The 72,089-nt window shown below is 44.4% G+C and overlaps 1 protein-coding gene across 1 annotated transcript; it reads right to left on the bottom strand.

Moving 5' to 3' along the window:
- Positions 1 to 17,479: 17,479 nt before the first annotated feature.
- LOC122940300 (phosphatidylcholine transfer protein) lies at positions 17,480 to 49,761 on the bottom strand. Its single transcript, XM_044296903.1, has 6 exons — positions 49,611 to 49,761; positions 33,155 to 33,272; positions 30,072 to 30,151; positions 28,920 to 29,091; positions 28,767 to 28,834; positions 17,480 to 21,775 (listed from the first exon to the last, which is right to left on the bottom strand). Exons 1-6 carry the CDS (start codon positions 49,737 to 49,739, stop codon positions 21,701 to 21,703), a joined length of 642 nt encoding a protein of 213 aa, XP_044152838.1. The 5' UTR covers positions 49,740 to 49,761; the 3' UTR covers positions 17,480 to 21,700.
- Between the last annotated feature and the right edge of the window lie 22,328 nt (positions 49,762 to 72,089).

Below are 72,089 nucleotides of genomic sequence, written 5' to 3'. Positions count from 1 at the left end.
ATCCATTTTTAATGGCCATTTTGCATCAGTTTTTCATAGTTGTTTAAAATGGCCATGAAAAACTGATGAATTTCATTTATTTTTATTTTTTTATATAAAGATCCCAACCCCTGCGGTGTCCTCAGTACATAATGTCCCCCATAGTGGCCTCAGCAATAATAGTGTCCGTCGTAGTGGCTCCCATCTGTAATAATATCCCCATAGTAGCCTAAGCAGTGAAAATGGCCCTCATAGTGAGGTATTTTATTTTATTTTTTTTAATCCTAAAAGGCCATATGGTTCTAGTGTGCCCGTTGTTTAACGGCTGTTAGATAGGTGCACTCCTGTGTAAGCTGCCAGAAAAAACTGTCCCATTGATTTCAATGGGGTCCGTCTGGCCATGAAAATGGCCCAAAATAAGACGGACGCTATTCACTGGTCATTAAAAAAAAATGGCCATGTGAATGGCCCCATAGACTAAATGGTGCTAAAAATGGCTGAGTGACAGCCATTACTTAAACCGCCATCACACTGCCATTTTTAACTGTCGTGTGCATGTAGCCTAAAGAGATGTAAGCTTTCCTTATGCATATTGATGTTTGAAGGTTATCATATGACAAGAACATTTAGCCAATCAAGAATTGTGGAGTATACAGGAGGTGTGACTTTTCTTACATATGGTAATGCTTTGATGTCACCAATGACGTAATGTATGAAACACATTGATGTCAATGTGTTGCGGCAGAATGCGGCAATTTTAAGTTATGCTAATGCTATCCCTTTGGTATCTGTGGTGTAAGAACCTGTTGTTTGGGAGATATACCAGCATCCAGAGCATACTTCACCTTGTTGTTGTGTTCCTCCTACCACCTATGTCATCTCTGTAACCTGCCTTGCTGCTCTGTCTCTAATAAACATGTAAGAACCTCCCCAAGAAGAATTTATCTCAAGAATTTCATATTGCAGCGGACAATTTCCAACTGGGTTGTTTTACAAGGGTTGGCTTAGGCCCCTTAGTTCCAACGAAGGAAAATGTTAATGTTTGAATCATACCAAGACATTTTGGACAATTGTATGCCTCCAATGTTGTGGGAACAGTTTGGAGAAGGCCCTTTCCTGTTACAGCAAAACTGTGCCCAAGAGCAGAAAGCAAAGTCCATAAAAACATGGTTGGATGAGTTTGGTTTAGAAGAACTTGACAGGCCTGCACAGAGCCCTGAACTCCAGTCTATCCAACACCTTTAGGATAAACTAGAACAGAAATTGCGAGCCAGGCCCTCAACATCAGTATATGATTTCACAAATGGTCCTTTATTTGAATGGGCAGAAGCTGCCAAAGACACACTCCAAAATCTTGCAGAAAGCATTCCAGGAAAAGTGGAGGCGGTTTTAGCTGCAAAGAGGGAGGGAACCAACTCCATACTAATGCTTATGGATTTAGAATGTCATAAAAGCTCCTGTAGATGTTATGTGCAGGAACATGTTTTCATGCAGAATTTCTGGATTATAATTTTTTTTATCAGCTTCCTGTTTGGTTTTCTAACCAAATACAGCATACTTTGCTCTGTAATGTTTCACAGGTCTTGTTCCACCTGTCACGCTGTTCTCTCTGCAATAGTCATGCCCCCTACACCTCCCTTCTCCATGTTAATTAGGCAGAACAACCCTGTGAAACATTACAGAGAAAAGCATGCTGGGTTTGGTTAAAAAACAAACAAACAGGAAGCTGAAGAGAACAGGAAGTTCTGCATGTAAACATCCTGTCAGAGTGCAGTGATGTTGAGAACAGCGGAAGGAAAGAGCTGACATGACATGGGGCAAACATATGCAGAATTTGGAGTACTTTGAGCAGATAAATAAATAATATTTAGACCCATAGGTCAAAGATAACCATAGTTAACAATTTGGTAGAGCGCCAACAGGTAGATCCCACATGTGATGAATGGTGGGCACTCTATCTTGGTGTTAGCTAATATGAATTCCAATATTATCATTTAAAGCCCTTGAAAAAAAATAATCTGCCATTTTTTTTATTATTATTTAGCCCTATGTAATAAGTCATTGGCAGAGAAAGTCTATGCTAGGAAAAAGTGGGCGCTTATTTGAGGTTTGGAAGCCAGAAGCGTGGGCTGATTTGTCATATTTTAAAAAGATATTTGCATATTGAAAAGGACATCAAGTAATTAGATCTGATCACGTACTGTACTTGAACAGATGCATCTTAATGATTATTCATTTTGCCAGTCAGATATCAGCTGTGCATAAAAATAACACAGCCCTGTTACAGTAATTTAGCCAATTTTCATATTCATTTCATTCGAGATTATAATAGTTTCTTTTTCCAGTTCAATGTTCAGCAGTGGAAAATGGCAGTGTTCTTACTTTGAAACCAATTTTGGAGACGACAGACTCCTGTCAAAGGTTCAGGATATTGAGGATACAGTGGAGTGATGGATAGCAAGTATTAAGGCTCGTTTCTGCAGGGTTTTCAATGACACCATTTTGTAGTACATGTAACATGTATGATTAATTCTATCTGAGGAGTAATGGGGAAAAAAGGGCAAAAATATGCCAGTTTTTATGCATTGAATATATTGTGCTGTTCATTGAGCAGGATGATTTGCCATTGCGGGGTCTATACAATATATGTACCAAATACTCAGATCAATGTTCTGCAGTGGAAAATAATCAAACCAACTAGAGGGAACCTGAGAGCGGAAAATGTGCAATATGTACATGTATACCAGCTAATCGATTTGGTACAGTAGTTATATAGGTAGTGTGGGGTAGATGTAGCAGTTACAGCTGGTCAGTTGTGCCTAATTAGATGGAATCAATTTTATAAATGGGATATGGTACAGATGCGTCCACTGTTATGCAGTGGGTGTAGAACCACTGTGTCTGTCAACCAACAGATTTGACCTGGGACTACTTCTAAAGGCAGACCCCAGGTATTTACCTTTTAACCCTTATTGAGGCATCTGGACTTTGCTGTAAGGGAACCACCAGGCCGCTACCTCCTGGAGTAGTCTCTGTATGATTGATAGCATGGAGCTCAGAGACTCCAGTGCAAAGTACTGAGATATCAGGTACAAATATAGTCAAGAACAGGTTGTGGTCAGGGCAGGTAGAGTAAAAGCAATCTGATAGAGTCCAAGGTCAGGGCAGACAGCAGCCAATGACATGTCAGGGCAGGTAGAGTATGAGCCATGCGGTAAACAGTCCAAAGTCAGAGCAGGTATCACTGGGTCAATGCAGAGTACAGGCACAGGTCAGGTGACAGAGAGTCAATATCCAGAAAATGGGCAAAAGTCAGTAAAAACAGTCAGACAAGCAAAATAAAGCACACCTAGCAGGAAACTAGCAACCTATTGCTCAGACACTTTCAAACAGGGGAAGTTGCTTTAATCCTTTGAGTACCGCCACTGAACATGTATGGTAGAAGTATGTGTTTTAAATTTTGCGCCTGCTTATGAGCCCAGCAGGTGCCATACCCGGCGCGTCTCTGCTGTTTCAAACAGCAGAGGTCTGATGCTAATGTCTGCGACTGGCAATAATGACGAACGCATACATTTAACACTTTAGATGCCGTAGTCATGCTTGACCATGGCATCTAAATGCCCAAAAAAAACAGAAGTGCACACCAGGTAGCAATCGGATAAGCCATTTCTTCTCTCTGAAGCGCTGGGTTCAGAGCTGCAGTTTCTACGTGACCTGCAGGTGGCAGACCTCCATAGGATTACTGCACATGAAGCTTAGACTGTGGTTCTATTGAACTACAGTCTAAGTTGAAATAAATCAATGTTGCATATTGGGGCGGGGGGGGGGGTTAAAAAAAGTTTTTAAAATAATATATATATATATATATATAAACATTTTAAATCACCAAAATGCCTATACTATTAAAATATAAAAATATTTTTACCATATGGCGAATGGTGTAATGTAAAAAAGAATTTACGATTTGACATTTTGTCATCGCTTCACTTACCGCAAAAATTGAAGAAAATGTAATAAAAAAGTCAGACAAACCAAAATGGTATCAATAAAAACTCCAGATCATCCCACAAAAAATGAGCCCCTACACAGCTCTGTAGACATAAACATAAAAAAGCTATGGTGGTCAGAATATAGCGATGAAAAGAAAAAACTTTTGTTTAAAGGTGTTTTCAGTATAAAAAACATAAGAAAAACTATATAAATGTGGTACTCACACTGACCCAGACAATGAAGGCCAATTTTATCTCATAGGGAACACTGTAGAGAGAAAAACTGCAAAACTGTGGTGGAATTGTGTTTTGTTTTTTTTCCAATTCCACCCCATTTGGAATTTGTTTTCCCACTACATTGTATGCCATATTAAAACAATTCCCCATACGAAAACTTCAGCCTCTAGATGTGCAAAGCTGGTAGAGACATACCAGCGAATGGTGGTCCTACAAAGTATTGACTCAGGGAGGCTGAATACAAACTCGTTCCACACTTTCCAGATTTTTATTTATTAAAATTTTGAAAACCATGTATGATTTTCTTTTCACTTTACACCTACTTGCTTCTTTCAGCTCCTGCGCAGTACAGGACACAGAGGTGGAAAAACCTGACTGCTGGCCAAATTAGAAGCTATGCGGCAGTCTGATTATACAAGGTACCCATTGCCAGTGTCTATACTTCTATGTACATGCTGAAGTGAGCAACAAGCCATTTTACCATTTCGTATGTCTTTACAGCACAGTGTATAGCATCAGTGCCCAACCAATGGCTTGGGAGCGACACGCGAAGCACGACCAGCTGCTTTGTGGTTCTCCAAAGAAGCCCCCACTTATGGCCAGATGTGCTTGTTACAAGATTATATTCTTACAGAAAGTGCTATAGATACATCTTAAAGGGGTTGTGCCACTTCAGCAAGAGGCATTTATTATGAAGAAAAAGATAATACAAGGCATTTACTAATGTATTGCTATTACACATATTGCCTCCTTTGCTGGCTGGATTCACATTATACACTGCTTGTTTCCATGGTTATAACCACCCTGCAATCTATCAGCGGTGGCCGTGCTTGCATACTATAGGAAAAAGAGCTGGCCTTTCTGGTGGCCGGGAAAGTGGGATCTCACATAGGCTGGTGATTTTTTTCTATAGTATGCAAGCACGGCCACTGCTGCTGGATGACAGGGTGGTCATAGCCATGGAAACAAGCAGTGTATAATGTGATCGAAAATGAATCCAGCCAGCAAACGGAAGCAATATGGAGAATCACAATACATTAGTAAGTGCCTTGCATTAACTTTCTCTACATAAAAAATGCTACTTGCTGAAGTGACACAACCCCTTTAACTCCTAAACACAGCCATTTTTTTAGTGGTATAATGCCAAATTGTGTCAAATTTCACACTAAAATATCTGCAAAGCTGTGCAACTTCACGTTTCTTTTTTCTTTGTAATACATCTATAGCATGTTATAGAGCAGGAGCAGCTGAGCAGAATTATATATAGTTTTATGGGAAAAGATTTATTTAAACTTGTAATTGTCACAACCAGACAGCTGAGAAGCTCTGACAGAGGCCTTTCAGAAACTCCTCCTTGAGTTTTCTTTGTTGTGGTATTCAGTTCCTCATCTCGTTAGCCTCTCTCAGCTGTCATGTAGTTGGACTGATTGCTTCCCTTTAAATTCCTCCCCATAATGCTTTACTGGGCGGCTTATACTTCTTCCTGGAGTGTGTGTGCATGCTGATCCTGTTTCCCAGTCTGCTACAAAGTTAAGTGCTGTACATTTATCTGTTATTTTCTGTTTGCTGGATCCCAGGTGACCCTGACTCCCTCCATGTCTGGTGTAGGGAGCCGGTGGTCGTGTCCCCTCACTATTGTAGGGTGTTCAGGGGTTATATAGTCGAGGTACGTGGATATGCAACCATCCACCTTTGGGATCTTTGCATAGGCTGAGCAGCCAGGGAAAGTGCTAGGTCTTGTGCAGGGGTCTCCCTTTTGGTTCCTTAGCTTTGGATCCAGTGAGTCATATATGCATGTTGCTTTGTCTTGTTTCCTGTACACCGTCCGTGACATTATAAGCCGCCAAAATCGTCTCAAGCATGGATCCGGTTTCACTTTTGGCTGAACGCCTTCAGGGTCTTTCATTGGAGGTAGCTGATCTCCACAGGACTTTTTCTCAGCTTCAAGTGACCGGTTCAGCTGGCGTTCATGGAGTTTGTTCTGAGCCTAAGATCTCGCTCCCGGATACGTTTTCCGGGGGTAGTGAGAATTTTGTGCGTTTTAGAGAGGCTTGCAAACTCCATTTTCGCCTTCTTCCCCATTCCTCTGGTGATGAGGAACAGAGGGTGGAGATCATTATATCGCTGCTCAGGGGTAACGCTCAGTCCTGGGCCTTTTCGCTGCCGGAGGGGGCACGGCCCCTCCGTTCAGTGGATGAATTCTTTTTAGCCCTGGGTCAGATATATGATGATCCGGATTGTATTGCTCTGGCTGAGTCTAGACTACGTCTATTATGCCAGGGTAAACAATCCGCAGAGATATACTGCTCAGAATTTCGGAGATGGGCAGCTGATACTGGTTGGAATGATGCTGCACTCCGAAGTCAATTTTGCCATGGTCTTTCAGAGGGATTGAAAGATGCATTTGCCTTTCATGAAAGGCCTATTTCCTTGGACTCTGCTATGTCTCAGGCCGTTCGTATTGACAGGCGTCTTAGAGAGAGAGGCGAGATCTCTCCTTCCTGTCATACTCAGTCCCAGGACAGTGCAGCGGTCCCATTCTGTGCGCAGGGGTCTCAGTCGCTGTCAGCCCCTTCTGAGCAGGAGCCCATGCAGCTGGGGTTGATTGCTTCTGACAATAGAAGATTCAGCCCGCATGGGAGAGTTTGTTTTTGTTGTGGAGGTATAAATCATTTGGCAAATGTTTGTCCCTCTAGGAGATTCAGGCAGTTCTCTGGGAGTAATAAAGAAACAAAGAGGAAAAAATCTTTTAAAAATGTTCCGTCTGTTACTATTGGCAGGGTTGAGGCGGAAATTGAAGGTTTTCCGTTTGCTTGTAGTTCCCGTTTTGTCCTGCCTGCTAGGGTGGCGCTAGAGAGCAAGAGCATTTTTTGTGAGATTTTTGTGGATAGTGGAGCAGCGGTCGATCTCATTGATAGTCAATTTGCAATGACTCATGGTTTCCAGGTGTGCACTTTGGGAAAGGATATTCCTGTTTTTGCTATTGATTCCGCTCCACTTTCTCAGAAATCATTAAAGGGCATAGTTCCCAATATCCGTTTAATTGTGAGTGATGCTCATGTTGAGGATGTGTCATGTTTTGTCCTTAGCGGTTTGCCTACTCCTCTAGTGTTGGGGCTACCCTGGCTCACTAAACATAATCCCACCATTGATTGGCAAGCAAGTCAAATAAATGGTTGGAGTGACTTTTGCAGAGAGAATTGCCTCACGACATCTGTTTCTGAGGTTGCTACTAAGACTGTACCATCTTTTCTCTCTGAATTTTCGGATGTCTTCTCTGAGAGTGGAGTTCAGGATTTGCCCCCGCACAGGGAGTACGATTGCCCTATTAATCTCATCCCAGGCGCCAAGCTGCCTAAATCTCGTTTATACAATCTTTCCCAACCTGAAAGGATCGCTATGCGTGCTTATATCTCTGAGAGTCTGAGAAAAGGACACATACGGCCCTCGAAGTCACCTGTTGCCGCTGTTTTTTTCTTTGTTAAGAAAAAAGATGGTTCTTTAAGACCTTGTCTGGATTTCAGGGAGCTGAACAGTATCACTATTCGTGACCCTTATCCGCTTCCTCTAATCCCGGACCTGTTTAACCAGGTTTTTGGGGCTAAAGTCTTTTCCAAATTAGATCTAAGAGGGGCATACAACCTGGTCAGGGTCAGAGAAGGAGACGAATGGAAGACGGCCTTCAATACCCCTGAGGGCCATTTTGAAAATTTGGTTATGCCTTTTGGTTTGATGAATGCCCCAGCCGTTTTTCAGCATTTCGTGAACAGCATTTTTTATCATTTGATGGGAAAATTTGTATTAGTGTATTTGGATGACATTTTGATTTTTTCTCCTGATTTCAAAACACATAAGGAACATTTACGTCAGGTCTTGCTCATTCTGCGGGAGAATAAATGATATGCGAAACTCGAAAAATGTGTGTTTGCGGTTCCAGAAATTCAATTTCTGGGGTTTCTTCTCTCCGCTTCTGGTTTTCGCATGGACCCCGAGAAGGTCCGCGCTGTGCTTGAGTGGGAGCTTCCTGAGAATCAGAAGGCGCTGATGCGTTTTTTGGGCTTTGCCAATTATTACAGGAAGTTTATTTTGAATTATTCCTCTATTGTTAAACCACTCACTGATATGACCAGAAAGGGGGTAGATTTTTCTTCTTGGTCGGTAGAGGCGCGTAAGGCTTTTTCTAATATCAAGGAGAGTTTTGCTTCCACTCCCATCTTGGTGCAACCTGATATTTCTTTACCCTTCATAGTTGAGGTTGATGCTTCTGAGGTGGGTGTGGGTGCAGTCTTGTCTCAGGGTTCCTCTCCTGCCAAATGGCGACCCTGTGCCTTTTTCTCGAAAAAACTCTCCTCCGCAGAGAGAAATTACGATGTGGGAGATAGGGAATTGTTGGCCATCAAGTTGGCTTTTGAGGAATGGCACCATTGGCTGGAGGGAGCCAGACACCCTATTACCGTGTTTACTGACCATAAAAATCTGGCCTACTTGGAGTCAGCCAAGCGTCTGAACCCGAGACAGGCCAGATGGGCTTTGTTCTTTTCAAGATTTAATTTTGTTGTCACGTTCCGCCCTGGAGTTAAGACTGTGAAGGCAGATGCCCTGTCACGTTGTTTTCCGGGAGGCGGGAATTTTGAAGACCCGGTTCCCATTTTGGCTGAAGGTGTGGTGGTCTCTGCTCTTTTTTCTGAATTGGAGGCAGAGGTGCAAGCAGCCCAGTCAGAGGCTCCTGATCTTTGTCCTCCTGGGAGGTTGTTTGTGCCTCTCGCTTTAAGACACAAGATTTTTAAGGAACACCATGATACGGTCCTTGCTGGGCACCCGGGGGCAAGAGCCACACTGGATCTCATCGCTCGGAGATTCTGGTGGCCTGCGCTTCGTAAGTCGGTTGAGGGTTTTGTGGCAGCCTGCGAGACTTGCGCTCGTGCCAAAGTCCCTCATTCACGGCCATCAGGTCCTCTCCTTCCCTTACCCATTCCTTCCCGTCCTTGGACACATCTGTCCATGGACTTCATAACGGACCTGCCTCGTTCCTCGGGGAAGACTGTGATTCTGGTGGTGGTGGACCGTTTTAGCAAAATGGTGCATTTCATCCCTTTTCTTGGTTTGCCCAATGCTAAGACGCTAGCGCAGGCATTTATTGATCACATTGTCAAATTGCACGGTATTCCTTCAGACAGTCTCTGATAGGGGCACGCAGTTTGTTTCCAGATTCTGGAAGGCTTTCTGTTCTCGCTTGGGGGTTCGGTCGTCATTCTCTTCGAATGGCCAGACAGAGCGCGTCAATCAGAATCTGGAGACATATCTGCGCTGTTTTGTGGCAGAGAATCAAGAGGATTGGTGTTCTTTTTTGTCCCTTGCTGAGTTTGCTTTAAATAACCGTCGTCAAGAGTCCTCTGATAAGTCACCATTTTTTGGTGCATATGGGTTTCATCCGCAGTTTGGGACTTTCTCGGGAGAGGGGTCTTCTGGTTTACCTGATGAGGAGAGATTCTCCTCGTCTTTGTCATCTATTTGGCAAAAGATTCAGGATAATCTAAAGAGCATGAGTGAGAGATAGAAGCGTGTGGCAGATAAGAGACGTGTGCTTGGTCCGGACCTGAATGTTGGTGATCTGGTGTGGTTGTCTACCAAGAATATCAAATTGAAGGTTCCCTCCTGGAAGTTGGGTCCTAGGTTTATTGGGCCTTACAAAATCCTGTCTGTCATCAATCCTGTTGCCTACCGTCTTGATCTTCCTCAGACTTGGAAGATCCATAATGTTTTTCATAAGTCCTTATTGAAACCTTATATTCAACCCATTGTACCCTCGCCTTTGCCTCCTCCTCCGATTATGGTTGATGGGAATCTTGAATTTCAGGTCTCTAGGATTGTGGACTCTCGTCTTGTCCGCGGTTCTCTTCAGTACCTTGTGGGTTATGGTCCTGAGGAGAGGATGTGGGTCCCAGTGACGGACATTAAGGCCTCTCGTCTCATCAGGGCTTTCCATAGGTCCCATCCTGAGAAGGTGGGTTCTGAGTGTCCGGAGTCCACTCGTAGAGTGAGGGGTACTGTCACAACCAGACAGCTGAGAAGCTCTGACAGAGGCCTTTCAGAACCTCCTCCTTGAGTTTTCTTTGTTGTGGTATTCAGTTCCTCATCTCGTTAGCCTCTCTCAGCTGTCATGTAGTTGGACTGATTGCTTCCCTTTAAATTCCTCCCCATAATGCTTTACTGGGCGGCTTATACTTCTTCCTGGAGTGTGTGTGCATGATGATCCTGTTTCCCAGTCTGCTACAAAGTTAAGTGCTGTACATTTATCTGTTATTTTCTGTTTGCTGGATCCCAGGTGACCCTGACTCCCTCCGTGTCTGGTGTAGGGAGCCGGTGGTCGTGACCCTCACTATTGTAGGGTGTTCAGGGGTTATATAGTCGAGGTACGTGGATATGCAACCATCCACCTTTGGGATCTTTGCATAGGCTGAGCAGCCAGGGAAAGTGCTAGGTCTTGTGCAGGGGTCTCCCTTTTGGTTCCTTAGCTTTGGATCCAGTGAGTCATATATGCATGTTGCTTTGTCTTGTTTCCTGTACACTGTCCGTGACAGTAATTTATACATTTATATCTCTGCCATTTCTGATTTTATCAATTGAAAGGGAGGTGTTATCAGTGACTGCCAGCTATCTCTGTAAGCACACTTACACAGGGAATGCTATCAATCACTGATAACACCTCCTTTGTGTACAGCTATCAGTAACTGACAGCTATCTGTGTTTACTCACTTACACAGGGAATGCTATCAATCATTGATAACACCTACTTGTGTACAACTATCAGTGACTGACAGCTATCTCTGTATACACACTTACACAGGGAATGCTATCAATCACTCATAACAACTATCAGTTACTGACAGCTATCTGTGTATACACACTTACACAGAGAATACTATCAATCACTAATAACACCTCCCTGTGTACAACTATCAGTGACTGACAGCTATCTCTGTATACACACTTACACAGAGAATGCTATCAATCATTGATGACACCTCAATGAAGTCAGAAATAGCAGAGATATAAAATTATAAATTACAGGTTTTACTGAATATTTTCCCATAAAACTATATATCAATCTCCTTCGCTCTCCCTGCTCTATAACATGATGCCTGCATATTACACTGAATTTTGTGGTGTCGGGTCCCCTTTAAATGTGGCTTACAAAGCACAAACGCTGTGGACATCTGGTGTGTGGCATCTCAGCGATTTCAGTAGAAAATTGATAATCCCTTTAATTTCTATTCACTAATGGAAACATAAAAAATTCTGTTTCATTGTCAAGTCTCTAAAGTCTAAGAGCTGAACCAACATGGACTGAAATAACATTATTATTTTTTTTTATATTTGATTATTGCATGTTGTCACGGGGCGCCAAAGGCGCACTCGGTCTCCCATCAGCCGCAGACCTGCTGCTTAGCTTCGGGAGCGAGGATCTGTGTTTGGCCTCGTTCCCAGGGCGGCTTTGCTAGCTGGGAGGCTCCACGCTCCTAGGTCTGCCGTGAGCGCCGAGCTGATCACTCAGTGCTCGACTTGTCTGTCTGTCATGTGACGCTGTCCACATCACATGACCCTGAGACCCCACTATAAATACAGGCAGCCTGCTGGCCACAGGTTGCCTGTTAATTCTAGGTTCCTGGCTATTTGTTGGACTACTGAATACTCACCTGATCCTGTTCCCTGACGATCCTTTGCCTGCTCCTCCTGTACTGCGCATCTCTCCTGGTATTGTGACCTCGGCTCCCAAATGACAAATCTTTGCGGACTCCTCTGGTACTTCTCTACTCTCCTGGTATTTGACCCCGGCTTCTCCTGACCATTCTTTGCTTAACCCTTTGTACTGCGTAGCTCTCTTGGTTCTGACCCGGTCCGTTCACATTCCGTATTTTGTCTTGTCTGTCTTCCCTGCACATATTCTAAGTAAGGGACTGTCGTCCAGTTGTTCCCTGTCATCAAGACTCGTGAGGCAAGTAGGAAGGGCCAGGGGTGAGGGTGGAGCGCAGTGGTCACTATCCTTCCCCCTGTGTGTGTGTGTAGACGTGACCGTTACAGATTAACAGGCCCAATAACCACTGTATCATGAATCCTCTTGTGACCCTGACTGACCATGTCTCTAACCTGACACAGATGGTGCAGGAGCAAGGAGAGAAACTCCATTCTTTTAGTTAGGGCAAGGTTCCTCCACTCCTCAGCCCTCCAGTCCACATTTTGAGCCCTAGATCAAGCTCCCAGAACCCTTTTCTGGAGACCGGAAGAGGTTTCTCTCCTTTAAGGAGTGTTGCAAACTCTACTTCCGTTTGCACCCCGTGTCCTCCGGTGCCGAGAGCCAACGTGTGGGTATCATTTCTCTACTACAGGGTGATCCCCAGGACTGGGCATTCTCGTTACCTCCTGGGGCCAGTTGTCTAACTTCTGTGGAGGTTTTTTTCAGGCCCTGGGTACCCTCTATGACGAACCAGACAGGGCCCTGGTAGCCGAGACGGCTCTTAGGGCACTGGTTCAGGGCCATCTCCCTGCGGTGGAGTATTGCACCAATTCAGACGGTGGTGTGTCCCCTCAGGATGGAATGAACAAGCCCTGAAGAGTCAGTTTAGGTCCGGTCTGTCTGATAATTTAAAAGATCTATTAGTCAGTTGTAAAATTCCAGAGACCTTAGAGGAGATGATGACCCTAGTTATCAGACTTGACCGACGAGTTAGAGAGAGACGAGAAGAACGACAGTTCTGTTCTCAGATGGTGGTCCAGTCAGAGGCCTTTTCCAGAGACAACACTGAGGTCTCCACTGAGAAACCCATGCAGGTTGGCATGACCCGGGGTAATCTTCGTCGCAGACACGGAGAGTGCTTCTACTGTGGAGATCCTGACTATTGGATTAAGAAGTGTCCTAAGAGGGTCTTCTCTGACAAGTCTCCTAAGGCAAGACAACCTAAAGACCAGGTACACCCTGATTTTTCTAAATTTAAAGGGAACCTGTCACCGGGATTTTGTGTATAGAGCTGAGGACATGGGCTGCTAGATTGGCGCTAGCACATCCGTAATACCCAGTCCCCATAGCTCTGTGTGCTTTTATTGTGTAAAAATACCGATTTGATACATATGCAAATTAACCTGAGATGAGTCCCGTGTGTGAGATGAGTCAGGGACAGGACTCATGTCAGGTTCATTTGCATATGTATAAAATCGTTGTTTTTTTTTACACAACAAAAGCACACAGAGCTATGGGGACTGGGTATTGCGGATGTGCTAGCGGCCATCTAGCAACCCATGTCCTCAGCTCTATACACAAAATCCCGGTGACAGGTTCCCTTTAAGCTTTTGATACCCATAACAATTTCTCTGGGGTTAATAAGTGGCCGGGTAAGGCCTTTATTGATTCCGGTTCAGTGGCCAGCTTTATTGACTTTGAATATGCTAGTAAATTGAGTATTCCAATGTTTGATTTACCTACACCTATCCATGTCATGGCTATTGATGCTACTCCCCTGATTAGTGGTACGGTGAGGTCATGTACTTCTGAAATTTCTCTAACCGTGGGTGTGTGCCACTCTGAGAGATGTTCTCTTTTAGTCCTGGAGAACCTACCGGTTGAGGTGGTACTAGGGTTGCTTTGGCTCCGTTTACATAACCCCACAATAAATTGGTCCAAAGGAGAGTTGGTGAAATGGGGACCTAAGTGTGACACATGCTTATCCGTGGTCCAGGCTGGGGTTTCAGTAAGGTCTAATACATTACCCTCAGTTATTAAGGAATATTCTGATGTATTCTCATCCCCTACTCCAGAGGTTCTACCCCCCATAGACCTTATGATTGCGCCATAGAGCTAATAGAGGGTGCCACATTTCCTAAAGGGCGAATTTATAATCTTTCTAAGCCCGATCGCAAGGCTATGGAAGATTATATTAAGGAGAGCCTTGCTAAAGGGCATATTAGACCTTCAGTCTCTCCTATGGGAGCCGGGTTTTTCTTTGTTAAGAAGAAGGATGGTGGTCTTAGGCCTTGTATTGATTACCGGAGATTAAATAAAATCACTGTCCAAAATAGATACTCCCTCCCATTGATTCCGGATTTATTTAACCAGGTTCTGGGGCAACCTGGTTTTCCAAGATTGACCTGAAAGGGGCATACAATCTAATCCAAATCAAGGAGGGAGACGAATGGAAGACAGCGTTCAATACGCCGATAGGACACTTTGAATATCAGGTGATGCCTTTTGGACTCAGCAATGCCCCAGCTGTGTTCCAAAACTTAATGAACGATATTCTTAGGGAGTTCTTAGGTAAATTTATTACTGTCTATCTTGACGACATTTTGATATTCTCTCCTGATTTCGAATTTAATGTGTCTCATGTCAAACAAGTATTAGGTGTTGAGGGAGAATCAGCTATCCGCTAAGCAAGAGAAATGTGTCTTTGGTGTATAGGAGATACTGTTTCTAGGGCATGTTCTGACTCCTCACGCCTTTAAGATGGACCCTGGTAAGGTTTTGGCAATTAAGGAATGGGTAAAGCCTTCATCCATAAAGGCCCTTACAACGGTTTTTGGGTTTCGCTAATTACTATCGTTAATTTATCATGAATTTTTCAGTAATTGCTAAACCATTGACCGACCTTACTAAGAAAGAATTGGTCTACCAAGGCCATTTCTTCATTTGAAACATTAAAAAAGGCCTTTAGTAGCGCTCCCATTCTGATCCAGCCTGATCAGGAGAGACCTTTTATTGTGGAGGTGGATGCGTCCGAGGACGGCGCAGGAGCAGTCCTTTCACAAGGTCCTGCTAGCCTCACTAACCTGAGACGGTGTGCCTTCTTTTCCAGGAAATTCTCTCCCACGGAGAGAAACTGCGACATAGGGAATAGGGAGCTGCTGGGTATTAAATGGGCATTTGAGGAGTGGAAGCATTTTTTGGAGGGGGCAAAGCACCGGGTAACTGTTGTCACTGACCATAAAAATCTAATGTTTCTCGAGTCTGCTAAGAGGTTGAATCCCCAGCAAGCCTGATGGGCTCTGGTTTTTACCCGTTTTGATTTCTCCATTACGTTCAAGCCGGGAAGTAAAAATGTGAAGGCAGATGCATTATCTCGGAGTTTCCATGCTTTTCAACCCACTGAGGCACCGCCTGAATCCATCCTACCAACAAACATCTTAGCAGCTCTAAACCAGGATATCTCGGATCGCATTAAGGCTGAACAACATCTGGCACCGGCATCCACTCCAACAGATAAGTTGTTTGTTCCCGTACAATTTTGTCTCCAGCTGTTGGGCGAGTGTCACGATTCTCCCTTTTGTGGGCATCCGGGTTTTGAGGGCACTAAGGATCTGGTTTCTAGATCTTATTGGTGGCCCACTCTGACCAGGGATGTCAAGTCCTACGTGTCAGCCTGTGAGTTTTGTGCCAGGTCTAAGACACCTAGGACTCGCCCTGCTGGTTACCTACGACCCCTACCCATTCCCAGTAGACCCTGGTCCCATATCTCAATGGACTTTATAACTGACCTACCGCTGGCGAAGGGTAAGACTGTGGTTTGGGTAGTGGTCAATAGGTTTAGCAAGATAGTTCATTTTATTCCCCTGTCTAAACTTCCGAATGCAAAAACCCTGGCGTCTATTTTTGTGAGAGAGATTGTTTGTTTACATGGCATCCCGGAAAATATTGTTTCTAACAGGGGTGTGAAGTTTGTGTCCAAATTCTGGAGGGCCTTCTGTCGAAGATGTAAAATGTCATTTCTTCCGCCTACCATCCTGAGAGTAATGGGCAGACTGAACACCTTAATCAGTCTGTGGAACAATTCTTGAGGTTGTATGTAGCTGATGACCAGCAATTATGGGTCAAATTCCTTCTGTTGGCTAAATTTGCTTTGAATAACCATGTCAATTCTTCTGCTGGGGTCTTCCCTTTCTTTTGTAACCATGGTTTTCATCCCCCGTTTTCTGGGTCGTCAGTCTCCTCCTCTAACCCTGAAGCGGATAAACTTTCCTCCGAACTGTGCACAATTTGGGCCCGGGTTCAATTGAACCTAGAAAAGGCTCAAAGTTCTCAAAAACTCAAGGCCGATAGGAGACGTTCCAAGGGGGTGAACTTTCAGGTTGGGGATAAAGTATGGTTGTCCTCCAAAAATCTATCTCTCAAGGTAGCTTCTAGAAAATTTGCTCCTTGTTTTATTGGACCGTATAAGATCACGGAGGTGATTAATCCGGTATCGTTTAAGTTGGAGCTGCCCGAGTATTTCATAAATCTCTACTTAAAAAGTATTTTGAACCTGTTGTACCGTTGAAAGCCTCGCCTCCGCCAGTTCTTGTTAGTGATGCTGTGGAGTATGTGGTGTCTAAGATAGCAGATGTCAGGAAAGTGCGCAATTCCTTACAATACCTGATTCACTGGAAGGGGTATGGACCCGAAGAGAAATCTTGGGTACCCGCCATGGAGGTTCATACTCCTAGACTTGTTCGAAAATTTCATTTAGAACACCCTCAAAGGCCATTGCCTAAAGTTTTGGGTCCGGTGGCCCATCGTAAAAGGCGGGGTACTGTCACGGGGCGCCAAAGGCGCACTCGGTCTCCCATCAGCTGCAGACCTGCTGCTTAGCTTCGGGAGCGAGGATCTGTGTTTTGCCTCATTCCCAGGGCGGCTTTGCTAGCTCAGAGGCTCCCTGCTCCTAGGTCTGCCTTGAGTGCAGAGCTGATCACTCGGTGCTCAACTTGCCTGTCTGATGGTCATGTGACGCTGAGACCCCACTATAAATACAGGCAGCCTGCTGGCCACAGGTTGCCTGTTAAATCTAGGTTCCTGGCTATTTGTTGGACTACTGAATACTCACCTGATCCTGTTCCCCGACGATCCTTTGCCTGCTCTTCCTGTACTGCGCATCCCTCCTGGTATTGTGATCTCGGCTCCCACCTGACTACTCTTTACGGACTCCGCTGGTACTTCTATACTCTCCTGGTATTTGACCCCCGGCTTCTCCTGACCATTCTTTGCTTAACCCTTTGTACTGCGTAGCTTTCTTGGTTCTGACCCGGTCCGTTCACGTTCCGTATTTTGTTTTGTCTGTCTTCCCTGCACATATCCTAAGTAAGGGACTGTCGTCCAGTTGTCCCCTGTCATCAGGACTCGTGAGGCAAGTAGGCAGGGACAGGGGTGAGCGCAGTGGTCACTATCCTTCCCCGTGTTTGTGTGTGTATGTGACCTTTACACATGTATTATACTGGTGTGTTATATTTGTAATAAAAAAATGACATGAGACGACTTCTTATATCAATTTCATTTTCCAGATAATGCAAGTTTCATTAGAAAGGACAAATAATTTTGTATACCTACATTCATAATGTTTTGTTACATTTTAAAAATCACCAGCAAAATGATAAAAAGTGACTTAAATTAAAAATGACATAAAAGACATAGCAACCCTGTAGGACATGTTGAAATTGTTGAACGTTTTTCAACCTGTGTTATCATGAGACAGAACGTGTGTAAAAACAGACAGGACACATTAATAAAATAAATGTACATTTTCAATTATTCCGTACAATTCAGAATTTTCATTTTACAAACTTGGAAAAATAAAATGCAAAATCGTATATTACAATAGTGATTTTTGAGAAACGTCATGAGAGCTACCCTTGTATGGTAAAGTAATACATGTATTCCATGCTGCTGTGCGTTTTTTTTAGGAAGTATGGAGGTAGTTTAAACCAGATAGGTCAGCTTAATATGCTGCCCTATGTAAGGGCGGTATATTAGAGCCACCAGTCCCAACCCCTAGTAGCCAAAACAACAGAAAACAAATTGTGCCAATTGGCTACTAAGAGTGCTGAAAGAATACAGTGGACTCATGGGTATGAGTCCAGTATATTCATGTGAAGAACACTCCTCCCACCTCTCTCTGCCTCCCCCAAACCCTCTCTGCAGTGTCTAAGAGGCTGCTGTGAGGTTGGTGGCGTGCTTTCCACATTAATATATTGGACTCATACCTTAGAGGGGTTGTCCTATCACAACACTTATGGCATATTGCATAAACCAGGATCCCTAATCATCCTTAGACCTCAGAGCAGACCCCCAATCCTCATCAGACCTCAGATCAGACCCGCCAATCATCATAAAATGTCAGATCAGACCCCTAATCCTCACCAGACATCAGATCAGACCCTCAATCTACATCAGACAACAGATCAGACTCCCCAAATCAGACCACCAATCTTCATCAGAACGCTTCTTGTAGCGCTGCACTGTGACCCGACGTTGCACAACGTATTCGCTTCATAAGATGCACTCTTGGGGAAAAATGCATGTTATGGAGTAAAAAATACAGTACTTTTTCTTTTTTACGCTCATTCTTGTATCACATTTTTTGCATCCAACCTTCGAATCAAACCCATTAAGAGGGTAGATACATATATATATATATATATATATTATATTTATATATAATAATTTCTTACACCAACCACTATCCTCCATTCCCTGCTATGTGAGTTCCAAAAATAGCAGAACCAGTGCTCCAGCAGTTTCAGAGCACTGATTAAAGAGGTGGCTGGGCTTGAATTGATTGCTTTCCATTCACCTCTATGGGACTACCAACAGGGTGGTGCTCACGCGGTGTGTCCGTCTTCTCTTCTGGAGATAGGACCAGATTCCAAAGGTGGGGCCCACACTTATTTGACATGTATGCCCTAGAGATATGTTATAAATGTTGAGATGAGACAAGCCCTTTAACTATGAATCAGCTGTATTGTTTCAGCACAATACAATTTTTGTGTGTTATTTTGGCTGTTACATAGTAGATATGCTGCCTTACATTGGGCGGCATATTAAGCTAACATATCTGCTTTAAAGAATGTAAAACTTGGTAAAAGCTGTAAAAAACACATTTTGGTGTCCCAACTAGTAAATGCATAGTTGTAAACACAAGTTGGTCACTCTAGTGCAGAGTGCGGGGGTCCAAGATCAGCTACTACCGCTGGGTAGTGGACGGAGCTGGCCACTGCAGCACTGCTCCCATTCTTTTTAAAGGCTTCAGATGTATTTTTTTAGCATCGTATTTTGGACTAATAATCATTTTTGCAATTGGTCTTTATTAAAATGTTCAACAGCTTCTGTTGTACAATCTTCACTTTCATTGTATCTACAGACTAGAAGGCTTTCTGTATTTTAGAGAATCAGTCAGTCAACTGCTCTGATGGCTGAATGTCAAGCCTTTATCTCTAAACCACTGCCAGCTCATAAACACTCATCATAGCCAAATTCTTATCAAACTAATGTGAATATGGCTTGTTTTATGACCTGTCAGGAGTTCAGAGATAAGGGCTTCACATCTAGCCTTCACAGCAGCTGCCTGATGGGTTCTCTATAAAGAAAAATGCAAGACAATCTGCAGATACAATGAAAATGAAGGCTGTAGAACAGAAACTATTGAACATTTTTAATAAAGACAGTTGAAAATGCCTCTGAAGATGTTGATAGGCTTTAAGGGGAGCGGCACTGCAGCAACCAGTTCAAGTTCAAGCAACCAGAGCTGATCGGTGGAGGTATGGGGTGTTGGACCCCAACGATCAGATATTGATGGTCTAGAAGATTTATATAATACTTTAGGTCCCTATTATCTCATACTATAAATCTAGGTTCTTGCCCTGTAGTATGTGTGCTCTGAGGGCTACTTGTCATGTCTTTAACAGTTAGAGCCCATTGATGAACAATACAGCAAGTCGATCGGTCTTCATTTACTTATGCAGGCCTGTTTTTCCTACATAAAATTTTTGATATTCCTCTTCTCATATATGTTTCCATTGCAAATGACCGATAGAAGGCTGTTTACACAAAGGGGTATGCTGCAGATAGAGATTTTTAGCTTTTATGCTATACAGTATGTTAAAAGGGGTTATCCAACCACTATAATGACCCCCCTAATGCCTGGGCCTCTCATATAGGTGATATATACCCCGCTCACCTGCACCCGCGACACTCCAGATGCCCGCATGGCCGCTGCTGCATCTCCCTAGCATTACCCGTCCCCGTTGCGGCCTGCTATTGGCTGCCCCCCCCCCCTTCGCTGGATGTTTTGATCCGCATAGCGGGGAGATGCAGCGTGTCTGTGCGAGCAACAGGGGTGCAGAGAGAGTGGGGCAAGTATAACCTATATGAGGGGCCTGGGCATTAGCTGATGGGGGTCATTATAGGGGTTGGATAACCCATTTAATCTATAGGGGTTACTTTGCTTAGGAAAACGGAGAAATACTGCTTAGCAAAAACACAAGCAGCCCCATACAGCAAATACCCTTTCTTCTATTTTCTCAGCAAAATATTATAATATATCATACTTTAAAAAATACAAACCTGGCAAATGTGTCATAAAATTTAATTTCATTTTTTGTTAGCAGAAGAAGAAACATTGTACTGCCTGGAGATGTAAGTTTTTTTTATTTTATTATTATATATAATTCTATGATTTTAAAAATCAAGTATTTCAGATTTAGGAAATTGAAAATTCACTACTACTAGTTATAAATAACATTACCAACATTATTACCTCAGGCTTATAAACTTACAGTAAATGGTCACTTTCCATACAATTTTGCATAAATCACTGCTATAGGTGAATTTAAGAATTTTGTAATAAGTGTTATCAGAGAAAAATGCTTTTTTCTCCACTTATCAGGTTAGATCCCACAAAGCTAAGATAAGATTCTTTGTTTTAAGAGATAGAGGCAGAATGTCAGTGCACTCAGCCTCCCCTCTTCACAGAGCAGAATGTAATCTGATCCATTAGTGAGATGGCAGTATGTCTCTGTTTCTTAAAACAAAGAATGTTAGTTTGCCCATTTTTTATTTTTTTTGCATTTTTCTATGATTAGATATATTACAAAGTTTCTTATACTTACCTGTACAACTGATTTAGACAAGGTTAGTGACCTTTTAATTAATGTAATAATCAAGCTAGCTGACTGAATATTGCCATTTCTTTTCATTCAGCAGTTCTCAATACAGAGAGATAGAAAGAGACCATTCGATAATGCAATTATTATTTAAAATTACATATTATCAATTAAAGTTCAGTTTATTTGTTATCCGACATCACATTGAAGGGGCTATCCAACCTTACAATTATTTTTACAAAGCTGTAAATAGAGAAAAAAAGTTATTCCTTACCACTTCCCTGCAGCGGTCTTCCTGTTCCTTTGCTATGTGGACACAACATGTGACCACTACAGCCTATCACTGGCTGTAGCGAGGACAAGTCAGTACCACTGAGGTCACTGCTGCGGCAAGTGACTGGCTGCTGTGGTCTCATGTGCTGACGTGTCATCATGGGAAAAGGAAGAAGAGGGTCTGGAGAAGTATAAGCATAGAAGCAGCAGGGGAGTAGAGTAGTAAGGTGAGTAATGATCCTTTTGTTATTCTACAGCATTGTAAGCTGTAATTTTTCCTAACAAAAAGCATAGAAAATTCCTTTAAAAGATTGCACTTGTTTTGTCTACTTTGAAGAGTCTTTTGCTGTATATCCTTTACACGCCTTCTGAATGTCCTTTAAGAAATTTGGAACGCCACTCTAAAAGAAACAAAAGTAGAGAATCAGAATGAAGAAAATGTCTGCAAACCATGGATTCAGAAAATACAGGTACCGGCCGTGTGCATGACGCAACTTCTTTGTAGAAATGCCTATACTTCTTCGCAAAATAGACAAGAATAGGACATGTTCTATAATTTGTGGAACAGACACACAGATGTGGACAGCACATGGATGACAGCCATGAGCTTTCCAAATTTTTTGCAGACCCATAAAAATTAATGGTTCTGTGTGAAAGCCACAACAAATGTGGATTGGACGTGTACCCACTATATATGGCCATGTGCATGAGCCCGTACTCCTTTTATCATCTCTAAAGGCATCAGGTTTACCATCACTGTCGAAACATTACTTGCCTGGGGAGGGGAAATTGGTGAGTCCAGGATGCTGCTGCCTTTATTAGCTTTCATGTATCAGCACAGGAGCATACTTATACTGCTTTCCCGAGGGATCTCTTCTCCTTTTTGCTGCTTGACTGCACCCTTCCCCTGAAGCCTGCATGTGATTCACCACCTCCTCATTTAAACTGCCTTTGTGTGCTTTCCTCCCTATCAACACTGCAATCGGCCATGTACAACCTCCTCCTCCTTTCTGCTGCTGTCCTTGAAACTGAGAGAATGGAGGGGGACAGCAGAGAAAACTAACATAGCAGGAAAAATGTAGCCTTTAATAAATATACATTAAAAAGTAACCCCCCCATCAACATAAAGAAGGTAATAAACATACATAATATAACAACTGGGGGGTCAGGTTAGGGCTCTTTCCCTAATCCTGGTCCTATGCCTTCGGCACTTCCTACAAACGGAATGGCTGCCCCAACAGGGGCGATCCCGTAATTAGGAACCTCCTGAAAGCCTTTAGATGACCCTAGAAGGGGGGCGGCCCACCGTGGGGATATGACCTAGAGCAAATATATTTGATGACCTAACCTAAATGCCAAAAACAAAAAACAATAATTATAGATCTACAGATTATTGACTAATAAAATGTCGGATACTATTTCCACTCGCAATTAAGCAAAATTTATAGTCACCAATAATTAGAAACTTATTGCGAGTCAGTCTCATGTAATGTCCGGTATTCTGATCCCATACTCCCAACTCGTTTCGCCTTATACAGTTTAAGGGCTCATCAGGGGACCCAAAAAAATATCACTGTCAATAGTGCTGCCCTCAAGCAGTGGTAACCAAACTATACTTATCCAACAGAATACTACGACCAAAAGTGACCAATACTGCAAGAAATAAGTCACCAGTTATAGTGGCCAGTAAATCATCCGGCCCCCTATTATGCAATAAGCATCGGTGTACCAATACATGAATCACTGAAAACCATGGCTCCACTACCTCATCTTGGACACCATACTGCTGTGCGCTCTTCACCATGCCTGGGCAGCACTATATCTGGAAACGGTGCTATTAGGGGGATTCTGTCTCTAACCATGGGACGCGCAAGTATCACTAGTCTATTTATCAGTATAGCAGGAGTCTGATGTTTGGGGCCAGATGACTTAATGGACATGGTTTTCAGTGATTCATGTATTGGTACACCTGTGCTTATTGCATAAAGGGGGTCGGATGATTTACTGTCCACTACAACTGGTGACTTATTTCTTGTAGTATTGGTCACTCTTGGTCGTAGTATTCTGTCGGATAAGTATATTTTGGTTACCACTGCTTGAGGGCAGCACTATTGACAGTGATATATTTTTTTGGGGTCCCCTGATGAGCCCTTAATCTGTATAGGGTGAAACGCGTTGGCACTATGGGATCAGAATACGGGACATTACATGAGATTGAGTCGCAATAAGTTGCTAATTATTAGTGACTGTATATTTTGCTTAATTGCGAGTGGAAAGAGTATCCAACATTTTATTAGTGAATAATCTGTATATCTATAATTATAGTTTTTTGTTTTTGGCATTTAGGTTAGGTCATCAAATATATTTGCTCTAGGTCATACCACCACGGTGGGCCTCCCCCCTGCTAGAATCATCTAGGGGCTTTCAGGAGGTTCCTGAATACTGGATCGCCCCGGTTGGGGCAGCCATTCCGTTTGTAGGAAGGGCCGAAGGCATAGGGGAAGGATTAGAGAAAGTTTCCATTCAGGGACTCAAACTTTGCATGTACAAGAGCCCTATCCTGACTACCCAGTTGTTATATTATGTATGTTTATTACCTTCTTTATGTTGATGGGGGGGTTACTTTTTAATGTATATTTATTAAAGTCTACGTTTTATTTTGGTGCTAGTCAGTGAATTGCCCTGGTATATGCACTGCCTACAATAACGATACCCTTTGACGGGTGATAGTCATAGCTGTGACTTTTAACATAGCCAGAAGCAATATGCTGTCAGATCTATGTCAGAAGCAGCAGGACCACCAGCTGTGTGAAAGAGCTGCACAGACTGTGCAACAAAATTGTTAATGAAGACTATTTCCAAAGTTGCTTAATTTAAAAAAAGGTTCCCTAGCCCTTAAACTTAACAAGCGACAGGATGAGACAGAGGAGTCAAGTCAAAAGATCAAACATCTGGCATCACTCAAGTTTGAAATACTAAAAAGGGTTGTGTCAGTTCAGAGTCGAACCCCGACATAACCCCTTCCGCGCTGAGGAAGCCCCACTGAGTTGAGCATCAGAGCATTTGATGCTCCGGTGCTCTTCCTTGCCCTGCACTGAATCGCACAGGACAGGAGCTTTTTCAGCAAATCCGGTGATGTACTGGGTCTTACCATGGGAATGCTAGGTGAGCCCAGCTAAATTACCGGCACTAATGGGTTACTATTGGCTTTAGCGCTGCCGTAGCCTGTAAAACCATAGACATGGTCTGGCAAAGACCATAGACAGCAGCATCGGACAGGAAGACAGAAAGGAGACGGCACGTGCGCACTGCGTGTGCCGTCTGCTCATACAGCTAATAGGCAGGGGTGCCAGGTGTCGGACCCCGCTGATCTGATATTCATGTCCTGAGGATAGGTCAATAATATTAAAGCCCGGACAACCTCTTAAAGTCTAATGTATATGGGCACCTTTAAAAAAACTAATGGGGAATGCATTAAAGGGATTTTCCAGGATTTTGATACTGATGATATATCCCCAGGATAGGTCATTGGTATCGGTGGGGACCGACACCCGCACCCCATGCCGATCAGCTGTTTGAGAAGGCACTGGTCTTCCTGTGGGTGTCGCAGCCTTCTCCATGCTTACAAAGTAAATGGGGCTGAGCACGACACCAAGCACAACTGCTATACAATATACGGTGCTGTGCTTGGTAAGCACGGAGAAGGCTGTGGTGCTCACAGGAGTGCTTGTGTCTTTTCAAACAGCTGATCAGAGGGGTTCCCGGGTGTCAGACCCCACTGATCAGATACTGATCACCTATCCAGAGGATAGGTCATCAGTAGTAAAATCTTGAAAGACCCCTTTAAGGCCTCTTTCACACTTGCGTTGTCCGGATCCGTCGTGTACTCCATTTGCCGGAATTACACGCCGGATCCGGAAAAACGCAAGTGAACTGAAAGCATTTGAAGACGGATCAATCTTCAAAATGCGTTCAGTGTTACTATGGCAGCCAGGACGCTATTAAAGTCCTGGTTGCCATAGTAGTACTGGGGAGCGGGGGAGCAGTATACGTACCGTCCATGCGCCTCCCGGGGCGCTCCAGAATGACGTCAGAGCGATCCATGCGCGTGGGGCGCCCCAACGTCACTCTGGAGCGCCCCGGGAGCCGCACGGACGGTAAGTATACTGCTCCCCACTACACATTACCATGGCAAACAGGACTTTAGCGTCCTGGAAGCCATGGTAACCGTTCATAAAAAGCTAAACGTCGGATCCGGCAATGCGCCGAAAGGACGTTTAGCTTAAGGCCGGATCCGGATTAATGCCTTTCAATGGGCATTAATTCCGGATCCGGCCTTGCGGCAAGTGTTCAGGATTTTTGGCCGGAGCAAAAAGCGCAGCATGCTGCAGTATTTTCTCCGGCCAAAAAACGTTCCGGTCCGGAACTGAAGACATCCTGATGCATCCTGAACGGATTTCTCTCCATTCAGAATGCATGGGGATAATCCTGATCAGGATTCTTCTGGCATAGAGCCCCGACGACGGAACTCTATTCCGGAACAAAAGAACGCAAGTGTGAAAGAGCCCTAAGACTAGTGTTATGTATATTACTCCTAACAGAAAACATGCTGGAGTACGATGACCAAAAAAATAAATGTAAGCCAGCAAAGGTGCTGCCATAGATTTCTAATGTAAGGTGTGCCAGTTTTCTGGTGCCAACCTCCTCACGCGTGGAGATGGAAAATGGCAAAAAGTCAAAGTTTTTGGTGCAAAAAGACATTTGCGACTTTTGCACGTGTACAACGTTGTTACAATCCCACCAAAAGACGAGGGGATTCAGGAATAAACTTTCAAAAGTCAATGATGCAGAACACCACACTGCTTTCCATGCTGTCAATATGTAATTCAGGTTGCTCCTACAAGCTACCGTTAGTATACACCTAACACTAAGAATCTGCAGGAATTAAAGCATCGAAACAGTCATACAAGGCTACTTCAACATGCACATACAAAAGATTTTGTTTTCCATCATCAACCCAACAGCTTCAGCCCACACCCTTCTCCTTAAAACATAGACATCTTGTAATCAGATTTTGTACAATATTCTTGTCTCCTTACGTCAATTCCTTATCTGGAGCAGCAGGATACAGGAAAAAATGACATCAGCACTTGTTTAATTGGCGTTGACTGCTTTAGTAAGGCTCAGTAATGAAATTAATAAGCGGCTGCTTTACAGCCTCCTACCTAACAGATGGGTGGAAGGAAATGGGCTGAGGCGCCAGTAGCAGTGGCAAAAAGTGGTCACTTCTGAAAAAGTATAATCATATTTAAAGGAGACCTACTATCCCATAATAATGATGGTGATAATAATAGTAATAATAATACACAGTAACTTTGTAAGGATGAAAAAGACATGTCCATCCGATTCAGACAATTATCCTGCGAGGCAGAGCCAGAGGACTTTTCCTCATCTAAGAGGAAAAATATATTTTATGCTTTATAAGACGCACTTTCCCCCCCAACTGTCAGGAAAAAATGTCAGCGCGTCTCATAAAGCGAATACTAGTGAGCGTTTCCAGGAGGCGCTCACTAGTATACAGTAGAGTTGGTAGTTGCGAGTGACGTGCTGCACTGCCTAAACTCACCGCTCACTGGTCTTCCTCCGAGCGCCGCACTGTCCTGACTGAGTAGGGCTCAGAGAAGACCAGGCAGCGTGACTGTAGGCGAGAACGCCAGACCTGCTGTCACTACCAGAGCTTTGAGACGTTCTCACAGCTCTGTTTCTCCACCCCTGTGATGATGTCACTACTAGAGCTGGGAGGAGTTCCCTCTGCCCTGTTTCTCCGCCCCTGTGATGAGGTCTTTACTTTCTGTTTCCTTCCTCCCAGCTGTCCCTCCTGTGTTTGATTTCGCTGCCTTTAAATCACCCCTCCTCCTTTGTAGAGGTGCGGATTATACTTTTCATTTGAGCTGTATCTCTCGCTTGAGTATCTTCACCTGTGTGATATCGTTTCACTGGATCTGTGTTCTGCTGAAGCAAGTACTCCGGATATTGTCTGCTGACTTTGGATCTGTTTTCCCTGCAGCTGCAGCTCCTTCAGTTAAGTGTTCAGACATTGTGTGTTTCTGTTTCTTTGCTGACTGGATCCGAGGCGACCCCGGTTCCGTCCATATACTGAGCAGGGCACCGGTGGCCGTGTCCCTTCCACTATTGTAGGGGTTTCAGTGGTCATCAGCCTTAGGTACGCGGGCATGTCTCCATCCATCATCTGGATCTGGACATGTTCTTAGCGGCTTAGGGAGAGCTTATAGGGTCTGACAGGGGTCACCCTTTATCCTCCCTAGTTTGGGTCCGGTCAGTTGCTATTCACTGTGTAGGCTCTTGTTGCTCACTTACAGCCATGACACCTGCAGAGTAGTGGCGGAGCAAGAGAGGCAAGTTAATTTACTTATTTTAAGATCTGATGTCTGATATGGGGGTCTAATCTAATCTCTGATATGGAAGTCTGACATGGAGGTCCTGATAGGGGAGTATAACATGGAGGTCTTATGGGGGTCTGATTTGAGGATCTGATATGGGGGTCTGATCTGAGGATCTGATATGGGGGTCTGATCTGAGGTCCTGATATGGGGGTCTGAAATTGAGGTCTAATGGGGGTCTGATCTGAGGATCGGATACGGGGGTCTAAAAATGTCACATTTCTGGTCCTAGTGGGACTGAAAGTGGAGGCAATGGGAGTTTGTGCTGGACCAAGAACCTGAAGAGGTGTTTCTTTTTTTACTTTGAGATTATGCCCAGCCCCCTGGAGCTGGAGTAACAGTCTTGGACAACCCCCTATAACTTAACTACACAACATCACCTAGAGACAGGCTGCCATATTATACAAATAAATACACTTCTATTGAATAAATAAATAAAACAAATGGAAAACTCCTTTAAGCTATAGTATGTCACCAAGCAACCAAATACAAGGTCTCTAAAACAAACTAAATTAAATTCATTAGACATGGACTCACAAGCAAACCATCTTAGTAGGGTTGTCCAACCCCATGAAATAATTTACAAATACAGATTGTAATGGTCTAAAATAATAAAAATATTAAACTCACCTTACAACTCCACTGCCGTTTCAGTGCTGACGCTCTGTCCCCTGCTCCGCTCAGTTCCAGAAATAACATGCTTACAGTCAGTGTTCACCAGTGGTGACCTCAGTGGTGTCAGCACATCATCATTGCGGCGGTCACTTGTTGGTACACCACATCATCGGTGGAGCAGGAACAACAGAGTCAGTAGCTTCAGCAGGGGAGTGGCAGGGGATTGGAAAGGTTATCGTTAGGCAAGGTATGACACAACCCCCCCCCCCCCCCCCCCCAAAATTGTAAAATGAATTACATAAAGCAGAAAACTTACCTTGGCTGCCCAATTAATAAGCCATGAAGGGATCATGCCACCTGGATTATCGAAGTAGTACATAAAGACTGCAATGTAAAAAACAGGGCAATAAAAGGCTGCAAGTTTTACGAGCTTGTTTTGTAAATCTCAGTTTTCCCCCAACTTTCTTACTTTTACAGCCATTGCTGCCGTCACTCTCTATTGCCAAGCTCTGTTTGTAGCCATTGACCCTGATAATTCCTGACTTCTCTGGATATTGTGGAACTGATGCACTCTTAGCCAAAATTACAAAGATTTTTCTCTCATCTATGTCCAAATCCCTCCGATCTCGAACATACACATACTTCATTCAAATGTAAGGAAATATAAAATCAAATGATTTAGACACTGAATACACTTTTATTGGTAATTCAGATGGATCAGTGAAGTTTACATCAATGAATGATCTGCCTTCAGGATAGGTCATCAGTATCTGTTCGGTGGGGTTCCGACTGCCGACACCCTCACTGATCAGCTGCTTGAAGAGGTTGTGGCATTCTAGTGAGCCCTCCTCGCAGCTTACCCTAGGCCAGTGATGTCAGTTTAAGTGAATAGGGCCAAACTTCAATACCAAGCACAGACCTGATCCAGTGGATGGAGCTGTGCTTGGTAAACTACCTCCTCAAACAGCTGATTGGCAGGGGTGCTGGTAGTCAGACCCCACTAATCAGATACTGTATAGAGTATAAAATACCTTTTGTCGAGGATGGACCCATGGTGAAGGTTCCCACTGAAAGTGGTTGAATGTGGTGAGACAACCCCTTTCTCTGAAGGAACCGTCTCAGGGAATTTATTAGTTGGGTAGTCCTGACAATTACAAATGATTTAAAAAAAGCCTTAGAATGGTGTAAAATCCTCTGCCGAGCTGATTTCCCGGTGTCTCTCAACACACAGTAAATGATCGCTCAGCCAGTCATTGGTTGAAGCAGGTCACAGCTGGGATCAGTGATTGATTGAGTGGTTATGTCCTGTGTGTCAAGAGGCACAAGGTAGAGGACACGAAGGGACTGGGAAGCATTGGAATGGGAGCGGTGAGATGAGTATGATTTTTTTTTGCACCATCCTGAGGCTTTTCTAATTAATTTGTATAAACCAGACATACCTTTTAATGACATACTGCTAGAATATCTAATATTCATGTGGGGGTCCTGCATACAGGACCTGTGAATCATCCATAAATTCTTGAGATGAGAACGCCCCTTTAAACTGGTGCCGCATTAATTTTCTGTTTGTAGCTTACAAAAATCAAACACTCATTTTTCAAGGTAAAAACAAAAAGGATACATCCCGGTTAGACAGAGGGAATGGATATTTCACTTCCCAGTATATCACTTTGTCTTCTCCATTCTGGTCTTCGTATAGAGCTACAGAATCAAAACGAATAGTATAGGTCAGTAGCAGAGATGACAAAAACAATAATATAGAATCAGAATTCCACCCAAATTTTTGGGAAAAATTTTGAATCTTTAGAATCAGAATTTTAGGCGATTCAATTGAGGAGAATATTTGGAAAGAGAGAACGAGAATGTTGTCCTCGGGGCAAATCGAAGAAAAACAACAGTAGAACTCAGGGCAATGTTTAATAGTGAAAGTAAGAGCATATCCACACACACAATGCAAAGGGAACTCAAGGGATTGGGACTGAACAGCTGTGTAGCTGTGGGAAAACCACCATCAGTGAGGCAAACCACAAAAAAAGGCTTCAATTTGCTAGAGAGCATAAAGATTGGACTCTGGAGCAATGAAAGAAGGTCATGTGGTCTGATGAGTCCAGATTTACCCTGTTCCAGAGTGATGGGCGCATCAGGGTAAGAAGAGAGGCAGATGAAGTGATGCACCCATCATGTCGAGTGCCTACTGTACAAGCCTATGGGGGAAGTGCTATGATCTGGGGTTGCTGCAGTTGGTCAGGTCTAGGTTCAGCAACAGTATGTGCTCCAAGAATGAGATCAGGTGACTACATGAACATACTGAATGACCAGGTTATTACATTAATGGATTTGTTCTTCCCTGATGGCACGGGCATATTCCAAGATGACAATGCCAGGATTCATCGGGCTCAAATTGTGAAAGACTGGTACAGGGAGCATGAGACATAATTTTCACACATGGGATGGCCACCACAGAGTCCAGCCTTAACCCAATTGAGAATATTTGGGATGTGCTGGAGAAGGCTTTGCGCAGCAGTCAGACTCTACCATCATCAATGCAAAATCTTGGTGAAAAATTAATGCAATGCTGGATGGAAATAAATCTTGTGACCTTGCAGAAGCTTATCGAAACAATGCCACAGCGAATGCGTGCCGTAATCAAAGCTATAGGCTTTTTTTTTTGGTGGCGACTTTTTTTGGGGGACAGGCAGTGTATATACATCAGAGCTGGGTGTATGTAGCAGGCTGTGTGTGTGTATAGCAGAGTTGTGACAAAATTAAGTTAACAGAAGTTGGCCAAAACTATTAACTCCCTCTACTCTAGACCTCAAAGCTAATGACCTTGACCTCTCCACTTAATTAAACAACCAGGGAAGTTTTACAGAGAAATATTTTTTTTATTTTTTTTCTGTTTGTCTAAACCTGGGGTGGGTCTTATAGTCTGAAAAATACAGTCCATGTATGCTCATTTTATCCATGTGTTTTCAGTGGGGAGAGGCAATAAAACTGTTGCCAGAAATCTCTCTTTGTGGCTCATCTCCATGGAAGAAAGGGATCGGGCATTCCACGTGACTGATCGTTTTTTTCTACATCCGACATTTACAGACGAACATTGGCTAAACTTTTAATTCCCAACAGATGGTCATCCAGCCCCACCAAAATAGTCAGATTCACCATCATAAATCTAATGTGTTTTTCTACATTTAGAGAAGTGAAGGAATCCACCCCCTTTCCTTCCACGACCAGGGATGGACAGGGGAGATACAGAGCCTAATCTGTGCACTGTTAGTGTTGCTATGATGCCTTATCTAGGAATCAATCAATACTATGGAGCTGTAATTAAAGCTGGGCATATACAAGACAAAACCATTAACCATCCCTTGAAAAACTAGCCCAAACGATCTTTCACAATGGCTGACTTTAGGCTGTTAAAAATGCGTCAAACAGGATGGAAAACTTTGTCTGACAACTATACGTGTATGGCATGATCGGCCGATCATTTGCTATTGTGATCAAGGACCAGGAACTCTGCTGGCCAGTTTAGTTTAAAATACTACTGGTGCGATCACTCACACAAACGAGTCAGATCGTTATCTCATGTGTATGGCAGGGTTTACTCACCCACCCTCTAATGAGGGTGCAACGACTCTGCCAATTCTGACCTAGGTCATACAGCAAAGCTGACAAGTGAGTTTCAGAAAGTAAGAAGTGTCAACTTTCTGTGACTGCTCTAAGGGCCAGCGTGAAGGCTGAAATATTTCTAGATTTTTTAGGGATGATCGAAACGAAAACATGAAAAAAAGCTATTTAAAAAAAAAATATGTTTATAATAAATAAATAAAAATCTCATAATAACAATATGTAATTTACTAATGATACATTGCCTTTCACAACCGTGTTATTATATTGGCCATCAGGGGGCAGTAGCAAGTTTGCTATGTGTTACTTATCGTCCTATGGCTTCCAAGTACACACAAATGGAAAGAAGGAAGCATTGACATTTGATTATGGATTTTTATGTGACACAGCACAATACAATGCAAATACATTTTTACACATGGAAAATGATCAGCACGACTGTAGGGCAGGCGTGAGAGTTTCACATAAAATAAAATATAAATCTAAGAAGATATAAAATCTGCAAAGGTTAAGGATTTTATCTATCTCAGCTGGGACACACTCCCTGTGAATGTAGGAGTCTCGTACCTGGCACGGCCGGGGGTCATGTACAGCCTGAGTGCAGCTGAAATTAATACAGGGGGAAGGCTGGCAGATTTTTTTTAAAGGTAAAGCAAAAGCATTCTTTTCATGATTAAAAAAGAGGATAGATAAAAAAAAAACACACTGAAGACCCCTTAAAAGGGGTTGTCCCACAAAAAATATTCTACAGTTTTCAAACCAGCACCTGGATCTGAATCCTTTTGTAACTGGATGCAAGTAAATAGTTATTCAATAAAAATGTATCTGTATGGCGCCACCTGCTTTTTGTTCTTTTTTCTTATTTCTCTGTCCTGCTCACTGAGATGGTCGCACATGCTCAGTTTCATCCTTCATCTCCCTCTAAGCTGCAGCAGAAAGGACACTCCCCCTGAGCTAACAGCTTCATATAAATCTAGCAGAGCAATGACTGAGGAGATCTCTGGATCCATGTGAGGTACACGGCTGGTTCTATCTTGTCATGTTTATGTTGTTTTTAACATGGTTCTGAATATATACCTTTTACATACTGGTCCCATTTCTTTCTGTAATCCAAATCCATGTACACATCGGCGCAAAGCTCTGCTGGACAATCGGCCAGACCACCGTAGATTTTATATTCATAGAGGCCCGTTTTCTGTAAAATGCAATCATAAAACAGGACAACAGCATGAAACCAGAGTTAATTACAAAATGGATAGATCATTTGTATCTGATCAGTGGGGTTCTGACACCCGGTAACCGCTGCCGATTAGCTGTTTGAGAAGGCACCGGAGCCTTTTCTCAGCTCACCAAGCACAGCGCCATACATTGTATAGTGGCTGTGCTTGGTATTGCAGCTCCTCCCCATTCGCTTTAACGGGATTGGGCTGCACCTATGCCACGTGACTGATGAATTTGACATGACATGGTCTAGGGAAGGCTGTGGCACCACTGCTAGAGGTATATCCTATGGAAATGCCATACATGTCCAGATGGGACAACCCCTGTAAAAAAAAAAAAATAATTATGTGTACAGTATGTGTTTTTGTTCCCCTCCCGATTTTAGCTTACAAAAACCGACAGAAAATACCAACCAACATACTGCCACGTGAAGGTGGCCTAACCATGCAAAACGTTCTACCTAACCTACATCCATCGAGCACAAAAAAATTCAGTTGATAAAAAATGTCTGAATTAATTTTCTAGATTAGAAATCTGAATGTTTTATGTTTTTGCATGCATTTTCCACACAGTTTTTTTCTCCGTACAGCGGTTCTACCTGCATGTTGTTTTACTACAGCAGTACAAGAATTTTAGGTTCCCAGCAGCTTTTTCGAGGTTCTCGAATGTACTGACGTAAATAGGAAGATTTAGTGCAGACATTTATGGAACCTGCAATTACGGCCGATTATGAAATCCAGCAGCTTTGGCTTATATTATTTTCTCAGACAATCCGATGACATTGGACGTTTTTGCATCTTCTTGAAAATACATCAATAATTTCATTTTTTTTATTTTTTTAAACAGATAAAGTTTGATTAACGTGTAAAGGAAGTGCTGCCAGAACAAGTCAAACAGTAGTTGAAACCCTAGTAGATTTTCAGAATTTTCCGTAAGTAAAAACAGAAGACAGTTTAGTAATCCTGACTTTTATCATCCCATTCTGATATGAAGAATGCCTACAGTTACCTATAATGGTCATGCTTCTGGACCAGGTCATTTCTGGCCCTTAGGATCCAAAGGATTTTCTTTTCGCCTTCTTACATTTTGACATTCATAATTTCTCCACTCTGGCTGTATGAGGATTTATGTAGAGCAAATTGGGAACATGTGCTAGGGTACAGGGAAAACACTGAAAAAAATACAGCTTCATCAAATTTCAGGATGTTCTAGGACTTACTCTTAAAGGAGCACTCCAACAAAAAATGTATTCTTTGACCTGTTAGAAAGGTCCATGATGTAATCGGTAGTGAAGGTAATTGTCACGGTCCCTCAGGTGACTGATGTCAGGAAATCAAGGAGATTGGCTGAGCGTGGAGGAATCTAAGGCTACTTTTACACTAGCGTTCGATCGGATCCGTTCTGAACGGATCCGATCATAATAATGCAGACGGAGGCTCCGTTCATGAACGGATCCGTCTGCATTATATTAGGCATATAAAAGCTAAGTGTGAAAATAGCCTCGGACGGATCCGTCCAGACTTTCAATGTAAAGTCAATGGGGGACGGATCCGCTTGAAGATTGAGCCATATTGTGGCATCTTCAAACGGATCCGTCCCCATTGACTTACATTGTAAGTCTGGACGGATCCGCACGCCTCCGCACGGCCAGGCGGACACCCGAACGCTGCAAGCAGCGTTCAGCTGTCCGCCTGTCCGTGCGGAGGCGAGCAGAGCGGAGGCTGAACGCCGCCAGACTGATGCAGTCTGAGCGGATCCGCATCCATTCAAACTGCATCAGGGCTGGACGGAAGCGTTCGGGTCCGCTCGTGAGCCCCTTCAAACGGAGCTCACGAGCGGACAGCCGAACGCTAGTGTGAAAGTAGCCTAACTGCCTCCTTGATTTCTCTTGATTCAGTGTTGATAGGGTTAATGACCATTTCCCTTTTCTCAGCTGTTGCTCAGTGGTCATTACTTCTACCCTTTATAGTCTCACCCCACCCTTCTGACTATGCGGTTAATAGCTTCATTTGGGTTTGACTGAGCTGGTGCGAGAGCCTCTTTGGTGTTCCTATTCTTCCATCTCTACAGAAGTTAAGTGTCACGTTTGTTATATTCCCTGTTGTTGTATCTGGGCCCGAGACAGAGACTTCCATTCGTCCATCTGGGGAGGAATGGGTTGTCTCTGGTCCTATACTTATTCCAGGGCCTTATAGGAAATCGGGGCCTAGGTATACTGCTTATGAATATTCCTGCCTTTTAGGTCTATTCATATTGATAGGTAGTCAGGGCCCGGATTAGGGTTGTCTAGGAGGTGACCTGTCTCTTCCCTATTTTCAAGGCCCAGTTACTGTTCCTCTTCCCTCCTGTATTCAGTGTAGAGCCCCCCCCCCCCCATACTGATCATGACAGTAATCTTCTTACTAGTGACTGTTTGTGAGTTATAACCTTCTGATCCTCAGCTGTGTCATGTGATCAACACTCTGATCTCCAACTGACACAGGACAGAAAGTCAGTTAGTTCTCTATTCATTCCTAGGAAAATGACATAGAGGCTCCCACAGGAATACATAGAGAAACTGACTTCCTGTCCACATATAAGATGCTGTGTTATTTGGATAGTTAGAGTGTTGGTCACATGACAAAGCTGAGGATCAGAAGGATCCAAAAATGAGGGAAAACTGTGTTAGCCTCTATGTAACTTGAGTTCTTGCTGAAGTAGCATCACAGCTGTGACAAATCCCTCAAGCTGCTAAGGCCTGCGATTAGGACCAAGCCTCTTCCCGATCCTGTGGGGACTGGAAGGGGCCTGCAAAAAAGCAGCAGTGAAACTGCGGACAAGCGAGTGGGATATTTTTTATTTTAAAGTTTACAAGTTAGGACCTCAGGAGTTGTTGGCTCCAAGAACATATAACTGAAGGAGGTTGGTCTAAATCTCCTTCAGCATCAGTACTATAGATGAGTACCATAGCTGCAGAAGAACCGATCCCAGAAAGCCCCATAGACTCAATGTTCTGCTCAGGAAATAGGAGCCATTAGCTTTTCTACTCCCTGGTGCTTACATCAACAGAAACTCAACATTTTCTGCATCATGATGACACCACCATAAAGCTATACAGCGAAGGTTTATGTGCAGGTGGCTCACAATTCTGAATATGATAAAAGTACAATATAACATTTATAGACTATAGTCTACATAACTGCATAGCCCCAGTCGTTCACAGGTTTCTATATCTCTTTCCTCTTGCCAAATACAGTATGGTATTCCAGGGGTAAATGTTAAATAATGGAAAGAAGCACCAAGTGCACGTCTATTTCTGGAGAAGATCTTAAGACTATCTTCAGAAGACTCTCCAAAATCCATGCATCACCGGAGGATTCCCGGCCGTGACTTTGAGAACCTATAATGAATCATTACTTTCCCTCCCATTTCCCTTTCACACGAACCAGGATGACCTGTATGTTTGCATTCTCTATATTTGTTCCTCAAAGGAAAGAACAGCCCAAGAAATAGGACATCTACACAGCAGAAGTCAAGAGGTTCTGCTTCCCTAACCTAAACTTCATCCTTTGATATTGCAGTCTTTTCAGATCCCTTAATTCAACCCTTTAGGAGGGTTAAATTATACAGATGGCGCACCTACAGAGAAACTCCAAGGTCCTGATTTATTAGGAGCCAGGATTTCATAATTTTACATTTGTTGCTTTTTTCGTTTAGTTGAATTTGCCGTTGTCCTTTTTCACCAAAAATACATTGGGGCACATTTATTAAGACTGCGGTCTTAATAAACCCCTAAGCTGGCGCCGGCCTCTTCATAACTTCGGCGGATCCTCCGGCAGGTTCTAAATCTAAGACAGCTTCTGAGCTGTCTTACATTTAGACTTTTTTTTACGCTCAAAACAGGCATATAAAATGGTAAATGAGACGGGCCTACCGGCTCGTCCCCTTCACGCCACGCCCACTTTTTTAGACCTGGCGTGAGCGGGGAGAAGTCGCAGATAGCAACGCAACTATCTGTGGTGCCGCAATCTGCACCTGAAATACTCCTAATATAGGCTTATTTCAATAATTTATTATTATTATTGACTTTTTCCAGTTAAAGATGTAGTGAGGAACTAAAGATGGAGGTCGTATATCTCGTATACGCAGCCAGTTTATTATATGGGTACTAGGGATCGACTGATTATCGGAAGTACCGATATTACTGGCCGATTGTCAGGATTTTGTACATTATTGGTATCGGCATCTAACCTTGCCGATATACCGATAATGCGTATAAAGCAAATACTAGTAAGCGCTTCCATTACAGCGTCAGGACGTGGTGCGCGCACTATGACCTGACGCTGCATGCTGTCAGGTGATAGTGCAGCGTGGGCAGGAAAACACAGGGGGGCGAGAAGCTGGACCCGGAGATAAAGAGGAGCCATGGCGCAGGAGAGGTGAGATCTGATAGGGGTTAATAAAAGGTCTGATCTGAGGTCTGATAGAGGTTAATAATGGTCTGATAGGGGTTAATAAAGGCCACCCAATTATTACCGGACAGAAATAAATCACGAAAATATGTGGAGCCACCAATATCACCCAAAAATTGAACCACAATCTTCACGAACTTAAAATAGAAAAAAAAACTTTATTGACAATGTGTAATAAGTACATGCATAGTAACAAGAGGCAGCACAAAGGTGGAACACAAGGATGAGGAAAAGGACCCAAGAGGGGGCCGAGAGGTCAGCACACCAAAACTAGGGAAAAGGATAATGCAAATGAAAAGCACCAAGACGCCTGTAAGCAGTAAGCCCCGGGCAAAAGCTGCAACAGAGGCAAATATGAGGGCAAAAGCTTGGTGGTTTGTGCTGCCTCTTGTTACTATGCATGTACTTATTACACATTGTCAATAAAAAAAAATTTGATTTTCACTTTGTGAAGATTGTGGTTCAATTTTTGGGTGATAGGGGTTAATAAAGGTCTGATCTGGGGTCTGATAGGGGTTAATAAAAAAAAGGTCTGATCTGAGGTCTGAAGGGGTTAATAACAAAGGTCTGATCTGAGGTCTGATAGGAGTTAATAAAGTCAGTGAGATGGGGGAATGGAGTGAAAATTGCCGTATATTATAAATGTAAATTATAAATTGACTACCAACTAAGGGCTTTATTAATTTATAATTTACATTTACTTTACAGTACAGACCAAAAGTTTGGACACACCTTCTCATTCAAAGAGTTTTCTTTATTTTCATGACTATGAAAATTGTTAGATTCACACTGAAGGCATCAAAACTATGAATTAACACATGTGAAATTCTATACATAACAAAAAAGTGTGAAGCAACTGAAAATATGTAATATTCTAGGTTCTTCAAAGTAGCAACCTTTTGCTTTGATTACTGCTTTGCACACTCTTGGCATTCTCTTGATGAGCTTCAAGAGGTAGTCGCCTGAAATGGTCTTCCAACAGTCTTGAAGGAGTTCCCAGAGATGCTTAGCACTTGTTGGCCCTTTTGCCTTCACTCAGCTCACCCAAAACCATCTCGATTGGGTTCAGGTCCGGTGACTGTGGAGGCCAGGTCATCTGGCGCAGCACCCCATCACTCTCCTTCATGGTCAAATAGCCCTTACACAGCCTGGAGGTGTGTTTGGGGTCATTGTACTGTTGAAAAATAAATGATGGTCCAACTAAACGCAAACCGGATGGAATAGCATGCCGCTGCAAGATGCTGTGGTAGCCATGCTGGTTCAGTATGCCTTCAAATTTGAATAAATCCCCAACAGTGTCACCAGCAAAGCAGCCCCACACCATCACACCTCCTCCTCCATGCTTCACGGTGGGAACCAGGCATGTAGAATCCATCCGTTTACCTTTTCTGCGTCGCACAAAGACACGGTGGTTGGAACCAAAGATCTCAAATTTGGACTCATCAGACCAAAGCACAGATTTCCACTGGTCTAATGTCCATTCCTTGTGTTTTTTAGCCCAAACAAGTCTCTTCTGCTTGTTGCCTGTCCTTAGCAGTGGGTTCCTAGCAGATATTTTACCATGAAGGCCTGATTCACACAGTCTCCTCTTAAAGGGGTTGTCCGGGTTCAGAGCTGAACCCGGACATACCCTTATTTTCACCCCGGCAGCCCTCCTGAGCCTGGCATCGGAGCATCTCATGCTCCGATGCGCTCCCGTGCCCTGCGCTAGATCGCGCAGGGCACAGGCTCTTGTGTTTACAATAACACACTGCCGGGCGGTAACTTCCGCCCGGCAGTGTGTTCGGTGACGTCACCGGCTCTGAGGGGCGGGCTTTAGCTCTGCCCTAGCCGTTTTACTGGCTAGGGCAGAGCCAAATCCCGCCCATCAGTGCCGGTGACGTCACCGGGGTTCCTGTCAGCCCCATAGAGAGCCCCGGTACGTCACCGGAACTCAGAAAATGCCTTTGCCCTGCGCGATTTAGCGCAGGGCAAAGGAGAGCTTCGGAGCATGAACTGCTCCGATGCTCATGTCAGGGGGGCTGCCAGGGGGAAAATGGAGGTATGTCCAGGTTCAGCTCTGAACCTGGACAACCCCTTTAACAGTTGTTCTAGAGATGTGTCTGCTGCTAGAACTCTGTGTGGCATTGACCTGGTCTCTAATCTGAGCTGCTGTTAACCTGCGATTTCTGAGGCTGGTGACTCGGATGAACTTATCCTCCGCAGCAGAGGTGACTCTTGGTCTTCCTCTCCTGGGGCGGTCCGCTCGTTTTTCTTTACTTAGCTGCTTTTTTCTTGCCATAATACAAATTCTAACAGTCTATTCAGTAGGACTATCAGCTGTGTATCCACCTGAGTTCTCCACAACACAACTGATGGACCCAACCCCATTTATAAGGCAAGAAATCCCACTTATTAAACCTGACAGGGCACACCTGTGAAGTGAAAACCATTTCAGATGACTACCTCTTGAAGCTCATCAAGAGAATGCCGAGAGTGTGCAAAGCAGTCATCAAAGCAAAAGGTGGCTACTTTGAAGAACCTAGAATATGACATATTTTCAGTTGTTTCACACTTTTTTGTTATGTATATAATTCCACATGTGTTAATTCATAGTTTTGATGCCTTCAGTGTGAATCTACAATTTTCATAGTCATGAAAATAAAGAGAACTCTTTGAATGAGAAGGTGTGTCCAAACTTTTGGTCTGTACTGTATAATGTACTAGTGTCAAATGCAAATTTCCACCACCTCAGTGACTACCAACTAATATAATATATATTATGAGATATAAAATATCGGTATAAATGATCGGCTATCGGCCTGAGAGTTCACAGTTTTTTGGTATCGGCTCTAAAATAATCTATATCGGTCGATCCCTAACAGGTACACACCTGGATTATAGGAAGGCAAAAGGGATGATTGCCCAGTGTCCTCCACCTACCTTCAGAAGACAGACATGGGACTTTTACTGTCAAATCGTGCTGCCAAAGGGGAGAACGGGTGGCCCTCATGCAGCCATCCTTGCAGTCCGGTCGCACCCTTAGGCTACCTTCACACATTGTGGAATATGTGCAATTTTTCCACACGGATTCCCATGAGGAAAAACCACTGCGTATTTCAGTACCAGCAAAGTGTGTGAGATGACACAAATCTCATGTACACTTTGCAGATTTTTCCCATGTCAAAATTGACCTCTTCGACGTCATGGAGACGCTATGGAGAACGACCTCTTGCCCCGCAATACCTCAATGGTTGCATAAATTGAACCAAATATACGATATTGAAGGGATAGTCGCGTTAGATTTAGGACACTCTGGGCCCCATGGGCGACCTATCGCAATTCAACTCCTTTCCTCAATCTCATGTCGGAGGAAAATTAAATCCCAAACGGATACTAATAGAAGTATATGAGTTCCTCCTGTCCAATATTTCCGTATCAGCTCTTCTAGGAAAGAAACCAAATTTCTGGAGCACGCTCTCCTCCCTTGTGTAGTCAATCACCGGTACATATCTACTTTGGTAGCAGACCTCTCACTTTTAGTTTGGACCTCCTACTCTTAAAGGGAACCTGTCATCAACTTTATGCTCACCATACTGAGGGCAGCATAAAATACGGAAAGAAATGCTGATGTCAGCGCTGTGTCACTCATGAGCTAAAAGTAAGTGGTTGCCGAGAACCAGTCTCATAATCATTGCAGCCCAGGCCTTGAAAAGAGTCAAATCTACTTGAGAAGAGTCCTGGTTATTCCTAATCTCCTGCTCTCCTCGACCCATCTGCTGATGATTGGCAGTTCTCTCCTAGAGAGAAAGGGAGAAAACTAGGTAGAAGCCTGTCAGTCATCAGCAGGTGGGCAGGAGAGCAGGAATTCATGAATAACCATGACTCTTCTCAGGTGGCCGGGACTCTTTTCCAGGCCCAGTCTGCAATGATTGTGATATTGGTTCTCGACAACCACTTACTTTTAACTTATAAATGACAGACCTCTGAAATCAACTCACCTGTCTCTACATTATACTGCCGTTAGTATGGGCAGCATGAACTTGATGACAGGTTCCCTTTAAATGGAGAACCTCTGATAGTGAAGTGTATATTCAGATACACACTTTGACATCTGCAGCACGGAGATCGGGCCGTCTGAGCTGGCAAACTGCAAAGAATCAGCCGATTCCCAGCATTTTTGCCGTAATGCAGCCGGATCTACGCTTGACCCCATTATACCTAATGGGGACGACGGGAATTCTGTTTGCATGAGGCAGTGGTGGCGGATCCGGAAAATTCCGGAAGGCTGTTCTGTCGGAATATACATACTTGCTACTTTGTGTTGATTGGTCACATAAAATCCCAATAAAATATATTTAAGTTTGTGGGTGTAGCGTGAAAAAAATGTGGAAAAGTTCAAGGGGTGTGAATACTTTTTCAAGGCACTGTAGGTGACATGAGGCTGCGGGAAGGTCAGGCAGGGTAGTCGATAGAGGAGCTGACCCCGAGATCTGCACCGTCTGACAGATCAGCAGCAGGAAAGCAGCTTATTCCAATCAGAATTCTAAAAGACAGATAATCCCTTTTCTTAGGGATGAGCGCTCGTCTTTGGGTCAAAAGGGCAAGATGCAAAATCTGTGTGAACACAGACGTAAGAGAACATGAAAATGAAATCGATGATAGCAGACCCTGTCACATTGTCACCCTGGGATCTGCCGGACATCAGAATCTACCAGTAACCATGGTAACAACAGTTGATTAAATGCATCCATATCCATCAGTTATGCCATAAATACTTGATCTTTGGGGGTCCGACTGCTGGACTCTCATCAGAGAAAGAATCAATGGGGAAGCTGTGTACTCAGTTGGTTAAAGGGATACAGCATCACTTTCTGATCAGTGGCAGGTCCCACCAGTCCCGATTCTGTCCCACCAGCCCCTCACTGTTACTGTCTGCACGGCGGCACCTCACCTGGCTGTATAAGGAACTACAGTCAGACCCCGGGAGGGCAGCACTGCGCAGCCCCTTCTTTCTCAGGATCAGTGGGGGCCTAGTGATAAGCCAGCACTTTATGAGATGTGATTACCCCTTTAACCGCCTCCGGACCGCCTAACGCAGGATCGCGGTCCGGAGGCAGCAGCTCTGCGCACAGTCACGTGTCATCTCGCGAGACTTCCTTTAAACGCGCGCACACAGAATCGGCAGGTAAGAGACAGGATCTACAGCCTGCCAGCGGCGATCGTTCGCTGGCAGGCTGTAGATGCAATTTTTTTAACCCCTAACAGGTATATTAGACACTGTTTTGATAACAGCGTCTAATATACCTGCTACCTGGTCCTCTGGTGGTCCCTTTTGTTTGGATAGACCACTAGAGGACACGGGTAGCTCTGTAAAGTAGCACCATGCACCACACTACACTACACCCCCCCTGTCACTTATTAACCCCTTATGAACCCCTGATCACTGCATATAGACTCCCTGATCACCCCCCTGTCATTGATCACCCCCCTGTAAGGCTCCATTCAGACGTCTGTATGATTTTTATGGATCCACGGATACATGGAACGGATCCGCAAAACACATACGGACGTCTGAATGGAGCCTTACAGGGGGGTGATCAATGACAGGGGGGTGATCACCCAATATAGACTCCCTGATCACCCCCTGTCATTGATCACCCCCCGTAAGGCTCCATTCAGACATTTTTTTGGCCCAAGTTAGCGGAAATTTATTTTTTATTTTTTATTTTTCTTACAAAGTCTCATATTCCACTAACTTGTGTCCAAAAATAAAATCTCACATGAACTCACCATACCCCTCACGGAATCCAAATGCGTAAATTTTTTTGGACATTTATATTCCAGACTTCTTCTCACGCTTTAGGGCCCCTAAAATGCCAGGGCAGTATAAATACCCTACATGTGACCCCATTTCGGAAAGAAGACACCCCAAGGTATTCCGTGAGGGGCCTATTGAGTCCATGAAAGATTGACATTTTTGTCCCAAGTTAGCGGAAAGGGAGACTTTGTGAGAAAAAAACAAAAAAAAAAAATCAATTTCCGCTAACTTGTGCCAAAAAAAAATAATTTCTATGAACTCGCCATGCCCCTCATTGAATACCTTGGGGTGTCTTCTTTCCAAAATGGGGTCACATGTGGGGTATTTATACTGCCCTGGCATTTTAGGGGTCCGAAAGCGTGAGAAGAAGTCTGGGATCCAAATGTCTAAAAATGCCCTCCTAAAAGGAATTTGGGCCCCTTTGCGCATCTAGGCTGCACAAAAGTGTCACACATGTGGTATCGCCGTACTCAGGAGAAGTTGGGCAATGTGTTTTGCGATGTCATTTTACATATACCCATGCTGGGTGAGATAAATATCTTGGTCAAATGCCAACTTTGTATAAAAAAAAAAATGGGAAAAGTTGTCTTTTGCCGAGATATTTCTCTCACCCAACATGGGTATATGTAAAAAGACACCCCAAAACACCTTCCCCAACTTCTCCTGAGTACGGCGATACCACATGTGTGACACTTTTTTGCAGCCTAGGTGGGCAAAGGGGCCCACATTCCAAAGAGCACCTTTCGGATTTCACAGGGCATTTTTTTTACAGATTTTGATTTCAAACTACTTCTCACGCATTTGGGCCCCTAAAATGCCAGGGCAGTATAACTACCCCACAAGTGACCCCATTTTGGAAAGAAGACACCCCAAGGTAATCCGTGAGGGGCATGGCGAGTTCCTAGAATTTTTTTATTTTTTGTCACAAGTTAGCAGAAAATGATGATTTTTTTAAGTCTCATATTCCACTAACTTGTGACAAAAAAAAAACTTCCATGAACTCGCTATGCCCATCACGAAATACCTTGGGGTGTCTTCTTTCCAAAATGGGGTCACTTGTGGGGTAGTTATACTGCCCTGGCATTTTAGGGGCCCATATGCGTAAGAAGTAGTTTGAAATCAAAATATGTAAAAAATGCCCTGTGAAATCCGAAAGGTGCTCTTTGGAATGTGAGCCCATTTGCCCACCTTGGCTGCAAAAAAGTGTCAAAGATGTGGTATCGCCGTACTCAGGAGAAGTTGGGGAATGTGTTTTGGGGTGTCATTTTACGTATACCCATGCTGGGTGAGAGAAATATCTCAGCAAAAGACAACTTTTCCCATTTTTTTACACAAAGTTGGCATTTGACCAAGATTTTTATCTCACCCAGCATGGGTATATGTAAAATGACACCCCAAAACACATTCCCCAACTTCTACCGAGTACGGCGATACCACATGTGTGACACTTTTTTGCAGCCTAGGTGGGTAAAGGGGCCCACATTCCAAAGAGCACCTTTCGGATTTCACAGGCTATTTTTTACAGATTTTGATTTCAAACTACTTTGCACGTATTTGGGCCCCTAAAATGCCAGGGCAGTATAACTACCCCACAAGTGACCCCATTTTGGAAAGAAGACACCCCAAGGTTTTTCATGATGGGCATAGTGAGTTCATGGAAGTTTTTATTTTTTGTCACAAGTTAGTGGAATATGAGACTTTGTAAGGAAATAAAAAAAATAAAAGAAATTCATCATTTTCCGCTAACTTGTGACAAAAAATAAAAAGTTCTATGAACTCACTATGCCCATCAGAGAATACCTTAGGGTGTCTTCTTTCCGAAATGGGGTCATTTGTTGGGTTTTTCTACTGTCTGGGCATTGTAGAACCTCAGGAAACATGACAGGTGCTCAGAAAGTCAGAGCTGCTTCAAAAAGTGGAAATTCACATTTTTGTACCATAGTTTGTAAACGCTATAACTTTTACCCAAACATTTTTTTTTATCAAAGACATGTAGAACAATAAATTTAGTGAAAAATTTATATATGGATGTTGTTTTTTTTGCAAAATTTTACAACTTAAAGTGAAAGTCATTTTTTTGCAAAAAAAAACACAAAAAAAACCAGTAAATTTCGATTAATACCAGCAGCAATGAAATACCACCAAATGAAAGCTCTATTAGTGAGAAGAAAATGAGGTAAAATTAATTTGGGTGGTAAGTTGCATGACCGAGCAATAAACGGTGAACGTGTTGCAGTCGCAGCACGTCGCATTGCGACACCATGGACTACCATTAGAAAAAATGTTGCTCAACTTTTCTGTGACAGATGTCGCCGTGTAGCCGAACCCTTAGGCCTCATGAACACGAGCATATTGTTGGCCCGTGTCCGATCTGCATTTTTTGTGGCTCGCACACAAAATCCATTCATTGCTAGGGGTCCGCCCCAAAAATACAGACTGAACAAAGATGTCACATGTGCCGTCCGCATGGCCAGGCTGCAAATTATAGAACAGGTCCTATTCTTGTCCGTTTTGTGGACCAGAACAGGCTTCTTTACAGTGGCCGCAAAACGGATACCGTCGTGTGCAGGAGGCCTTAGGCTGGAATTACACAGCGAGAGCAAGTCTCAGAAAACTCATGTGACCAACAACATCTGCGCGACTTGTCTACAACTTGTTGTCACGCGGCTATTTTACAGCTGTGATTTGGTAGTAAAAACTCTGGAAAATAGCGGAAAAGTCAGAAACACTGTCCAGTCACGGTCCACCAGTCACAGCCCAGTCACCATCCAGTCACGGCCCACCAGTCACCATCCAGTCACATTCCACAAGTTAAAGCCCACCAGTCACTATCCAGTCACAGACCACCAGTCACAGACCACCATTCACGGCCCACCAGTCACCATCCAGTCACAGCCCACCAGTCACATTCCACCATTCACGGCCCACCAGTCACCATCCAGTGACATTCCACAAATTACAGCCCACCAGTCACCATCCAGTAACGTTCCACCAGTCACAGACCACCAGTCACCATCCAGTAACGTTCCACCAGTCACAGCTCACCAGTTACGTTCCACCAGTCACATTCCAGTCACGGTCCACCAGTCACAGCCCAGTCACCATCCAGTCACATTCCACCACTCACGGCCCAGTCACATTCCACCAGTCATAGCCCATCAGTCACAGCCCACCAGTCACGACACAGTCACATTCCACCAGTCACAGCTCACCAGTCACGGTCCACCAGTCACGGTCCACCAGTCACGGTCCACCAGTCACTGTCCACCAGTCACTGTCCACCAGTCACTGTCCACCAGTCACAGCTCACCAGTCACAGCCCACCAGTCACAGCCCACCAGTCACAGCCCACCAGTCACGACACAGTCACATTCCACCAGTCACGGTCCACCAGTCACCATCCAGTCACAGCCCACCAGTCACCATCCAGTCACATTCCACCAGTCACAGCACACCAGTCAGAGCCGGCAGAGGATCCCAAAACCGGAATTAAACTGATCCGTTTAGATTTTGCACTTTAGGATGCATCTGTTCCATTGGGACGCGGTTGTGTGAAATCAAAACGCAATAAACTGGTTTTTTTTAGGCTCCTAAAGAACCAGATCCGTCACCATTGACTTACATCGTTTTTAGTGACAGATCCGGTTCGGTCTGTTTTTATGACTGGACACAAAACCGCAGCTTGCAGCGGACTAAACCAAAACTTTTATTTCCGGTATGGAGACAACGGAAAACAGCGCAAGTGTGAAAGTAGCCTAAGACATTGATGGTATATTCTAGCAATATGTCATGAAAATGGAGCCCACCAGTCACTATCCAGTCACATTCCACCAATCACAGCCCAGTCACCATCCAGTTACATTCCACCAGTCACAGCCCAGTCACCATCCAGTTACATTCCACCAGTCACAGCCCAGTCACCATCCAGTTACATTCCACCAGTTACAGCCCAGTTACCATCCAGTTACATTCCACCAGTTACAGCCCAGTTACCATCCAGTTACATTCCACCAGTTACAGCCCAGTTACATTCCACCATTCACGGTCCACAAGTCACCATCCAGTCACAGACCACCAATCACATTCCACCAGTCACAGTCCACCAGTCACAGCCCTCCAGTCACAGCCCACCAGTCACCATCCAGTCACAGCCCAGTCACGGCCCACCAGTCACCATCCAGTCACAGCCCTCCAGACACAGCCCAGTCACGGCTCACCAGTCACCATCCAGTCACAGCCCTCCAGACACAGCCCAGTCACGGCCCTCCAGTCACCATCCAGTCACGACCCTCCAGTCACGGCCCTCCAGTCACCATCCAGTCACAGCCCGCCAGTCACCATCCAGTCACAGCCCTCCAGTCACCATCCAGTCACGGCCCTCCAGTCACCATCCAGTCACGGCCCTCCAGTCACCATCCAGTCACGGCCCTCCAGTCACCATCCAGTCACGGCCCTCCAGTCACCATCCAGTCACGGCCCTCCAGTCACCATCCAGTCACAGCCCTCCAGTCACCATCCAGTCACAGCCCTCCAGTCACCATCCAGTCACAGCCCTCCAGTCACCATCCAGTCACAGCCCTCCAGTCACCATCCAGTCACAGCCCTCCAGTCACCATCCAGTCACAGCCCTCCAGTCACCATCCAGTCACAGCCCTCCAGTCACCATCCAGTCACAGCCCACCAGTCACCATCCAGTCACAGCCCACCAGTCACCATCCAGTCACAGCCCACCAGTCACCATCCAGTCACAGCCCACCAGTCACCATCCAGTCACAGCCCACCAGTCACCATCCAGTCACAGCCCACCAGTCACCATCCAGTCACAGCCCAGCCACGGACCACCAGTCACCATCCAGTCACAGCCCTCCAGACACAGCCCACCAGTCACCATCCAGTCACAGCCCTCCAGACACAGCCCACCAGTCACAGCCCAGTCAAAGCTCACCAGTCACGGTCCGCGGATATAAAATTTGGAAAGGGGGTCACTCAATATTAGGCAAACACACAGTGAATTGGTATCCACATAAATTGTATAGGCTTGAAATTATAAACACGCTGCAATATTACATATAAAACATCTCTTAAAATACAGTTAAAAAATATATATATACCGCACTCTGATGCCGCTGGAATTGCAATGTCCCAATATAATGGCTGTATAATTGGCGTGAGTGACAAGTCTGTCTAGTTGAATTGGGTTACTATGAACCGGAGCTGTAAATGGTAATAGGTTGATTGTACATTACCGGTCCACCAGTCACGGCCCACCAGTCACGGCCTAGTCACCATCCAATCACGGCCCACCAGTCACAGCCGGCAGAGGATCCCAATACCGGAATTAAACTGATCCGTTTTGATTTTGCACATCAGGATGCATCTGTTCCATTAGGACGCGATTGTGTGAAATCAAAACGCAATAAACCGGATCCATCACTAAATACATTGAAAGTCAATGGGTGATGGATCAAAGGCTCCTAAAGAACCAGATCCGACACCATTGACTTACATCGTTTTTAGTGACAGATCCGTTTTGGTCCGTTTCTATGACTGGACACAAAACCGCAGCTTGCAGCGGACTAAACGGAAACGTTGATTTCCGGTACGGAGACAACGGAAAATAACGCAAGTGTGAAAGTTGCCTAAGACATTGATGGTATATCCTAGCAATATGTCATGGAAATGGGTCCCCGAAGTGAACAGAGAGCGGCCGCGCATGCGCAATACGCTCTCCTTCACTTCGGGGGCCCCGTTCTGGAGAGAGGCGCAGGTCTCGCACCTATATGACATTCATGGCGATCCCAGCGATATGTCATCACAGTCCGAGATAGGAATACTCCTTGTTCCGGATTTGAAACTTTCCGTATTCCATGAAGTAGAGGGGCCCCTGTTTTGTAATGGGGGCCCCGGAGTTACTTTGTTAAGCCCATCTGCAATATCCAAAAGTCCCACACCATAGAAAGCAGAGCAGAATGGCTCTATGGTCATGATGGTAAACGTCCTGTAACGCACACTATTCACTCATCAGCGTTATCGCTGCGTTTATACCGATGTGTGTGAATACCTGGTCGTACAGCCGGTATATCTGAATGCCCATGCTCTCCGTGAACAGCTCCCACCCGGCGGGCAGCGCCCGCTCATCCAGCTCCCTCCAGGCCTCCTGAAACTGCTCCTCCGTGAACCCGAGCTCCATGATCCCTGCCACAGAGACGGGAATTGACAGGTCGCCGGTGACGTCACCGTTCGAACCGCGCCGCAGCCAATGGCGTGGCTCGCCGATGTAAAAGTTGGCCAATCAGGGGACGGCGACCACTTCCGTGTTTTGCTGCTGTGCTGAGTGAGTCCAATAGTCCATACAACGTGTGTATACTGACAGAAGGAGCAATTCGCCATATCTTTTAAGGGTGTTTTCTTATTAATTTTCTTTTTACTGTATAGGAGGGCTTTAATGTTAAGTTTCAGTTTGGCCAGTAGAGTGCTAATCCTTAAGGGGTTAAGGAACAATCCAATTTTGATGGTTTTAATTTTTTCTTAATAACCTGTCTATTTTGGGCATTCAAGCTCATGCACACGACCGTATGTATTTTGCTGTACGCCAAAAAAAACAATGATGTCCGTATTTTGCAGAACGGAAGGGTCGGCCCCTAATAGAACAGTCCTATCCTTGTCCGTAATGTGGACAATAAAAGGACATGTTCTATTTTTTTTTTTTTTTTTTTTGCGGAATGGACATACGGAAACGGAATGCGCTTTTTTTGCGGCCCCATTGAAATGAATGGTTCCGCAATATGCGGAACGGCGCGGACAGCCATTGATATGGCTGCCTATTCTTGTTCGCAAAACGGACAAGAATAGAGCAGGTTATATTTTTTTTGCGGACCACGGAACGGAGCAACGGATGCGGACAGCACACGGTGAGCTGTCCGCATCTTTTGTGGCCCTATTGAAGTGAATGGGTCCAGTCCGAGCCGCAAATACTGGTAGAATGCGGACCAAAACAACGGCCGTGTGCATGAGGCCTAAGGCTAGGGTTACATGGTGACATGTAAGAGATTCAAAAAAATTCTTCATCACGAAGTGCATTTCTTTAAAAGTAGTGGGCGCAATGATGGGGAGCGATGATTGCGCCACTCCCCGTCATTGTACCCATCACATGCTGCGTTCATCGCTGACCGCGGCCTGTGACATTAATAACACAGTGTAAGATTTAAAAAATGAATAAAATATTACGTACCTCATCCATTTGATCGCAAAAATCCGACCGCCGCCATCATGATTGTAGATCCAGCATGAAATCAAGGGTGACCCGTGATCGCCCGGCGTGGTGACGCCATACATCACAGCGCGCGGGATCTTCATTTAAGATGGCGGCGCCCGGCTCTTCGCGCTCAAATGGATGAGGCGAGTATGATTTATTTTTTATTTTTATCGCCATTCAGGTAAAAATCTAAGCACAAGAAGATTCTGCGAATTTTCCCTGAAATTCGGATCAAATTCCAGTTCATTTAGTTCGCTTTGCTCAACGCTAGCGACACGTGACGTGTAACAGCAAATCAAGCAACAAAAAAGGGTGAAAAATTGCGCAACAATTTTTGTAGTGATAGTCAATGGTGTTGTACTGCACCAGACGACTGTGATTTTCCTTTTAGGGTCCATTCACACGTCCGTATGTGTTTTGTGGATCCGCAAAACACAGACACCAGCAATGTGCGTTCTGCATTTTGCGGACTGCACATCACCGCCACTCTCGTAGAAAATGCCTTTTCTTGTCCGCAATTGCGGACAAGAATAGGACACGTTCTATTTTTTTTGCGGATCTGGAAGTGCGGATGCGGACAGCACATTCCGGCCCCATTGAAAATGAATGGGTCCGCACCTGTTCCGCAAAATTGCGGAACGGATGTGGACCCATTTTGTGGACGTGTGAATGGACCCTTATTCTGTGGATCTGTAATTATCCCATTTATACAGTTTTGTTACATTTTTTGTCGTCGTAAGTGTTTTACTTTTCCGTCACGGGATTTGTGTGAGCTATGGTCTTGGTATATACTGGCTTCCTCTCAGTCAAAGTGTAGAGACATGCGCAAGATTAGGCGCATACTGCGAGAAGAAAGTCATCGTATATTAGAAAAATCATCCGAATAAAAATCAAGTGAATAAGATCGCAAGCATCCTTTGACTATATCTGTCACAACCAGACATCTGAGAAGCTCTGACAGGAGCCTTTCAGAACCTCCTCCTTGAGCTTTCTTTGTTTTGGTTTTCAGTTCCTCATCTCGTTAGCCTCTCACAGCTGTCTTGTAGTTGGACTGATTGCATCCCTTTAATTCCTCCCCATAATGCATTAGTGTGCGGTTTATACAGCTTCCTGGAGTGTGTGTGCATGCTGATCCTATTTCCCAGTCTTCTACAAGATAAGTGTTGTACATTCATTTGTGATTTTATGTTTGCTGGATCCCAGGTGACCCTGACTCCCTCCGTGTCTAGTGTAGGGAGCCGGTGGTCGTGTCCCCTCACTATTGTAGGGTGTTCAGGGGTTATATAGTTGAGGTACGAGGATATGCGATCATCCACCATTGGGGTGTTCGCATAGGCTGAGCAGCCAGGGAAAGTCTCAGGTCTTATGCAGGGGTCTCCCTCTTGTTCCTTAGTTTTGGATCCAGTGAGTCATATATCCATTTTGCATTGTCTTGTTTCCTGTACACCTTCCGTGACATTATCTAAATGAAAGTACAGATGTTCGCCAATATTTGAAGCAAATATCGATCGGCACCTGAAAACATATCTAAGTGCAGTGACATGCGCAAGATTTTTGACCATACCGCGATAATAGGGACGTCATCACAAAGGAGTATCCAAGGTAAAAAGCAACAAATTGAGCGAACTGTTACTCGAAACAAGCCAATAAGGAACGAAATAACTAGTCAGTGCCCATTGCGTCACCAAACAGGAGGAAATAAATAGACCTCGCCACCTAAATCATATTGTAGACAACCCCATCCCCTGAAGACGCCATGTATATGGCGAAACATGTCGGGGGGCAGTGTATAGGGTTTTAAGCTACTTCAGACCTCTTAAAAGTGTGATAGTAGGTAGATGCCGAAATAAATAATAGATAGCTACTGGAGCAAGCGCACCGCTACCAGGCTATCATAACAAAAGCATAGCAAGTAAACTTAAACAGCACACCAGAGAGTCTAGTAGATAGTTTTAAATAGTAGGTTAGATAGGAATAAGTTATCACTAATTGTTTAAAAAAAAACTAATAAAAGTTATATTTTAATGTTAAATGTGCACATGTCAGTAGTCTTGTACTAAATGTAAATAGTCTTGGTACCGACACGTATGACTTTTCAATCGTTTTTTATTACACTTTGTTATGGGGTGGCCACCAAATAGTTATTCTGGCATTGGAAGTTCACACTGCGCGATAACATGCGCGAACATAAAATTTCCGACATTTTTGGATTGGTCGATTGACACTAATGTTTTTTTTATTATTATTATAATTATAATAATAAATGGGTTAGTTAGTTTTTTGGGGGGTTTTTCTAAAATTTTTATTTTTTTTACAGAATATAATAGTATTAGCAAAGACAGGTGCACTCTGCGGTCTTACTAAACCCTCATACTGATGTAAAATTGAGAGATTAGCCAGCATATCCTACTGTGGAGGACAGGTCTGAGCCTGAGCACCGCGCCAAGGTTTCTAAAGTAGCTCGGGACCTAACACTCTCCTACCTGAACCGTATGGGAAATACCAGGGGCCAGTGGGCAAATTACAGGAGCGTGAGGCCGACTCACAAACAGCTCACCAGTTACCTCCAGCATGTAGCCATGCCAGCAATGGGAGGACGGAGGAGTCTGCGAGTCCCACTCAAGACTGGCTGATATGGCCCAGGCCTCGCAGGTGCACCTAAATGTAGCCTGTAGATGGAAAGCAGACTCATTTATATTGGAGTTTATACACCTCCAGGCATCTCTATATATACAAACTGAAAAGAATGGCGTGGTATTAAACAGGCAGGAGGTGCTCAAACCCACAAGTGCACAACTGCATATGGGTTTTAGCACTTCCATGCCATTTTTTTTTTTTTTTTTTTTTTTTTTTTAATATCAAAGGGAATTGAACCTGCGATGTGTGATTGCTTGTACTATACACTCTCATATTGCGACGTGAAATGAATCTTCTGACATCTTGTTAAGGCTACTTTCACACTTGCATTCGGAGCGGATCCGTCTGGTGTCTGCACAGACGGATCCACTCCTATAATGCAGACGATGGGATCCGTTCAGAACGGATCCGTCTGCATTATATTTCAGAAAAAATTCGAAGTGAAAGTTAGTCAGACGGATCCGTCCAGACTTTACATTGAAAGTCAACCGGGGACGGTTCCGTTTGAAATTGAGCCATATTGTGTCAACTTCAAACGGATCCGTCCCCATTCACTTACATTGTAAGTCTGGACGGATCCGTTTAAACGGAGCGGAGGCCAAACGGTGCCAGACTGAGGCATTCTGAGCGGATCCGCATCCAGAATGCATTGGGGCCGTACGGATGCGTTCGGGGCCGCTTGTGAGAGCCTTCAAACGGAGCTCACAAGCCGAGCCCTGAACGCTAGTGTGAAAGTAGCCTAATAAGGGCAATAGCGTCTTGGCCGAACACTAGAATGCGGGCCTCTATTCCTCAGTTAAATGGAAGAAAGACATTCTCATGATTGATGGAGTTCCCAGCAGTTGGACCCCAACTAATCAGACACTTATGGGACACCACACGGTTCGGTGCTGTGAATATGGAGAGGAACAAAAAAAACGTTTTTCTTTACTGAGTGCAAAGGATGAGTTACAGTACTTCCAGCTGTCATCTGTACAAGGTGCAATGTCTCTGTACCCAAGTAATGATGTATGGTGGCAGATGATAACACTCTATGGTAGTCCTTCTCTCTCTCTCTCTCTTATTTTCCTACTGTCAATTGTGGTTGTAGGTGTCCACTTGATAATTACAGGCTTCTGGCTTTGCCTGATCTGACGGGTGTCTTAATGTGTTCTCCCTCACCTGCAGCAGCATCTAGTGAAGGTTTAGTTGCTGGTCACCCCACTGACCATAGCACCATAATTTCGAAAAATATCCACAGCCTTGCACCTTCAGCCTCCCTGGAGCACTGTTCCTCACAGTTGAGCTGATTCTGTGACCCTCCGAGCAGGAGCAGATGTTAGTGCTTTTTCACTAGCCCAGCTAGGTCTGTCCTCTCCTGGCAGGAAGTGGGACCAGTCCACTCCTACCAAGAGGAGGAAGAATGGGAAGGTTAGTCCCATTTGCTGATGCCAACCACTGCCTTACCTGTTGGTGTACATAACATTACACCAACATTACATAACATTTTTAGATACGAGCAGGTCTGGAGTACTGCAGAACCACCTTTACCCTACCTGTAGTTATTGGTGGTCAAGTCAAATGAAGGACTCTCATAAATGGCTCTTTTGATACCTCCTTCTCCTGTTGGATGAAGGTCCAGGAACGCCATTCTCAGTGTCACCATCCAAGTCAGGAATGATGACACTATTGAAGGTTCACCAGCTCCTACTAAAATTCCAGGGGGACACAGGGGTGGGGGTTCCTGGACTTAAAGTCACAGTAACATTTTTTTCAAGAATTTATTAAAACACTGCATAACATCATAAATTTGTAAGGGTTGGTGAATATGAGTGCTTGGGGATAACCTCACCTGGCAAGTACTTAGCTGGCCATATGTCTTTGGGGCACAATCTTCTGCTTGTGAACAGTGTTACTTATATTAGAAATGAGCACGCTCTGTCTAATGATTTTACTGACGTGAATGACAGGGACACTTAAGAGTTGACCTGGAACAGGAGTGATGTAAGGACAGAAGCATGTCTATTAGGTTAAATAAAGCTCATTGACTCTTGTAAACCACAGGAAGTCCATTGCCCTTTGAACATATTTTTAGACATATTTCAGCTGGTAAACATGCCTGCTGGCCAGCATGGGGTTAACCTTGATCATGTCTTAAATATCATAGAACATGCTTTGGAAATAATGTCCTCCAAGTGAATAAATGCTGCCCATGTCTACTTGGCAGAGGTAGGACTCAAGTAGTCATTGACCCCAGAGATACGGCTCTTGGAATCTTATTTTTTTGGCTTATATTCATTTGACAGTGCCTGTACAGTATTACGTTATAGAATATAATTATGGGAAGGGTTTTCTTTATTAGTTATGTCATTAGTTACATGATGTAATTGGCCAGTTTAGATAAAGGAATGATAGGTGACAATTGTATCATCACAAGGACCTCCACTGATCACTAGAACAGGGATTCGGAGCTCCTGTTCTAGAGACATTTGAATGGAGTGTTGGTGATGCATCCGTCAGTCCCGCAGAGATTAGAAAACCCATTTTAGTGGGCAAGGGTCCCAACAATCATACATTTATCCCCTATCATGTAATTCTGCTTTTTGAAGGATACCCACCTTTAAAGGGGTTTCCCGGTAATAATGCCATTTTACCAAGGGCCAACAGCCTGCCCCACTAAGCTAAGGATTCATACTTACCTGCTTCCCTCCACTGATTTCTTCTGCCTGGGCATGGGCACATGCTCCACTGCCACCAATGACTGGCTTCAGGGGTGACATGCTGCTTGTTACCATTTAACCGCATGCCCCTCCGGAGGAAAATACTGCGGGAACTGGAAGGTGGAGAAACCTGTGGCAGAATGGGGGACCGGAGTAGTGGAGAGCAGGGGTGAACTGGGAACTTAAAGCGGCCCTGGAAAAAATACTAAAAGTGGCCCTGTTTTGTAGTTGGGTCCAAATTGATGGAAGGCAGGATCAACAATACCATATTGTGGCACATTATACCACTCCAACAGAGCCAAATAGCCACAGTCCATCACAAAATACTGCTGCCATCAGCACAAAATACATCCCCAAAAACTTCCACTGGCCGGCCCCCTAGGCATTCGGCCCACCGGGAAATTTCCCTGTAAGGTCTATGGCCAATCTGCCCCTGGTGGAAAGCATCTAAGTATGAATCCTTAGTGGGGCAGGCTGCTATCTTTTGGTAAAATGGCATTATTAGCGGAGAACCTCTTTAAGGATATTTATTTGTCACTAATGTGGTTTTCTGGGAGTTAAAAGGGTTGTCTCACCTCCCTATGTGGCTTCTATTTTGTGTAAAATGCTCATATAAGTGTAGCATACCAAACCACAGGGAAAAACAAGTGAGGCTCACGGTGGGCCGATGGGTGCAATAGTTCATGTACTCATGGTTAGCAGATGCCTCCCTGGGCTGGTGTACAGTGGATGGGAAGACAGCACGTAGTCCTCCGGGGCACTCTCATTTGCAGGGAACACCAGCCAGATGGAAGTTGAGGTGCCCTTGATGGTAATTGGTGTTAGGTGCTTTTGCGGCTGGGCCCCTCTGTTCGTGACGCCAGCACCGATAGGTGCAAATGTTAAGAGTAGTAGTAAGAACGAGGAGTCGGTTGTTGTAAACCAGTTGAAAATTTACTGAAGAATCAATAGTCTCTGGACAGTTGCTACAGCTCAGTCAATGGAAAGTGTTTTGTATAGCACAAATAATAATAAGTTCACTGGTCATCCTATTATAAGGTAGTGGCAGTTGTCAATTGAGGGATTCTTCTAATGCTGATACTCTACAGGCAAGGATCATGGTGGTAATCCTAAGTTCACTTTTTACAGCACTCTGGCACTAAAGATGCTATTAACTATTTATTTAGGAGTTATCCTATAAGGGCGTTCCCTTCACGGCAGGCAAACACATCTGCTTCATTCTTTGGCAGGAAACTCTTTTAGAAAGGTTTTTGGTTTTCACTACTACCCAGAAGGTTTAGTTAGTGATAAAGACAATTCAGCACATTACGTGTCCAGGTACTCGGAAAGCTACTCCTGGTCACTTGTGCTGATGAGGTCCATAAGCTATAGTTAGCTGTTACCCTCACTAGTCTCTCTGCATCTTGGTGTATAGACTCACTGTCTGGTGCTTGGTTGCTGTGGTTGTCTTCTCCAGGCTTGATCAGGGCCCAGAGGAAAGGAACACAGCTACATGGTGACTTTAGCCTGTCTCTCTCCTCCATGAACTTTCTTCTCTCCTTTCACACTCCAACTTCAACTCCAACTAACTCATTTCTCTCTCTACATTCTCCTCTCAGCTAGACACCCCCCCCCTTACTATATATATTATATGGTGCCAGCACCACCTAGGGGCGAATGGATGTAAATGAAAGTGCCAGCCAGATAATAAATTCCATAAAATGCAAATAAACACATGTATATACATTAAGATGCTTAAAGTGTCCTATTTACACACATATGTGGGACGCTGCCTAAGTAGGGCTACTTTCACATTAGCGTTTTTTGCAAATCCGTCAAGGATCTGCAAAAACGCTTTCATTACAATAATACAACCGCATGCATCCGTCATGAACGGATCCGGTTGTATAATGTCTTCTATAGCCATGAAGGTCTTGAACACCACTGAAAGTCAATTGGGGACGGATCCGTTTTCTATTGTGTCCGAAAAAACGGATCCGTCCCTATTGACTTACATTGTGTGTCAGAACGGATCTGTCTTGCTCTGCACCACATGACGGGCAGAAAAATGCTGCAGGCAAACGCAAGTGTGAAAGTAGCCTTACATGCCGCGGGCAATGGCGCCCGCCGTATGTAAACTGCTGACAGAGGGAGCAGGCTCCCTCTGTCTCCGATTGGCCCCCTCGCAAATGTGATTGCGGGGTGCCAATGTGTGTGAAGGCTTCCTGGGGTCTGATATAGGCCCCAGACCAGCCTTCAGTAATTTCAATGTTGGACTAGCATTGCCATTAAAATGCAATGCACTATAGATATAGTGTGTCCGTCTCCAGAGCGGAATGGAGACTGAATGGAGGCAAACTGATGCATTCTGAGCGGATCCTTTTCCATTCAGAATGCATTAGGGCAAAATTGATCCATTTTGGACCACATCTAAGAGCCCTGAACGGATCTCAGAAATGGAAAGCCAAAACGCTAGTGTGAAAGTAGCCTAACTTAGGAGTGCCGATCCGGGCTGTTTAACATTTTAGGCTATTTTTACACTGGCGTTTCTGGGTCCGCTTGTGAGATCCGTTTCAGGGCTCTCATAAGCGGCCCAAAACGGATCAGTTTAGCCCCAATGCATTCTGAATGAATAAGGATCCGTTCAGAATGCATCAGTTTGGCTCTGTTGCGTTTTTTTAGACTGTCACTAAAACGCAGCTTGCAGCGTTTTGGTGACCGTCTGACTATGCGGAGCCAAACGGATCCGTCTTGACTTACAATGTAAATCAATTAGGACGGATCCGTTTTTCACTGACACAATATGGTGCAATTGAAAACGGATCCGTCCCCCAATGACTTTTAACGGGTCCCTTTTGACAGACTTTTTTTTGAATGACTAATGCAAACGGATTCCTTATGAACGGATACAAGCATTTGCATTATTGGTGCGGATACGTCTGTGCAGATACAAGACGGATCCGCACCAAACGCGAGTGTGAAAGTAGCCTTGCATGCCGCGGGCAATGGCGCCCACCGCATGTAAACTGCTGACAGAGGGAGCAGACTCCCTCTGTCTCTGATCGCCACCCCGCAAATGTGATCATGGGGTGCCAATGTGTGTGAAGGCTTCCTGGGGTCTGATGTAGGCCCCAGACCAGCCTTCAGTAATTTCAATGTTAGAATAGCATTACCATTAAAATGCAATGCACTATACATATAATGTATTGTATTTTAAAACCAATCAAAAAGCTGTCTGTTATAGTCCTAGTGATAAAAATTTCCCCAAAAATCTTTCCCATATTGGCATTGCCGCATCCGTAACGACCCGGGCTACATAAATATCATGTAAATTATCACCTATGGTGAAGAGCCGTAAAAAAGACAGAATTGCTCATTTATTCTTAGTTGCCACCGAAAAAACATAATAACAAGTGATCAATAAGTGACATTTACTCCAAAATGATACCAATGAAAAACACAGGTCGTCCCGCAAAAATCAAGCCCTCACACAACTCTATAGAAAGAAAAATAAAAAAATTATGGGTCTTGGGAAGCGGCAATGCAAAAAAGGGGTTTTATTTTAAAAAAAAAAGTAGTAAAATATAAAAAAAAACTATGTGTTTAGTATCACTGTAATCATACTGACCTAGAGAATAAAGCTATTATGTTATTTACGGTATACCGAAAAATGAACGCTATATAATTTATAACGTAAAAACGCAGTGGCAGTATTACTGTATTTCCCATCTCCCTACCAGAAAAAGTTCATAAAAGTTAATCAGAAAGTTATGTGTACCCCAAAGTGGCTCCATTAAAAACTACAACTTGTCCCACAAAAACAAGCCCTCATAAAGCTATATAGACGGAAAAATAAAAAAGTTATAGCTCTTGGAATGTGACAATGAAAAAAGGAAGAAAAACGCTTGGTCAGTAAGGCCCAAAACAGGTCACTAAGGGGTTCAATTTAAGATTTTTATTTTATTTTTTTAATTATTATTATTATTATTATTATTTCTTTTTAAAGGTATTTTCACAATGCATTTATTTTCCTTTTTATTATAATTTTTGTGGAATTATTATTATAATGTGGAGTTATCTTATCTTCATTACATGATTAAGCTGCATCAGGACACTTTTAGAGGGAGGATGGCTGAACTTTCTCAACTGATTGCAGATGTGCTTTGTAGAAATGTTTGAAGAAAGGCTGTGCCCCACTGTTTAGTTTTGTTTTATATGGCTCTACATGAAAGGCAAGGAAATGCAGACAGATGATGACTGCATCATTGACGAAATCCAGAAGGGACCATAAATGGGGCAAGATAGAAATGATCCTGGAAATATCCTTCAGCTTAAACAACCAGTGAAGACTTCTGTGGACCAAAGTCTCAACTAATGAAATGCAACCTTTCCAAAAAGGAATAATGTGTGCTGTTCCTTGTAGGCATATGTCCTTTAAGTGGACACTTCTGTACTGATATTATTTTATACTTCTTCACCTATTATTTTAGCAGCTTGAGCTCTTAATTTTGGTTACACAGCGCCAAATCCTCCACAACGCCATTATAATTCTGCTACCACCACGGGGAACTTAGAAGCATACTGAACTCAATGATAGCCCAGTGTGTGGTGCTTTCCACCCCTTAAAGTGGTTTTCCGAGATCTCGATACTGATGACCTATCCTCAGGATAGGTCATCAGTATCAGGTCGGTGAGGGTCCGACACCTGGGACCCCTGACGATCGGCTGTTTGAGAAGGAACAGCCGCTCCTGTGGCCACCGTGGCCTTCTTGCAGCTTACCAAGCACAGTGCCGTACAGTGTATAGCGGCTGTGCTTGGTATTCCACTCAGCCCCATTAACTTCTTTGGGGCTGAATACAATATCAATGTATAGCACTGTGCTTGGTAAGCTGCGAGAAGGCCACAGCACTCACAGGAGAGCTGGTGCCTTCTCAAATAGCTGGTCAGCCGTGGTACCAGGTGTTGGCCCCCCAACGAACAGGTACTAATGACCTAACCCGAGGAAAGGTCATCAGTATCAAAATCTCAGAAAACCATTTTAATGGTTCCAGAATTGCAATGGTTACAGATTGTCCAGGGGTGTCCTGGACAATCCATACTTTGGGTATGGTCATCTCAGGTAGGTCAGCGGGATCCATAGCCTGTGCAAACTGTTGCAGGCAGTAAATATGAAACCACTGTGCCAACCAACCAGTTTGACTTTGGGCTACAGTTAGACCAAAGGGGGTTATCCCGGCAGTCCTTTGGTATTCACTCTTTATCCTTTATACGGGAATCTGGATTTCACTGCTAGGGAGCCACCAGGCTGCTACCTTTTGGAATAGAGCCGAGCCATGAGACACCAGCCTATGGCACTGAGGAAGCAGGCAATACATGTAGTCAGGAAACAGAAAGAGCTCATGGCTGGTAGAGTTTGTGTCGAGGACAGGGCAAGTGGCACATGATCAGCACAGTGAACAGGCACAGGTCAGGAATCAGACAGAAAAATGGATAATAGCTCTTTCACAGGTTCTCACTAGAGAGACATAGCAAATTCTGTAGAGACCATTGCATAGGCAAAGACTGAAGGAAATAGCCAGATATACTTAGGAGCAGCTGATTAGCAATTTGATACAGCTGCTCACAGACCAGAAGAAGACTAACCCTAGCAGTACTGAAGACAGAGGTACAATGAATCTAATCCGTAATTGACACACAGGAAGCCATGGGCGTAGGGATCACCATAGCAGCCATAGCAATGGCTATGGGGCCCTACGACACTGGGGGCCTGGGCTGCCTGCTGAGGATTATTTTTTTTTGGTCCCGCTCCCAGTCCCGCTCCCAGTCTGGGCGGCAGTCCAACTGGCCGGAAGTGGAGGAGGCGGAGCGTACAGCGAAGCTGCGTGCTGCTGGGCCTAGCAGCGCTGCTGGAGTGTGGGCGCGCAGACGTTCAAGTGGCTGTGAGGTAAGGGCTGGCTGACTCTGGGACTGGTAAAACTTACTCTGGAGTCCTGGACCATTATATCTGGGGAGGAGGGGGGAGCAGCACCCTGGTGGTCTGGACCAGTACATTTAAGGAGAAGGGGGGAGCAGGACCCTCCAGGACAGACAGAGAAAGCGCTATCAGCAGGGCCTGTAGGCTGTGGGCAGTGCGATAGGGGGCGGCCGGAGGCAGAGAGGCGTACCTGCAGTGAGGAGAGGGAGTGATTCCGCTCCCAGTCTGGGCGGCAGTCCTACTGGCCGGAAGTGGAAGAGGCGGAGCGTACAGCAAAGCTGCGTGCTGCTGTGCCTGGCAGCGCTGCTGGAGTGTGGGCATGCAGATGTTCAAGTGGCTGTGAGGTGAGAGCTGGCTGACTCTGGGACTGGTAAAATTTACTCTGGAGTCCTGGAACATTACATCTAGGGAGGAGGGGGGAGCAGGACCCTGGAGGTCTGGACCAGTACATTTAAGGAGAAGGGGGGAGCAGGACACTGGAGGTCTGGACCAGTACATTTAAGGAGAAGGGGGAGCAGGACCTGGAGGTCTGGACCATTATATTTAAGGGGGAGCAGGACCCTGGAGGTCTGGACCAATTTATTGAGGGGGGAGCCGCAGGATCTCCAAGGTCTAAACCATTAAATTGTGGGGGGGAGCAGGACACTTGATGTCTGGACCATTATATCTGGGGACTGGCGGTGGGAGATTTAGGATGGGTGTGGGGGTGGGAGGTCTTGGAGGAGTGTGGGGATGTTGGGGTGGGAGGTACTGGAAGGGTGTTTGGGTGGGAGCTCTGGAAGGGGTGGGACGTCGGAGATCTAGGAGGGGGGCCCATAATTTTTTTTGCTATGGGGCCCAGTCATTTATAGCTACGCCCCTGCAGGAAGCCAACGCCTGTAAGCACAGGACATTGGCAGCATTGTAAAACTTAAGGTGTTTTAGAGAAGGAGAGGACTCCCTGTGTAAATCCTTACACTCCTGCTATGATATTACCTATAGGTTGCCATGATCAAAATTGTGATTTATTTAATATATTTATTTTTTTTTACAATTTTTTACAAGTAAAAAAATAAATAATTGTCCCTGCAGGACAAATATGCATTGTGCACCTGAAAAATCCACGTTATAAAATGGTTTAGAAAAGCTGATTTGCAACTGGTAGAGGGCTAAAATCTAGTTGGTTCATGGCTGTGGGCTACACAGGGTTAATAAAGCATCTGTACTGTGGAGGAAGTACATCTCTTGTGGCAGCTCGGGTTATGTAATAGTTACTTGGGAGGATGCTTAAATGCTTCCTTAAGGAAATGAGTCTTAATAATCAGACATATAGATAACAGCAACCCCTGAACTAAAGTTAAACCAGACTTGACTTTAGCCGGATTGGAGACACTACAACACCCATTTTCCTGCATGATCTCCATCGGATCTACTTCTTTTTCCTTCTTTTTAAATGGTAATGTAATATTTGCATGACAAGGGTAGAATTCATTTTCTATCTTTGGGAAAACCCAAGGTTTGCCAAAAGTTCTAAGAGGCATGAGTTTCTTGCTCCGACCGACTTCAATTTAAGACTGGCTTAATAAATCTCCTCCATAGTCTCCAGCTGTAGGAGGCACGTGACTGACAATATGTCTATCCCTACTCACTTCATATTAAAGTTTTTTTCCGGGAGTTTGTCCACAGGATAGGTCATGAATGGAGATGAGCGAAGCGAACTTCGGATGTTGCATCCGAAGTCGCTTCGTTCAAAACTTCGGATTAATACTATACGGAGATCCATCTTTGTACAGTATTAAAATGTATGGGGTCTATTGAGCCAAAGTTAGTTATTCGCGAAGTCGAGCTTATAAATAACTTCGGTAGTTGATTTTTAAAGTGGAAAAAACACTTTAAAACTTGAAACCGAACTCGGCTTCGGTTCTGACAAAATACAATTTACGGCCCTGCGCTAAGTAAACTGTGAGGAGGCCACGATACTCTGGTGGGCTTATGTTAAACAGCTGATCAGTGGGGGTGGTGGCAGTCAGACCCCCCCCAATCTGATATTAAAGACTTAAGCCTCATTCACACATCTGTGCTCAAATCCGTGAGAAGTTGGTCAGTGATGCCTCTGTGAAGATGTCCGTGTGTCCGTTTTTTGCTGTCTGTGTGCATCCGTGTTTTACTGACCCTGCACAGCTTAAAAATAATTTTCAAAGCATCTCTTCCTAATGATCCATGAAACACAGATGCAACACGGATGGCATCCGTGTTGCTTCTGTGGTTTTCACAGGCCCATAGACTACAATAGGTGTGAACACGTCCAAAATAGAGCATGCATCCATACTAAAAACACGGACCCACTGTAAAACACTGATGTCTGAATACACATTAAAATGAATGGGGACGTGTGCTGTCCGAGGAGAACACGTATAGCACATGTCCGTGGAACACTGACGAGTGAATGAGGCTTTATACTAAGGATAGGTCATTAATATCATACTCTCTGAAAAGCCCTTTAAACATGACTAATTTGCTGGCTTTACCATTGTATTGCGCAGGAACAGTGCTGTACTGAACTGAGGCAAGGTACTAGTATTTTAAATATTAGAACATTGAAAATAAGACTTGTAAAATTCTAATTCTCTTTCCTCTTATAATACTTTAACGACTGCCAACCATTTATTGATGGTGAATATCCCAGGTCCCGAGTCTGCAGTGATTGAGACAGCTTAGGACCAAGAGGAGATAGAAACTGTGTAGAACAGCTTCTGTCTTCTGTTTTGAAGTCTAGATTGGGCTTCTCAAAGGGGTATTCCCATCTGAGAGGATGGGGCCATATAACTAGGATATGTCCTCATTGTCTGATGGTTCCCATCGCTTTGACCCACACCTTTATTGAGAACAGAGCGGGGAAGGTGGTGGCCGGAGAACTCCACCAGGGAGGACGGCCACCACCAAGCGCTCTTCCCATAGAAGTGAAAGGGAGTACACCGTACTTTTCTGGGCACCGCTCCCATTCATTTCTATGGGCCTGGCGGAAATAGACGAGCCAGTGCTCGGCTATTTTTGGCGGACCCATAGAAATGAATGGAGGATGGCTGCTCATGCGCAGTGCACCCTCCACCACTTTCAGGGCTCCGTTCTCGGTGTAGGTGCGGGTCCCTTAGGTAGGACCTGCACCTATCAGATAATGTGGCATATCCTAGCGATATGCCCCCATTGTCTGAGATGGGAATACCCCACATTTATTAAGATCAGCGTTTTAGACGCCAGTCTTAATAAAGGCCCTGTGCTGGCGGTGGAGAGGTGTTGGCCTCTACATAACTTTGGTGCTTCCAGTGCCAGCTCTAAATGTAAGACAGCTTCTTTCCCGTCTCACATTTATACCATATTCTACATCTAAAACAGGCATAGAAAATGATGAATGAAATGGGCCTGCTGGCTTCCCTGCCCAAGCCACGCCCACAATTTTAGACCTGGCGTGAGCAGGGGGGGGGGGGGGGGGGTAACCATTGTGCTGCCATTTACACCTGAAATACGCCCAAGTTAGGCGTGTAAGCATAGTAAATGACCCTCAAAGTGTGAACATCTCCCAGAGATCTATTTACAGGACATATTAGGTAAAGCTAGTTTCACATCTGTGGTAAAGGTATCCGACAAGCTGTTCTGGCCATTCACCATTGGATCCCATTAAATATAATAGGATCCGGAGATCTGGCCGCTTTCTGGCATTCCTGCCGGGTTTCGGCTGGACATAAATTAGTGCGTGCTGGAAACCGGCCAGATCCCTGATGGATTCCATCATATTTAATGGACTCCAGCAGTGAATATCAGTATCTGGCTATATGGGATACAGTGAACTCCGACAGGCTGTTCCTCTGCCAGAACAGCCTGCCGGATACCCTTACCACAGATGTGAAAGTAGCCTAAGAAAGATTTTATTTAACAAAGATATAACTATTAGGGATCCCAACATTTAATACTTTACTGTCAATTAAAAGTCATTTAAGACCAAAAACTCATTAAATGTTGAAAAGGTTGTCCCACAAAAAACATTCTAAATTTTTGATGCCGACACCTGGATTTAAAGGGAGTCTGTCACCTCCATATGGCCATATACAGTGCTAACATGGCTCTGTAGCACACCTACACAGGATTGTAATGGTACCTTTGTTCTTTTCTTTAGACTTGCACCAGCAGGAAAAACGGAGTTTAATTCATTTGCAAATGAGCCCTCGCAAGTGCTCAGGGGCGGAGTTCAGTGTGTAGGAGCCCAGGGGCGGCGTTCAGTGTGTAGGTGCCCAGGCTGCTCTGCCTTATTTTTACTTTACTCCTCCCCAGCCTCTTCCTTTGCCCGCCCTCCAAGTCTCTTGCCTTATTGATAGGGCAAAGGTATTTTTTGCCCCATAAGACGCACATAGGTTTTAGAGGACAATAAGAAAAAAAATATTTTTCGTTAGACCTCAGGTCACACCACCAGTCAGACCCCAATGTTAATCAGACCTCAGATGACAGCCCCAATTAGAACCCCAATGTTAATAAGACCCCAATAAGACCTCAGATTAGACTGCCAATCAGACCTAAGCTCAGACCCCAATGTGAATGAGCCCCCATATCAGCACCCATGCCTCACCTCAGGCACCATATCAGCCTACATATGCCTCTCATCAGCCCCTATTTCCATATTTCACCACCCATAATAGCCCCCATTGCCATATTTCAGCCCCCATAATAGCCCCCATTGCCATATTTTAGCCCCCATTGCCATATTTCAGCCCCTATGGCCATATTTTATCCCCCATGGTCATATTTCAGCCCCATTGGGATAGTTTATCCCTCATTATCAGGCCCCATTGACATATTTCAGCCTTTATATTAGCCCCCATAGCCATATTTCAGCCCTCGTTGCCATTTTTCAGCCCCATTGGGATATTTTATCCCTCATTATCAGGCCCCATTGACATATTTCAGCCTTTATATTAGCCCCCATAGCCATATTTCAGCCCTCGTTGCCATTTTTCAGCCCCATTGGGATATTTTATCCCTCATTATCAGGCCCCATTGACATATTTCAGCCTTTATATTAGCCCCCATGGCCATATTTCAGCCCCCATATCAATCTCCATTGCCATGTTTCAGCCCCCGTTGCCTCTCATCAGTCACAGAACATAAAACAAAAAAAACACTTACCTCTACTGCTCCCGGACGGCGCCGCTCCTCTACTCCAGTACACTCTTCTTCCTCCTGCTGTCGGCTGTGCTGTGAACTGGCGTGCACAGCGTGAGGTCACAGAGCGCCCTCAAGCTGTGCGCAGCCACTGCACAGCCAACAGCCGAGGACCGCTTTCCGGCTTCCGGTCCTCCGGTACGAATGAGCGCTTCCTGAATGGAAGCGCTCATTAGTATTCACCCCCCACTTTTAGTGGGGAAAAATGCGCCTTATGGGGCGATAAATACAGTAACTGCTACCAGCCAGATCTTCCTTTAGAAGCTGTGACTGTTACAGGGACAGAGCTATACCCTCTGTGAAAGGACACCCCCCCCCGAGCTGTGATAGGGAGATAAATGCAGCAGAATGGATACACTCCATTAAAACACACCATCTGAGTTGTCAGCCTGAAATAAATCTAGTAGAACAATTGGAGCAATGAATGGGGAGATCTCTGGATCCATGTGAGGTCCAGGGCTGGTTCAGTCTTTGTTAGAAAGAGGTTGGCATATACTATATGATGTCTGGTTTTATTTTTTTTACATTAATCATGGGATAAATCCTTTAAAGGGAACCTGTCACCTAAAAACGCATATAAAACCGCCAGCAGTACCTTATAGTAGCCCCCAGTCTGTTAATAATCATATGCTTGATCGGTTAGTCTGATGCTCCGTAGGTTCAAAAAATGATGTTTTAAGCGCCATCAGAGCTATCTTGCCGGTCAGCTTGAAGTCAAGGTTGCAGCGGCTTCCTTGCTTCAAGTCAAGGTAAGCCCGCCCCCTAACCGTCCCCTCTCTTGTTAGATTGACAGCCTGCAGTGCGGGCAGGATCGCATAAATCTCGCGCATGTGCGGTGTGCTCCTTGGTAAGGTGCGATCTAGTCTACGGCTGGATTGACACTCAGCCTGCAGCACGGCCGGGATCGCATAAGTCTCAGTGCTCCGCTGGAACCCGGCTAACAGCGACAGCCGTAGACTAGATCGCACCTTACCAAGGAGCACACCGCACATGCGCGAGATTTATGCGATCCTGGACGCGCTGCAGGCTGTCAATCTAACAAGAGAGGGGACGGTTAGGGGGCGGGCTTTCCTTGACTTGAAGCAAGTAAGCCGCTGCCCACTTGACTTCAAGCTGACCGGCAAGACAGCGCTGATGGCGCTTAAAACATCATTTTTTGAACCTACGGAGCATCAGACTAACCGATCAAGCATATGATTATTAACAGACTGGGGGCTACTATAAGGTACTGCTGGCGGTTTTATATGCGTTTTTTAGGTGACAGGTTCCCTTTAAGTTCTGGGAAACAAGGCCATTCAAGCTCACGTTTGAAAATTTGCATATGTCTGCCACTGCCATTCATTAGAAAAGGTGTTTTTTTTGAGAAGGGGGGGATATACTGCTGTACTGAAAACGCTACACCTTACAGTACCATTGAGTCAAAGAAATACAGCGTACTGTACCCATCCAACATCTGGCTATTGATAAGGATGTTAGATGTTTATGGTGGGAGATTCTCTAGTGTATAGGGTAGAACATAGAGGGAGATATATCAAGACTGGTGCATCCATGCACCAGTCTTGATCTCCCTGCATTGGCGCCTTTATTAAGAGGTAGATGCCTCTTAAAGGGGTTTTCTGGGATTTTAATATTGATGACCTATCCTCAGGATAGGTCATCAATATCAGATCGGCGGGGGTCTTACACCCCTGCCGATCAGCTGGTTGAAAAGAAAGGCCATGTACTGTGCCAGCGTAGCCTTCCCTTCATTGTTTACCTGAGGATAGGTCTTCCATATTAAAATCCCAGCTACAGGCTGGCGTAGACTTCAGCTATAACGTCCGCTACTTTCTAGTGAAAGTTATAGTAAATATGGAGCTAAGCCTCGCACCCTTTTCAGCCACTTCAGAAAAAAGCGAGAAGCTCAAAAAGTCGCAAATTATTGTGCACACATGGCATGCACCATAATCTGCGGCTTTTTTATGGCACAATAGTGGCATAAAAAGCTCAAAGGGGTTATCCCGTGATTAATGTAAAAAATTAAAATCAGGCATCATATAGTGCATGACAGTCTCTTTATAACAAAGCTAGAACCAGCCCTGCACCATACATGGTTCCAGAGATCTCCTCATTCATTGCTCTGCTAGATTTATATCAAGCTGACAGCTCAAGGGGAGTGTCTTTTCTGCTGCAGCTCAGGGGGCGTGTCTCAGCTCTCCCTATCACAGCTCAGGGGGCGTGTCCATGCTCTCCCTATCACAGCTCAGGAGGCAGTTGAAGGATGAAACGGAGCATGTGCAGCCATCTCAGTGAGCAGGTCAATGAAATAAGAAAAAGAAACAGCAGGTGGCGCTATACAGATACATTTTATTGAATAACTCAGTGGCTATGCAAAATGTTTAATTACATGCAATTACAAAAGTATTCAGATCCAGGTGCTGGTTTGAAAATTGTAGAATATTTTTTTTCATGGGACAACCCTTTTAATTAATGTCCTTCATTGACTCCAACCATGATTGTGAACCTAGCTTTATAAATGATATACCGTTACACCGATAACACCACAAACTACAGTACTTTAAACACCTGTTAGTCCCCTTTCACACGAGCGAGCGTTCCGTGCGGGTGCAATGCGTGACGTGAACGCATAGCACCCGCACTGAATCCTGGCCCATTTATTTCAATAGGTCTGTGTACATGAGCATTTTTTTCAAGCATCACTTCTGCGTTGCATGAAAGGCGCAGCATGTTCTATATTCTGCATTTTTCACACAGCCCTGGCCCCATAGAAGTGGAAGGGGCTGCGTGAAAAACGCATTGCATCCGGAAACAAGTGCAAATGCAATGCGTTTTTCACTGATAGTTGCTAAGAGATGTTGTTTGTAAACCTTCAGTTTTTTTATCACGCACGTAAAAAACGCATCAAAACGCGGAAAAAACTGAACCACTGAACGCAATCGCAGACAAAACTGACTGAACTTGCCTGCAAAATGGTGCGAGTTTCACTGAACGCATGCGTCACGCTGGTGTGAAAGAGGCCTTAAACAATGTTTCACTTGTCTGCAGGGCCATTGTTTCTGACAGATCTTGTATTTTTGGAAGAGACCTTTTCCCACCGCTGGACGGGCAGGAGAGGCTCGGTCAGACGTCATTAAGGAAGCACAGACGGAAGTGGCCTGAATGCTTTCCTGGAGAGAGGATTTAGCAAGTTAATAAAAAGAGTGAAAGGAAAGAGAAGGGATTAGCAGGGAGGCTGATGACGAGCTGAGATACTACAGGGAGTCGTACAGTAACCTTGCTGACATAATCCTGTATGTAGGATGCACGGGGACGTGTGTGGATTATAGCGCATGAGATCACTATGTAATATACCGTATAATGGCTTCTCGTCTGAAGTCAATTCTGTATTATTTCTATGGCGATAATTCCTTGCAGCCTCGTGTCTGTATTATAGTAACTTTCCTGCTCGTCATCATAGCAAGGCCACACGGCAGAATACACATCTCAATCTGGAGTGACACCTGTTTTATGCATGGCAATACGCTGCTAAATCATTGGCAATTATATTTCCATTGTTTTCAATGGGAAATGCACACCATAGCTCACACGGCTGCGGACGTGAAGTACGTGTGTCACTTGCTTGTGGACATTTTACGATGCACATCCCACGGAAGTCAACGGGAAAGCACTAAAGTATGTTCGAGAACATAAAACACACTTCGAGTATGCACCAAAATCAGACAAATGAGAAACCGGTTAAAAAAAAAAAAAGACCGGATTTCAGAGGCTGGCTCTGATCAACCACTACTTGTTCAGCATGAGCAGTTTGCCAAGTCAAGACGGCCTTCAAGGTAGGTCAAAACTTCAGCAGTTTTGCAGCCAACCCTCAGCAAGAACAGTAACAAATACGCAGCAAAATCCTCGCGAGCAACATGCAGATTCGCTTTCGTTTTTGCTGCTGATCTTCTGTAGATTTCAAAGGTTGAAGTTCGCAATAGAAATCGAAAATGTACTGTAAAGTGACGTGATGCAGATTTAAAACCCATGCATGGATTTTTTCCGCAGCATGTAGTTGAGATTCGGTAAAGGTACAGTAGCGGCACACTGGAGGAGATTTTACCAAATCTCATCCAAACCCTACAGAAAAAATCCACGCAGAAATGGTGCGGGGTTTAAAACATCAGCATGCCAGTTTTCATCCCCAGCAAATCCACACGATAATCTGCAAAAATCTGCATTTAGATTTCTCCACGGATTTGTTGAAGCTTTTTTATGCAGAATTTATGTCCCATGTGGATGGACCCTAAAGAGGGTTTTCGGTGCTTATTTTTTTCTCTTTTAGGGTACGACCACTTGACGCAGTCATGTGAACCGTGCGGCCATTTAGGCTGCCGCAGCCTGTTATTTACCTAATGAAGGTCGCACAGTCTTTATTGTTAATGGCTGTGCGGTATTGCCCGCTCCACGTGGTCGTACCCTAAGGGTCCAGCCACTCAAGTCAGGTTTCCTGATTCAGTTTTGGAAGCCAAAACCAGGAGTGAATTCGTATGTGTCCTTGAGGGCTAATTCACACGACCATTGTTGTGTAGTAGTCCGCAAATTGGGGATCCGCAGAACACAGATACCGGCCTATAATAGTCCTATCCTTGTCCATAATGTGGACAATAATAGGACATGTTTTATTTTTTGGCGGAATGGACATATGGACACAGAACGCACACAAAATAATTTCAATTTTTGCAGCCCCATAGAAGTGAATTGCTCCGCATACAGGCTCCCCCCCAATAAAAAACGGAACGAACACGGGTACAAAAAAATGTTTGTGT

The sequence above is a fragment of the Bufo gargarizans genome, chromosome 6 (genome assembly GCF_014858855.1).
Source record: "Bufo gargarizans isolate SCDJY-AF-19 chromosome 6, ASM1485885v1, whole genome shotgun sequence".
In the NCBI taxonomy this organism is placed as follows: domain Eukaryota; kingdom Metazoa; phylum Chordata; class Amphibia; order Anura; family Bufonidae; genus Bufo; species Bufo gargarizans.
Note: the sequence above shows the minus strand (reverse complement) of the source record. Positions and strands in the feature narration are given on the sequence as shown.

Coding starts and splice junctions, on each gene's coding strand:
- LOC122940300 (XM_044296903.1), bottom strand. CDS start 49,739: ATGGAGCTCGGGTTCACGGAGGAGCAGTTTCAGGAGGCCTGGAGGGAG. Junction 33,273..49,610: donor TATACCGGCTGTACGACCAG/GTATTCACACAC, acceptor TGCATTTTACAG/AAAACGGGCCTCTATGAATA. Junction 21,776..28,766: donor TTATTAATTGGGCAGCCAAG/GTAAGTTTTCTG, acceptor TGTTTCTTTTAG/AGTGGCGTTCCAAATTTCTT.